The following is a 72,089-nucleotide window of genomic DNA, read 5'->3' on the forward strand; positions in this document are numbered from 1 at the left end:
CTCGACTTTTTAAACACTTGCAATTGACGACTGACAAAGTTCTTGAGCTGTATCCTCCCACAAATTTAGTGATCCTCGGAGACTTTGATGCTCCTTACACTGAGTGGTTCGGCTCTCAGATCACTGTTTACATGGGGATGTCTACTCACGAGTTTACCCTAGCCTATGGTTTCTCGCAACTGGTTCATCCTACTACGAGATTACCAAATATCGAGGACCATACAAGCTATTTACTGGACCTTCTGCTGATTACACTTCCGGACAGATACTCCATCACAGTGGAAGCACAGTTTGGTTGTTGTGCATGCTTTAAATACTTAATCACAAATTCATGAAACATGATTGTTTTTGCGACAGTAAGTATACTTTGTATTAAAGTTGATAGCAGAAATTGCGGAACTCAGTTTACAAAATTACGCCTGTGTATTATTATTATTATATACACAAGAGTAATTTTGAAATTAAGAAATGAGAAACATATTAACTTTTTTTTTTATACGATTTAGAATGGCAAACAATCTGACGGCACACCTGATGGAAACTGGTAACCGTCGCCTATAGATATGAGCAGTACCATGGACATAACAGAGTATACTGTTTCGCCCATGATACCCCCATGCGTTGCCATTCCTGAGGACTCAGGTGTTATTCCTCTGTACCCTGTAAATTCACGCCATATCCCACCTTCAAACCGAAACACAGCCATGCAAACACAATTGCTTCACGGTTGAAACACGAATGGATAGAGGTACCCAAGCAATCGACTTTTGTACAAAGTCTCCCTCTGAATCAGAGATAAAGCTAGATATGGGTAATATATAGCAATGTCTATATATTTTATATGGTTATTGGGCCATATTGGGCCAGTATATGATAAAAATTTGTTACTCAAAAAATAATATTGCATAATAGACTTTTAACATATTAGAAACGAGATATCTGACCGATATTGGCGATATTGATATAGATGATGACCTTTTTTTCACCATCAATGTCCAGAGGAGCCCGATATATAGATATCGGATCGGTATTCATTTTACCCATGCATAGATATAGGGTGTAGATTTAAAAATTAAAACTTTAGCAATTGTCTATTTAGCCTAGAAGACAACCCTGCTACATAAACAATTCAAAATAATAATATATAAAAGTAAAAATAAATAGTCTTTCTATGATTCCCGAACGCAGGTAACGCGCGCGTAACTTTCCAGATGTTACAGACGTCCATAGGCTATAGTAACCCCGTTCACAATCATATGGGTCATATGCTTGTTTACCAACATAATAGTATAAAAAGTAGGGTTTGTATTTTCGAATAGGTATATATTAGACTTTTAGCTTTGGATTGCGCGTGAGCCATAGAACAATGCATGCGTATGTACGCAGGTGTACACGTGCGTAGACTACATAGTGGATTCTCTAGGGGTTCCGTAGAAAAGTCACCAAAATACTTTCTGATACTTTGGTGACTTTTCCAACTTTGTACAAAAGTCGTTTGCTTGGGCACCTCTTACGCATTCGTGTTTCTATCGTGAAGCAGTTGTATTTGCATAGCCGTGTTTCAGTTTAAAGGTTGGGATATTGACAGTGAATATACAGGGTACAAAGGAATAACATCTGAGTCCTATGAACTAAGATTCAGTCTGAGAACGCATGGGGAGTATCATGAGCGAAACATGTATACTCTCTTATGTCCATGGTACTGCTCATGTCTATAGGCGACGGTTACTACTTTTCATTAGGTGGGCCTTCAATTTGTTTGCCATTCTTAGTTGAGTAAAACAAGGTTCCACAAAATTATTTATTTTTTTGCTATTAAATAATACCACAAATGTTATTTTGAATTAGCGCAGAATATTTGATGAGAGGAATTCATTACTTGTATACTTAAATATTTCTTATAATAGATTTTGTTTTTAGTTAAATCGCAGTATCTTTATTTTGTAATCATTTGGCATAGGATTCTATAAAATGAAAGAAATTTAATATGTGTTCCATTCTCTTAAAAGTTCGACAACCCCTGTTCAATGCATATATTATATGAAGATTCATAAAGTCGTTTAGACATTTATTCACACATAAATAGCGGAACTAATTTGACAGAGAATTGATACACAGACGGATCAAAAGTTAGTATAATACAGATGTAGGTAAAAATTATCTTTAGTTACGAGTATATTACAGGTAGTTATTTATTTCTCTAAATAGATTTAAATATTTTTCATGCAACTTAGAATGGCTTACTCATATTGACGGCCTACCTGATGGTAACCGTCGCCTATAGATATGAACAGTACCATGGACATAATAGAGTATACTGTGTCGCCAACAATGCCCTTCATGCGTTGCCATTGCTAAAGGACTAAGACATTATGCCTCTGTACTCTGTAATATAGATAATTAATATTATTTTCTAAAGATTGTTTGTATAGTCTGGTTTGAACAATATATTTAAATGAAAGTATATCGTATATCACAAGGCTTACTTTGTAATATAGCATTTGTCATATACAGTACCATGTTGGCGCTCAGATGTTTAACACAATTTATCATTAAAACTAATAAAAGATTACAAAATGCATATGTTTCTAATTTAATATCCACACCTAATCAAACATATGAAAAGGTGGACTTAAAAAATAATAAAGACGGAAGTATCATAAAGTTACGTATTCAGGATTTGTCTGAAGATATATTCGAGGAGCTTTTGGATTTTACCATGAATTACTTCATAAAGGAGGAAACTACGCATAAAATTGCAGGTAAGAATTAATTTTGGTCACAGTATGAGTCACACACCTGTAAACAAATTTTTAAGATTATCCACAATTGTCTTTCTTTTTTTCTTGGATCTATTAAAATATTTAAATATATCTCGGGGCGAGTCCCTTTGTCTTAGCTTTTACTATGGGAAGGAACTAAACGGTGAAGGAATGCGAAAGAAGCGACGCAGCCTCGACGGTCTTATGACCGAAGTCTAAACGCTCCATTCCAAACTTATTAAACAAATAGTACTATCCAACGGTACTCGAAATTTCTGTCAGCCAATTAGAATTAATGGAAAATATTCAATTGTGTTTTTTTTTTCAATCTTGCATTGATGTTGAAATTAGGCATCAATAATATGAATACTGATCCGATATTGGGTATATATATAATCAGTATGCATATATTGAGTTCCTCTGAATATTGACGTTCATATCGGTCGAAAACCTATTTTCGAATACGTTAAAATAAAAAATAAATATATTGGATAACAGGCTTTTAATATATTCCATAATGGATCAGTATATAGATTCAGTATATAGATATTGCTATATATCATCCAATCTAGTTGAAATACATAATTTACTGTAGATGGCGCTATGTGAGGCTCTCTAAGAGATTGCAAATGATACCAGATATAGCTATTCTGCATCCATGGAACATTAAAAATAGCATTTAATAGTAATGAATAGCAAAATACTAGCTTATTAAATATTTTAATATTTACACGTTTCAGTGCATTAATTCTTTATTATGTTCGTACTTATAGGTATCAGTAAAGATCCAGAAGCTGTAAAGGAGTTCAGAAAAATTGTATCAGAGATATATATGAATCCGTCCTGTATTAAAAGAATTTACGTGACTGATGACGAAGTTGATTCTAACAGGAAAATTGTCGCTTCATCTGTGGTAAAATTGATTACGTCAAATGAAGATATAAATGATATTTTTCATGTACGTATTTTTTAAACTAATATGAAAAGATTTTACATGTATTTATAATAAATAAAAGCCCAGAGGAATGATATTTTAACATTGTTAATATTTTTAAACAGTATGTATTATGTAATCTTAACATCAAGTTTGGGTTGCATTCGATCACGAAATTTGTAAAAATATTTTATGCTAGGCACTTAGGTTTCGAGTAGATACTTACGGTACTCGAATACTAGTCACTTGTATGAGTATATTGTAAGTTTTTATACAAATGTTTATTATTTTTATTAATCTTATCCTTTAATTACTATATAAAAAAACGATATCAAATGACTAAATATTTAATATTTTTTATTACGAAAATATTAAATAGGATTTCTAAATTGCTTTTTTTTTTGCTTATTACCAGTAATTAATAAAAACAGTTTAATAATATAAATCATTAGTTAGTTAAATTTTTTAATTATTAACAGCCGAGAACATATGCAGTAAGGAGATATAGGGATATTTTATCTATATATAACAAATTGTTTAGTGTCGAGGATATTATGAAGAAGTACAATGTGGACCGTTATTATGAAGACATGGGTATGGCGGTTCATCCCGATTACAGAACACTTGGAATGTTTTACTATGAAATAGAAACCAGGTATTTTTTTTTTCTGTGTGATCATTTTTTGTAATTGTTTGTATTTATAATATATTTACAACTGCAAACTTTTGAAAGAAACAATAAAAAGTATTTGTCTATCTATGTATGAATGATAAAGGAATGGAGTGCCAGAAACGCCCTCCTCTAGTGATTTATTTAGTTCTAGAATGAGGTCCACAGTAATGCTACGCTGGCCTCCCAATCTACTACAGTTTCTGACCAGCATCCTCTAGGTAATTGCAGTTTCTACCCTTTTCCTTTACCCCATATAGCCTTTATTCTTTTCTTATGCATAACTTTGGATAACATGAATAAAATCGTATTACGCCGACTCCAAACAATTGGGATGAGAGCAGAAAGATGGCGATGGTAATAATAGAAAGGCAAAAGAATTAGTAGATAAGGACCTACTAATACCCACTTAAATCAGCGCTTATCTTACCTATATTTATCAAAATGGGTCAGTTGACCTATTTTGATAAAGGAATCAAGAATTAACTACGGTAGTTTCCAAGGACAACCGCATGGGACTCAAATGACATGGTATTATGATTAGAAACGGGATCGGTAGTCTCTTCCTAACAATCCCTTCCCCCCGACATTTGAAATTATCGTATAATAGCATGTAACGAGACAGGAAGCTAAATATAACAATAAAAAAAATCCTATAGAAATAAATGATAACATTTTACTTGATTACCAAACAAAGGTTCGTATGTTATATCTTTCGTGTAGGTATGTATCTAAATATATATGTATCGTGTGATATTTACCGTAAGGTTTAAGATTCGTTTTAATTAAAATAATGCAGCTGTATACTATACACTGCTGAATAAGCCTTACTTATAAAGGGAATTTTGTCAACTATTGGCAAAATCCCCTAAGGGGGAGATTTGTGTTCAGCAATGGACAGTTAAAGACTGATGTAATGATATGATGATACTGAACCCTTGTTAATCCTTGTTATACCCTAAAAGGTAATATTTTTAATTCTTATCGATTTTAGATTTTGGATGTGCAAGAAAAATAAAATACCCTTAACAGGAGCTTGGTGTACTACGTATATGGCTCAAAAAGTATGCGCGAAGAAAAACTGGCATACTAGCTTTGAGATCTCCCGTAAAGAGCTGGAATCCCATCTCGGTGTCAACATCCAGAGTTCTCTTCCCACGTGGAAATACATGGCTATTAAAATAGAATGATATACAAAATAGAAATTTTATTTCATTTTTGTAAAAAACTTGCATCCATATCAGTTTTAGTATTTTTATAAAATTTTATGTATGTACGTGCAATAAATATTAGTAAACAAATTTTCACTTATTTATAAACCCATTGGAATATTATGGAAGTTATTGTTATAAGCATACATAATTTATATTAATTTTATGAAAAGGTAAAATTTGTGAGTTTTGATGTTCAGGGTAATCTCCGTTACTATTGGTCCGATTTTTACAATTTTTTCGCTGTTGGAAAGGTATATTATGAGTGCTATAGACTAGGTTTCTATTTTGGTAAATACATTTTTTTTTTAACAATTAAACACAAAAAATGTAACTGCAATCGGAAATAATTCTACAATATGGCCTGCGCTGTCTGAATGATTTGAAGAGAAATAAAATCTATAGCAAAAATATTCATTACTTTTAGATTTACAAAATACAAATTTACATCTAATTACTAAATAGGCCGTTCATTTTAAAATCTTAGAGAATATTAGTGCAATACTTTTACACATGCCAAAACATTAGCTTTACTAAAATGTGTTGAATAATTTAAAAATTTCACAAAAACAATGACAATCGAGGCGACGACCTATGCAATGGAAAATGTTCATCATCGTCTATAGATCACTGATATCACCGAATATATTCTAATACCACAGGTATTGCTCTTGAACACGTATTACGCCTTCATTTCTAAATATTTATTCATTTTTTCATTCATTCGTACCCTATGTACAAGCACAGCTATATCACACCTAAAACACGAGTGGGATAAACACATGATTTTACTAAGAAATTATTAGAAATTGTGGTTCCAGTATAGAATGGGTCACCCCTTCCTTTTCCGTGGGAGTCGTAAAAGAAGACTAAAAGAATTTAGTAGTCGAGGGCAGCAGCATCCCTCTTAAAACATCATCAAAGCCTAACTGCGGTTGTCAACCCGCCTACCAAGCGTGACAACTACTGGTAAAGCCTCTCGATAGGAGGAGGTTTATATTCAGTAGGAAACAGTTAACGGCTGATATCTGATCATGGGCAGCGGTAGTCACTTACCATCAGATGAGCTGCATGCTCATTTGCCCCCTGTGATGTAAAAAAATACTAATATTTTTGTAAGCTGCCCTTAACTGCAATTATGGTGCCTTTCAATTTGCCGCTATGGGCAATTTCAGAAACCTCTATGTGCGAATCCGACTCGTATTTGTTCAGTTTTTTTTTATTTTTACTTTTAGTGCGTAATAAAGTATTTATTATTCAATTCGAATCTTGCCGATATGTACATACTGCACTGTGTACACTGCACAGAACGATAAAATATAATCAGACGCAAAGGAACCATCTGTGTCAATTTCTCGATATTTTTCACTTTTCCTTTATTATTAATAGATGCGGTTTTTGTCTTTAAAAGTCACGTCAATTCAATTGTACCTATATTAAAAGTTTTAAAATTTTCTTGCACGCAATATTGTTCTGATGAAGTATGACGAATTATTCTATACGTTACCATCAAACGGGCTGTATGCTTGTTTGCCACCTTTGTAGTATGAAAAAATAATACTGTTTCGTAGTGTGTCTTGTTAGATTTGTCTTTTTTTAATTATTCCTTTTTTTTATCTTAAATTAACAGCCAAAAGTAACAGAAAACTAGTTTATCAGGTAATAACATGGTCTGTTTTATTTACAAAAAAAACATTATTCTCTCGTTAATAATTAAAAGTACGAGTATCTACTACCTGCTAAAAAAAATATATTTCGAATGAAGACGCGGGTAAAAATTGATATATACCTAATTGTCTAAGATCAAGTAGATTTTACTGTATATGTAACAGCGTTTTCGATTGCCACACAATAAATCATTAATATTATAATCAATTCGCCCATTATCTGTCTACTGCTGGACATAGGCCTTCCTCATAGACTGCTATAAGGAACGGTCCTGAGCCACCTATATCCACTGACTCCTTGCAATGTATTTGAGGTCGTCATTCCATCTATTATCTTTACAAAATAAATATTGATGGGTAATAATTAGAGAAGTACCCGCTAGTGGGGACAGCCGACTATCCAGCAATACTTATAGTCGGCGATTAGTTGGCAAAAAGCACTAACTAGCTAGGTTACTAGGTACTTTATTTAACTTATTTATCCATATTACTATTTTTAAAATATTTCACAGAAAAAAAAGCCGACTTCAATTATGGCAAAACCAGTTATTTTGATTTAAAAGCCAAACAATTGAACCGATTTTGGTAAAATTTCTATGAGACTAACCTGTAAGAATTTAATTATAAAAAATTACAAAAAAATTTTTTTTTAAATCTGCACGCAACGCAGTTATGGGGTTACAAATATATAAAAAAATACAACCGAATGAACCTCCTTCTTTTTAAAGTTGGTTAGTAAAGTAAATTCTTTTATTATTATTTTTTTGTACCAGTCTTACTCCAGGCGATACGAGTATAATGTAGGAATAGGAACAAAGAAAGTAATAAAATAGCTATTAACTTAGGTAATTTAATGGAAAAATTTAACACAAAGATTCTGAACGTAAGTTTCTACATTTATTTATAAAATAAAATTATTTAAAACCAAAATTTTAACCGATTCCGCACGAAAATCGCCGAAAGCAATGATCATCTTGGAAGACTAGTCAGTCATTTTCAGATCAGACTCGGTTAGTCGGCTAAAGGCATAGTCAACCCATCTCTACTGGTAATTTTATTTTTCTTATTTTGAAAGTAATGAAATGTATTAATAAATAATAAAATACGGTTAATAAAAAACATGATATCGCTACATTAGACAGCTTCTGACTCCAGATAAATGGTAATATTTTACTCAAATCATTGCGTCAATTTCTGCCTCTTATTTTTATTTATTTATTAACTCTTTATTGCCAATTAAAAAATAATACAATATAATCTATCTTATTTATATTATATAAATGCGAAAGTAGGCTCATTTGTATGTTTGTTATGTTGTAGCACCTTAACGGCTTAACCAATTACTATGAAATTTAGTATACAAATACGTATGGGATGGGGAAGGATATAAGCTATTTTATATCCCAGTCAATAAATATATTCGGTCCATGGACAAGGTCGCGGGTAAAAGCTGCTAAATCTACTAAAACTACTAAACGAAAAGTTTATAAATTAAGAACGATAAGATATTTTGTAGTCATATTAGATTTAAAATATTTAAAATTAGAATGCGCAATCTTGTTACAACTACGTAGATTTTGATTCGTAATAATTAAGATTTTACTCTATAAAGAAAATAATTTAAAGTATGATACTTTTTTATCGTGCATAATTAATATGTGCTTAATACACGAGCGAAGTGGCCGGCAGCACACCTGCAATGCCGCTGGTGTTGTGGGTGATCATGGGCGGCGGTAGTCACTTACCATCAGGTGACCCGCATGCTCGTTTACCCGTGTTGTAAAAAAAAAAGTCGTGAACACAGCTAGTATAAAAATATTAGATATTTTGTACTCAATTATACTTAAACGTCTGATCAAATATGAAAAAAAAGTAACACACATGAGCCGGAAATTAGTATAATATAAATTTTGATAGCTATCATTAATATAAAAACCAATAAAAATTTTCCATTGAATGTATTGATATAATAAATATTGTTTAAAATGATTATTTGATTAGTGTGACTTGGACAATGTCAATGCAGGTGGCACAGACATGGAATATTAATATGTAGGTACTCGTATAATAAATTGTATGTCTTTTTTCGTAAAATATCATTTACCTTATTCTGTGTTGTGGTATGAACTACAGATTGGTGACAATGTTCAATATCAAACGTTTAGTACAGTTTGCTTTTAAAAATAATAAAAAAATAATAATACGTAAATATACTCCAAATTTGAAGCTTAAATCTGACCAAATTTGTAATAAGCTTATGTTAAGAAATAGCAAAGATGGAAGTATCATAAGGTTGCGTATCGAAGACTTATCTCAAGATATATTCGAGGAATTTTTGGATTTCACTATGAATTACTTTGTAAAGGAAGAGATAACTCACAAAATTGCAGGTTAGTTAAAAAAAATCGAACAAATGCACTTGGAACCCAAGCATTTTGAGGGATCTGTAATAGAGATAGTCTGTGAATAGATATTTGTTTTAAATTTGAAATCATAGTCTAATTGACTTTGTAAATTATGAGTAAATTTATACAGATGTGTTCATTGTTTATACGAAATAATACTCTTTAATTATTATATTATTTGTATTGCTAAGGATTTACATAAATAAATATTTTTTTAACTGTTATTATAACAGTATTTCGCTTGTACAGACCCTTAGTTACCAAAGTGGTCCAGATGGACTCTGAAGGGTCCACGGGAGACTCGATAGGAGTCTACGTGAGCATGACAAAAAAAATAGGAGTTCAGAATTCGTAAGCGGATTCACGAAAATTGAATCATATTACAATGTAATATGTATACTAGTACTTAATTTTCAAAAATTGTATACACAATATTCGAATAGATAGAAATTTCAAATACAAGTTTCGAGTACTTATGATACTCGAATATTAATTGTATCCTAAGTTTTTATCTTATTATTATTTATTTATTTTATCAAATTACCACCAGCCACACTTGGGCAAAATTGTCCAAATTTGCCTAAACAATTTAACAGTTTCAGCTTAGCTAAGTTTGGTCTAGTTCGATCAAAATAGAGTTTAGTTTGTCCAAGTATGGTTCAATCTGTTCAAATTTAGTCAAAATTGACCAAGTTAGAACAAATGTGATCTAGTGTTGTCTTTGTTTTTCATCTTGGACTTTAATTTACTAATAAACTATTAATACAGTTTTTATTTCTTTATTAATAAGAATGATTAATCTATTATGAATTATCATATTAATTTCTTTACTATACCTTAAGAACCTATTATAAATAATAACTATGTGTCGCTTCCTCTAGAAGAAAAATATAATGTAGTACTTTAATGTAGCTTAGTGTAGGGTTATACTATATATCAAATTACGTATGTTTTTAGATTTTTTTAAAGTGGAGTATTGTTCGTTGTTTTCATAGTTAAATCTTAGTCTGAGAATAAAAAGAAAAGTAATTTGGTATGTCACATTTATTGATAGATTTCTTTCCCATTTAGGTATTATTAAAGATCCAGAAGCTATGAAGGAGTACAGAGAAATTTCAACAGAAATATTCAAGTCTCCATCGATTATTACAAAACTTTATATAATTGATGACGAAACTAATTGTAATGGAAAAATAGTTGGTGCCTCTATGACCAAATTAATTACATCAGTAGAAGATACAGATGATGATATAATAGTAGGTATACTCGTATTTTTTACAAACGTTGCCTTGTTGGTCTTTGCAAGTTGCAATAAAGTAATTAAATTGAGATATAATATACCCGTGTACTAAATTTAATTCAAATTTGTTCAGCCAATTAAGCGTGATTAAGTAACAAACATCCCATTTTTACAAACTTTCTCATTTATAATATTAGTGAGTTTACAGCAGTTTTTTTATAATTTTTTCTACAATTTAGAGTGATAAACAAGCAAATGGTGCACCCGATGAAAAGTAGAACCATTGTTCACAGATATCGATTGCATGATGAACATCACAACATATATCTGACTTGTTTTGCCTGATGGGTGTTTTCTTTAAAGACTATAACATTATTTTAATTAATATGTTTAATAGGCAAAAACAGAAGCAATGAAAAGATATGTCCATATTCTGACCACTTTCAACAAAATGTATGGTATCGCAGATGTTATGAGGACTTACAATGTAAACTGTTATTTGGAAGATTTAGGGATGATAGTTCATCCTGAATATAGATCAATTGGAATTGCTCTCTTTGAAGAGGAAGCTAGGTTAGTACATTATTAAATATTGCACTATAAACTCTTTACATTAGCTTCAAACGTGTCATCCACCGTCTACATTGCATATAAGACAGTCACAATAATTTTGTAAATAAATCCAACTGTGAAATTGAACAATTTTAGTGTTGTAGTTTAAGCTGCAATTCGATAGTAGATAGTATCTTAGGCTGGCCGTTTGTTCCCGACATAGAATGGGCTACTACTTCCTTTTCCGTGGGTGTCATAAGAGATGACTAAGGGAATTTAATGATCGAGAGATAGGCAGAGACATTCCTCTTAAAACATCAGCAAAGCCTGACTGCGATCGCGAATCTGTCTATCAAGCGTGGCAACTACTGACAAAACTTACCAAGGGGGAGGCTATGTTCAACAGTGGATAGTTAATGGCAAATGTTGGCTTCTGCTAGCTGACATATATCAATATCAGCTAAAATATACATAAAAATAATTTCCACGATATATCATAAATATTAATTCTGGTATCGTCTGTTTTTCTAATATCCGCCACGTTGTCATTTTTATTTATATCATCTGCCATTGCGGTCGATTCTAAGGCACCACTTCTCTGAACCGATCTCTTAATCTAATATTCTAATTTGATAGCTTCGCGAAATTACTATTTTATGGACCATTATAAACTTAATTTACAGTAGTTTTGACTTCAATATATTAAAAATTTTGTTTATATCAAACCTTAGAAAAAATGTTTTGCTGTGGCATTATATTAAAATTTTAATTTTAGATAAATGGTGTTTCTGAATCGACTTCACTGATTGTTATAATGATCGTAAGACAAAATAATGTCTTGATTCGGCGAAATCGATCATAAAATAGAATTTAATAAAAACTTGTGGAAGTTATGCAAATGTTTCCTTATTCATAAGGATATTATATATGTAATGATTATTCTTATCCTTAATAATAAAAATGTTAAAATAAATAATAAATTCAATAGTAAGTAATTATAATAAATTGATGTTAAAATGAGCTTCATACCTCTTGTCGTTTTAATGGCTTAGTCAATCACTATGAAATCTGGTATACACTATATGGGATGGAGAAGCATATAGGCTACTTTTTATGTCGGTGAGTGCGAACGAAGATACAGGTTAAAGCTAGCATATTCATAATTTGTAATTATATTTTGATTTTATTGATATATTACAGACTACTGATTTGCAAGCAACTCAATATACCCCTGGCAGGTGCTTGGTGTACTTCTCGAAAATCACAGAAGATAGGTAAAGAAAGACATTGGATCACCGCCTTTGAAACGCCTTATAAAAAAATAGAATCTCTTCTTGGAATTAGCTTCGATGGTATTGACATCCCACCTACATGCAAATATATGGTTTATAAAATAGAATAAATTAAATAAAAAAAATATTTTTTTTATAAATAATTTTATACAAATAAAAAAAGAATGCCAATGAACTCGACTGTCAACTTGAACAGTATAAATTTCGGATTTGAAAAAGAGTTTTCGAGTTTGTTACTTGAAAATCATTTTGTATACATATATTAATTTTCTTGTAGTTTCGTAATTACAAAATTATATAAATGTATAACACAATAAAACAATAATAATATTTGAATGCAAAATAGCCTCAATTGGGAAAATTTTTTAGAATTATAATTAAGACAGTTACAAGGATCAAGAGAAAAAACCATTAGTGTCAAATTAAAAGAAAAACTCATCTCAGACAACGACATTTTTTCCACAAACTATAGCTATTTTCGGGCATATTTTAACTTTACCAGGAACAGGCTCAAGCAAGTATATCGTTTCATTAAAAAATAAATGTTTATATCATGGATAATGAATCTGAATTCTTTGCAAAACGTTCTTTTAAATATTTATGGGATTATATTTTTCGTTAAAACGTCAAGTCTAATAATGTTTTAATGACAATGTTATTAAGAGAACGTTTCTTATCTTGTTTTAATAAAAAACTAGAGCGCTTGTTGTAAGATTGTAAGATTACACACAAGGATTCGTAAGGCTTGTAAGGCCAATTGGAATGTTTATTAGTTTTATAATAAATGTTAGTATTTTATTTGTAATGTTAATTTATAATTTATAATCAAAGTGATTGATACAAGATTAGTTTTGTTTCAATAAATTCCTATAAGGAATATTTTTGCTTGTAAGTTCGACTGAAAAACTAAAATTATAAAAGATTTATTAGCTCTAATAATAATAGTTTTGCTTGTGTTATTTTTTTAATAAAATATTAGTATTTTCATACCTACATTCAAGGGATTTAGTAACACAAATATTTGTCGATAATCCTAGGTTAGTGTCTTCTTTAATTAATAATCATAATAGTATTAAGTTTAGTATTATAATTACAATGTACCTTCATAATAAAAGTTACTGTTACTTGATAGTTTGTTTTATTAGGAAAAAAATAAAGGAACACTACTCTGTAGTTGTTAAAGTGGTCGTCTACGATATGTACGTGTACAATAGTGAGTAAGTATTTAATAGATTTTTATGAATCTTTCATTAGGTATACAATAATTACCACAATTATAAAATTTCCCTTTCCAAGAGAGCTAATAATACAGATAATATAATATTATTGGTAGTGAAATACATATCATATTTTTTTTTTATAGAACTAGGAATGACAAACAAACTGAGGGCTCATTTGACTCGTGCAGACGACTCCTTTACAAAGTCGCCTTCTGTTAAAGATTTCAATTTTGTTATATATTGTACTAGAAAAATATTGTTCACCTTTCTTCGACAGTTGGAACATTGTCAAAACCACCTTATTATTTCTTTAATAGCTGATAATAGATTGGTAACCCCGTTTACGCTATCGATATGAGCTGGCGGAGTATCAGTGAGGGATGATAGATGCGGATGAAAACAGGCCAGTTGGCCCATCGTCTACGAATTCATCAAGAATTAAACAGATAATTTTCAAGAATATAAAGAGTAACTATCGAGTTCTTGCGGGTTCTTTACAGCAGATAACAACTTTTCGAACCCTGCAGTCGATTTAAAAAAATATATAACGATTAAAAAGTGCTTTTAAACAGGTCTATTTGAATAAAGATGGCTTGAAACGTCAGTTTCCATTATTTATAATCCTGTCCTGCCATATCAAGTAAATTGGGTAATTTTACTTTTCTATATTACATTGTTTAATACAAATATATATGCTATGCCATATGGAAGTGACCCCTATTGCAAAAAGAATTATTGGCTTAAACAGTTCAAAGATCTCGACTGTATTGTAATATCAATTTAAGTATCTGTGTAGAGACAGATAGTTTAATGAGAGTGTTATTTCATTTTCTCTCAAGAACGCAAGTAATCAGTACATATTGAATCTCTCGTAGTATAACAGCAATGTTAGCTTTCAGTCATATCGTTCGAAGTGCTTTAAAAAACAATAGAAATTTCTCAACTAATTATAATACAAAAACAAAGGAAGCCATCGCTGGACGAGTATGGACCAAATTACAGATACAGAATAAAAAAGATCTTTTAAGATTAAGAGTTCAAGATTTAACAATGGATTTATTAGAGGATGTTTTGGATTTCAATATGAATTACTTTGTGAAGGAGGAGATTTTTCATAAAATATCTGGTAAGAATAATTATAATAATTATCAATTATTTTTATCTAAACAATCGCGAATCATAAACCTATTTCATTTCTTTTATTTATATTAATATATATTTGGATTATATATGTTGCTATCCGAGTATAAAGCTTAAACGTAAGCGTAAATGTCGCTGTAATATAAATGCACCTCTATGGGTTAAGTACTTAATAAAATTTATATTATTTTTTATTTTAATTGTATATTAATTTAGAATTATATAATATATATTCATTTTAAACTATACACATTTATTATTATTTTAATAAAATATTTGTTTAAAAACATTTCAAAAATATAATTATAGATTGCTTATTAATTGATTAAAATTATTTTGTTTAATTATGCTAGTATTAACATGTATCCCAAAATTTGAACTAAATAATTAATTTTTTTCGCCAACTAACCATGAACAAACCAACATATGGACTTCCGCAAAATAACACCTAATTCAGTATAAATATAGACTTATTGTACATAATTTGCTTTTTTGCATTAGTGTTCTTAAGTATTAAGTATATTAGTAAGTATTCTTAAGTAAGTTAAGTAAGGCGATAATAAAAATTCTTAATTTATCATAATTTATCGTAAGACATTGTATTTGACTTATCCATGTATCACAGTCTAATGACAATGTCGAGAGGAAATCCTTATTATAATATTAAAAAGTGATTTTCATATCATAGTTATTAGGTGTATTTATTTATTACTTGTTACTTAAAAACAATATGCTGTATATATAACGGCTATAATCTCTAATGGAATAAATAATGTCATCTGTTGACTGATACCGATATAGCCAAAACCTCATGTCCTACAGCCTCAATAGTCGCGTACTGCGTGGTTTCAGAAATGTTTCCTCCCACGAACACTGAGGTTGTGGAATGAACTCCCTGTCGAGGTTTTCCCAAGAGACTACAGCATGGGGTTCTTCAAAGGGGGGGGGGGGGTAAAGAGGTTTCTTCAGGCAACGCACGCGTAATACCTTTGGTATTGCAGGTGTTCATAGGTTACGGTAACCACTTACCATCAGGTGGGCCGTATGCTTGTTTTCCACCTCAGTGGTATAAAAAAAAGAATTCGTCACTCTCTTCTTTCCCGTGTGTGTCGTAAGAGGCGATTAAGGGAAATTAATGGGTAGAGGAATGAATAGCATATTGTACAATATTTCTCATTTTCAAATGGGCTTACAATGAATTAATATGCACTGTATAAGGAACTCTTAATAAACCTTTTGATTGGTGGGTAGGACTAACCGACTAACAGGTTTTAAAAACGCTCTGCAAAGTTTTTGAGTTTAAAATTATTTATATTAAATTTTTTACGTTTATTTTTTATAAATGATATAAAGTATATCTTTAGTCAGTCGCCAGCTAATAGATTTCAACATTATTAAAACATATCTAGTTTATTCAAGATCAAAAAGTTTAATTATATATAATGGATTACCTTTCACAACTGAAAAAAGGCATGGATGAATTGACAGCCATGTTCACAGAGAAGATGTCAGCTTTTGAGGAGTCCCTTGGCAGTACGAGTCAATCTAAGGACACAGCGTCTATTGCATGTGAGTTCAGAAATTTTAAATCACTGATGTGGAAGACAGTTTCTGGTTTAAATGCACAGATGAAATTAGTACATCAATTACTAGATGACAGTGAAATGAGAGCTCGTGCCAAGGTACTCCTTGTTCATGGTCTGGTTGAGAGCAGAGATGAGGATATATCTGATAAGCTTCTAACAATGTTTAAAGATAAGCTTCATTTGCATAATATTTCTTCACAAGTGTTGGTATCATGTCATCGACTTGGCAGCAATATAATTACAGGCAAACCACGTCCTGTCCTCATAAGATTTTTAGACCATCACACTAGAAGAAATGTGTGGGAGGCAAAGAAGATGTTAAAGGGAACTGGATTGACAGTCACCGAGTTTCTAACGGCTTCGCGACATGCTGTGTTTTTGGAGGCTCGTAAGAGCCTGGGTGTTAAGGGATGCTGGACGAATGGTGGTAAAATAGTAGTTGTATGTCCGGATGGTTCCCGTCGAAAAATCACATCCATCTCTGAACTCCGATCGATCAAGAATGCCGAGAAAACCACTGTGCAGATATCTGAGTCATCTGTAGAACCAGCAGCAAGACTGAACAAAGGTCGCAGTACCAGAATGCAATCGAAAGCGCCAAATAAGTAGGTCAAATACCGTTCAATTCTCATCACTTTACAACAGTAATCTAAATCTTAAAATTTTTCATTATTATTTTTATCCACCATCATTTTAAAAAATATTAACTTCAATAATGTAACAACAACAACATAGACGCTCTTGTGACAGGTGGTTGTCAAAGTCATCAACGCAGCCGGTAGCGGTAAAATCATAGATAGTGAACATATGTTGTTATGCGTTCCGTTTTATGATTTCTTATTAAATTGAGTAGAAATTTTAATCAATTTTATTATTCGATTTTAACAAATATTTTAACTATGATTAGGTAAGATTTATTTTTATTATTATTAGTTTTATTTATGCCAATATTGCTTATGTGTACGTAAATATGTTTTAAGGAAAAAAATTATAAATTGTTACCTTTTTTTATTTTTAAGATGCAGCAGTGGGTTTTTTTTTTTATTTTTTATTTTTAATATTTCCACTAATTTATTTGCTGTTATTTATTATTATGTTATCTTCGCTTTAATGATCTTTTTTCTGTATTAAAAAATATATACTAGGTATGCACCAGTATACATAGTGATTAGTTGGGAGAGGTTATTCATTTTCTATATTGTAACAGTTATATTATTCTAAATTAATTAGAGAGGGGAATGAAGAAGAAAAAAATAGATCATTTTTTTTTCTTTATTTTCTTTTTTGATTTGATTTGTATATTTTGATTATTTACCAATATTTCTGGATTGATTGGCTGGCGAGTGGCTGAGGAAAACTGGAATAATCGTAGTGTAGTATTTAGTTTTAGGTTGCTAGATAATAATAACTATAATTTTTATATTATATTTTATATTTATTTTATTTATATATATATATATCAGCTCAATGTCAGATGTATTAAATAATGATACCTATTTAGAATATTTTTCATTGTCATCTTCAAATGATCTTTTTTCTAGTGCTGAGAGCGACATCAGTGATATGCCTTCTCTAACTGATAATTTAGATATAACATTCGCGACGTTACATAAGAACTTTAATGTAGTACACATCAATGCTCAGAGTTTACCTGCTCATTACATGGACCTACTTTCTACTTTCAAGTGTAAGAACATCCACGCCATTCTAATCTCTGAATCTTTCCTGAAGCCGTCTTTGCCTTCTACTCTTTATCCTCTTCCTGGCTTTCGACTGCTTCGTAATGATAGGACATATTTAGTGTCCAATAATAGTAGTTCTAGAATGGTGGGTGGCGGCGGTGTTGCGATCTACTTACGGGGTGATATCGAATGCAATATAATATCACATTCTCAGTCAATTGCGCAGACGCCTGAACATTTATTCTTAGAAGTTTCACTGCATCACACTAAAATCTTGCTGGGTGTGTACTATAGTCCATCTTTGCATGTAAATTTCTTCAATTCTTTAGAAGCTTTATTGACAGACTTTTGTCCACGATTTGAGCATTTTATTTTAATGGGTGACTTCAATACTTGTATTATAAAAAATGATCATCGCTCAAATAAATTTCTCTCACTTCTTCAATCTTTTGACCTGCATTGTCTTCCTCTTGGCCCCACTCACTATCCACATAATGGTCCTCCCTCGCGACTAGATCATATTATTACATCCTCACCCGAAATGTGTTCATTATATGGACAGTTCAATGCAACAGCTTTCTCAGCACATGACCTTGTCTTCGCATCATATAAATTAAGACCTCCAAAACGTAAATATAGGGTTATGATGTTGCGCAACTATAAGACTGTTGATGTCGTTTCGCTTCGGAACGATGTCGCTGGTGCGGATTGGGCTGCGGTGGAGGCTGCGGCAGATATTGATTCCAAAGTGGAAGTGTTCAACTCAATTTTGTTGACAATCTATGATAAGCATGCCCCACTTCGACCAGTTCGGGTAAGACATCTACCTGCACCCTGGTTAACAGACGACTTGAAAAAAATTATGGCACTTAGGGATAGAGCTAAAATACGTTTGCGACATCATCCTTCCGAGGTAGAGCGTGATAGATACGTGCAGTTGCGTAACAAGTGCAGCAAACTATGTAGGGCTGCTAGACGAAAGTATGTTCATTCGGGAATTGAGAACTGTCCTATGAACTGTACTATGATCCTGCAACCAAACAGTCTACACTAGCACAGATAGCCGGTAGTTGTAGTGTATGTTCCGATGCAGACTTATTTGAGTTGGGAGCTATATTATCACAAGAGGTAATAGACATTTTGAATTCTATCAAATCTAAGGCAGTGGGCAATGATAATATCAGTCTGGATATGTTGGATCCTATCAAGGATCTTATAGCACATATATTAGCCGTCATTATAAACTTTTCTCTTTCTACTGGTACTTTTCCCACATCCTGGAAACTGGCGCATGTTATTCCTCTCCCTAAAAAATCCAATCCGTCTACTTTCTCGGAATACCGACCTATCTCAATCCTTCCCGTACCTTCAAAGGTATTGGAACATTTTGTTCATCGACGCCTTACTAAATATCTTTATCGTAATGATCTCTTGAGTCAGTATCAGTCTGGTTTTCGTACCGGTCATAGCACGGTTACTGCACTGCTAAAAATTACTGAGGATATTCGACTTAATATTGACAAAAAGAATATTTTAATATTAGTGCTACTTGATTTTACCAGTGCTTTTAATACTGTGGACTTTGATGTACTTCTCGGCATTCTCTCCAAATTTAGATTCTCATCATTGGCTCTGGCATGGTTCCGATCATATCTTTCTGGCCGGCGCCAATTGGTACGTGTGGATGACTGTTGTTCTGACTGGTGCGCGATTAATGCAGGTGTCCCTCAGGGTGGAGTTCTTTCGCCTGTACTTTTCTCAATTTTCATCAACGGAATTACGTCTGCTCTCCTCTCTTCATTTCATTTGTATGCAGACGACATGCAATTATATACTGCTGCTCCCATCTACAACCTTACTAATGCTGTAGATGTAATTAATAATGATTTGAACGTAATTGCTAAGTGGACGAAGGATTTTGGGCTTTTAGTTAACGCAGATAAATCTCAAGCGGTCATTATGGGTAGTTCTCATTTTATTGCTAAACTTCGGTATTTAACAGTTCCCAACGTTATTTATGACGGAAAAATAATCCCATATTCCACTACTGTTAAAAATTTGGGAATTGTTATAGACCAGACACTGTCATGGGGTCCTCATATAGGTGAAGTAAGTCGAAAAATCCACGCATCACTACATTCCTTAAAGCGCCTGCAGAACTTCCTCCCTTTAGGAACTAGACTTTTACTGGCTCAATCTCTTCTTCTTCCTCTTCTAGACTATGCTGATGTTGCCTACCTAGATCCCACACAGGAGCTTGTTGATAAACTTGAGCGACTGCAAAATCAATGTATTGGATACATCTATAACCTTCGAAAGTATGACCACATATCTAGTTATCGCAGTCAACTCAAATGGCTTCATATCAGGCTACGGAGAAATGTCCACATTCTTACTCTTCTTTTCAATATCCTTTTTAATCCAACATGTCCACATTACCTTCAGGAAAGATTCAAATTTCGCGAAATTGATGTTCGCCTGAGATGCAGTAATGACTTCATTATAGATTTGCCTTGTTTTAATACTCAAAGCTATGCCATGTCATTTACTGTACATGCTGCACGTCTCTGGAATTCACTTCCTAATAACTTAAAGATGGCACAGTCGCTGAAATCTTTTAAAGCAGGTATCATAAAATTTTATTTTGAAAATCCCTCTTCATTGAGCCAATTGTGAATATATGTATTTATTATGTATACATGTATGTGTATGTAGGAGTGTATATATGTATGTGTATGTATGTATATATATATGTATATGTATGTGTGTATATGTGTATATATGTATGTGTATGTGTATAAGTTTTTATTTATTAATGTTATATTATTATTAATTTACTTTTATTATTTACATATGTAGGTATATAGAGCTGTTTTTATTGTGTTATATATTCATTTTTTTTTTACTGGGTATTATTTAGTTTATCTTTAATTGTACGGTTATTACCCTTATACATTCTACAGTTTTCTTTCAGCTTCTCAAAGGTTGACTGTAAGAGATCCCTTTATGGGATAAGTCCGCCATTGTATACTAAATCATTTACTAGTATTTAATCTGACTTATGTACAATAAAGATTTTTACTACTACTACTACCTTTATAGATTTCCTAGGGAAAAATAAAAAAATATATTACTATCAAAAATCTTTTGTTCTTAATTTGTACATCTTTTATTGTTCTTGTATTGCACCTATGTAAATAATGCTTATAATAAGTTACTAAATAACGTCATTCCAACAGCTGGCGAGAAATTAAATTAAATTAATATTAATAATATAAAGGCAATAAATCTTCATTCCTTTGATTCCTCTATTGTTAATATAACATCTCACTGCTGACTAATATAGTAAAATTGTAACTGGACAACAATAGATGCAGTTTTCACAGTTGAATTTTTAATGGTAAAATTTAAAATATGATGAATGTTGTATATTGATAAGCCATCTAGAGATAGATACCTACTTTCATAATCCACTTGTACGAAATTGCGGACAAAAGCTAATATATCGTAAATATCCAAAGGAGTGGCTTCTAAAGAAAAAGAAAGGGTTTTAATGAGTCAATATTATTTTTTGGCTATATAACTCGATTATAAAACTAATTTTCATATCTATTTTGTTGTAAAAAAAAATTAGCTGAATTTAAGAGACTGGCTTTTCCAAATTGACTCCACTGTGGGTGTTCTGCGTCGCATTCTCAGTTATTCGTTGGCTGATTTCACACAACATAAGGTCTCTTATTTTGATTGAGCATTTGGTTTTGTTTTTTAAAAGTTCTGTACCAAAAAAGTAATAGTACAAGGAAATCCTTATAATGCGACTCGCTCTTTCCGTCTAACCGTCCATCCGTCACAGCACTTTACCTTAGCAACTACAAATTTTGAAATTTTTAATAATTTATCCATTTTTAGATAATTTTCTATTTTTAATCAAAATAAAAAAAATACTTAATTCAAATAGCGAAATTCTCTAAAAAGAATCTGTAACGATCCAAAAAAGTTCAAATATCTATAAATATGCAATGACACAACCGCAATGTTTTTTACAAATATGTGTTTTTTTTCACCAAGTTGTACAATACAAGAGAAAAAAAATCATACTAGTTTAGAAATTTTGCCTCAAATTATATTTAATGATCGAATAATCCACAAAAATCACAAGTCTCCATTCTAGCGCCATCTAGTACTCATATTTCGTGTCCAAATTTAATTACTGATCTTAAGCCTTATAATAAAAATAACTTATATTTATTTATTTTATACAAAGGTATCAGTGAAGATCCAGAAGCTGTAAAAGAGTACAAAGAAATTATATCACAAGTAATTATGAAACCAAATTACTCTACAAAAGTTTATATCATTGATGATTACTCAAATCCGAATACTGGGAAGATAGTTGCAGTGTCTATGATGAAGATAGTTTCGTCACATGAAGATCTAAATTACAATATACAGGTGCACAATTAAGTGGAAAATATAATAAACAATGGGTCTGAAATTTGAAATCCAATACCAATATCTATATAATGGTTATAAATAATCTGCTTAGTGTAACTAAATAGTCCACAAATTTTTTTGTTAAAAGCATTCCAATTTTTATTATTGCATGTGTGAAGTAAAGAAGAAGTGTGAGGAATATCAGAATGTACAGATAATATTAGATAAGTGTGAGAAATTAATATTGTAAAGCTATTTGGTAATAAGTTAATACAAAATAAGAACAATACAATATTCATAAGAACATATAGACTTGAATCTACTTATATACTTGAATGAAAAGGATAGAAAACAATTTATTTATATTTATACTTATTTTTAATTGAATTACTGGCAACATTGAGAAACAGTCCGCTGAATTTTTTCTTGTGTTTAATCATTTATATTATTTTTTTTTACAGACGAAAACAGAAGCAGTGAGAAGACTTCTAAATATTAAATCTACTTGTTACAAATTATTTTCTATCGAAGATGTTAAAAAGATGTATAATGTGGATCGATACTACGAGGATACGGGGCTAGCGATACATCCTGAATATAGATCGCTCGGCATTATTAATTTTGAAAACACACTTAGGTATTAATCAATTTTATCTTATTTTTAATTTTAAACTTATTTTAAAACTTTAACTTGTTTTTAAGTTTATTGTAATCGTTACTACTGTCTACTAGTCATGACATAACTAATAATATATATCACATATCTAGAGCTACACTATATACATCTTGCCAAAGGCCAGTCCAATATCAAGATTTGCAGCTGAGCAATGTAGGTCCTAGTATGCTTCCCTGTGGTACACCAGATGAGATCTTGTGCATTTGTTTTGTTTGATTAATATGTTAAAATTCAATGTTTTATTAATGATTAACATCAGTCGATGGATTTGTTCTGTAGTTCTACGATTTTAATAAATGTTTAACTAGTTGCAAAAAACTATTATGTTAATTGGATAATGAATTTTTGGGTATACGTAACAACAAGATAATACCTAAAAATATACATCTCGCGCAACCTAAACATTAAAATTAATAAATACCTACATTTAATCATCTTATTGTAACTAATATAATAAAATTGTAACTGGACAATGTCTGTACATGGAGAAAATATGAAAATTGAGATGAAAGTCCTAATAAGGACTATAGAAAAAAGCAAAAAAAAATAATATTTCGAAATTTTGTTTCTGCCTGTATGTTTGTTCCAGCATCACGCAAAAATTACTACTCCAAATTAGATACATTTTTACAGTTGTATTCCTGATGGTTTAAATCTGATGTATATATACATCCTAATATGTCATCTACAAGTGGTAAATTTATTTTATTTTTTCTACTTCTAAAATCCATTCGTAAGAAGTAATGGGTAAAAAGCTAGTGTAAAGAAATGAAAACGTATTTAAAATTAAAATACCTAGTCAAAAGTATGTAATAAAATTCCATAATAGTAGATAATAATTGGAATACGGATAATTAAATTGACATAGCAAAAATACAATATCGATGTCTCGCACGTGTAGAACCTTAAATTAATATTTACTTTGGACTAATGTAAATATACATAGACATAGTATATAGACGTAGATATGTACGAGAATTTAACAGAGAAATATTACAATAGAAATTATAATTACTTAATGAATATTTTAATTTACATAACAAGGAGATTTTTCATCCACCTGAAACTAAATAAGTGTTTTGAATCGTTGTAATAAATAAAAATAATTTGTATATAGCATAAAAATGCCTTTTCAAAGAAATGTATTCACTTCATACAGTATAAGTTTACTTAACTAATGGTCAAATTTCTTAGAAAAATCGCTGTCGCTTTCTGATATAAAATGGGTATGACAAGTGGACTATAAGTATTATTATCAGTTAAGAATGAGGCTCTTAAAACTAAATTTATCTATTTAAGGTTATATACCAGCGGTTTGTTACTTATTTTCATACTTATTCTTTTTGATAAATTCCTTCTGGAACTTAACAGATTCTTTATCTATACTCTCTATACTAATATTATAAAGACATAAATTTGTGAATATGTATGTTCGGGGTAATCTTCGGTACTGATCTGATTATGAAAATTCTTTCACTATTAAAAAGTATATTACCCTTAAGTGCTTTAGGCTACTTTTGATTTTGGTAAATATATATTTTCAATAATTAATCACAATAAATGTAATTGAACTCAAGCAAAAATTCTGTAATATGGTGTGCACTGTCTGAACGATTTCAAATAAAGGAACAAATTCTATAGCAAAAATATTCATTACTCTTAGCTTTACAAAAAAGTCCGCGACACAATATATCTAAGTTTAATATCTCTGTCAAAACCATTGATTTTTATGTTAAAAATAAAATACATTTTTCAAGATTAAATTTGGATACAGGTTTAGCGTATTTTTTAATATTTTTTGTAAAAACAAATAGCTAAATCAATATGAAAGTTTCATTGATATAAAGTTTATTTTTGATAGCGTATTATTTGATGCAGTTGGTTAGAAGATAATGCGAAATAAAAACAATAAGCCTGTAAAATTATTGCGTTGCCGCTGGCGCTGGCCGTGCGAGAATAGTGATAGAAAAGCAGGGTGTGGTGAGTAAGGATGCAGTAGGAATTATATAAACGCGTACACATAAAATTGCTAATTATTCTCTCATTGCATAAAACGGTCTATCCGTTTATTTTAAAATCTTAGAGAATATTAGTACAGTACTTTAACACACGCCAAAATACCAGCCTTACTAAAATGTATCCAACAGTTTAAAAGTTACACAAACAAATATTGCACCCGTGCGAAGCCAGAGCGGGACGCTAGTAGATTATACACATCACAAAAATTCACCATTCTCTTTGATATATCCAATTATAATATTAATCTATTAAAATACAGATTTAAACTGTCAGATTTTATCAAGTGTATAATTGAAGTACATTAATGTATTATTAATAATTTATTTTTATTAATTAATTTCAGACGAGTGACATGCCGAGAAGATAATATACGCTTAATAGGTGCTTGGGTTACTATGCTTACAGCGCAAAAAGCATATCAAAATAACAACTACAATACTGCCTTCGATATATCTTACAAAAAGTTAGTATCTATTCTTGGTATTAATTTCGAAGGAGTTCCGACAATGTGCAAGTATATGACATTAAAACTGAATTAAAATTAAAACATTTTTATAGACGTTTTTTCAATTGAATTCATAGGCTTTTTGTTATTTCCCATTCTTGTAATGAAATAAAATAAAATTTATTGCAATGAATGTGGTAGGTTGAGATAATGTTATACATTTTGTCTAGCTGCATATTAAACATTCAGCCAGTTTAATATGCAGCATTTTTACATGTTATTATTACTAAATATTAATTATAAGTTATATTAATACTAAGTACAAGGTGTCATTGGTCGTTTATAACAGATGGTACGAGTACACTATTTCTGAAATGTAAACGCTCTGTTAATATTTACCGAGTTTCCTCACGATAGTATACCATATTTAAGGTTTGATGCCAATTGTCTATGATATGCCATTACTGCTACTTATTGATCTACCAATTTGGTTAATTCAGAGAGAAAGATAAATCTGTTTAATATATTATTATTAATATACTTTTTTACATGGTTTTTCCATGAGCATTGGTTATCAATTGTAATGTCAAGAAATAAAATATCATTTATAAATTTTCCGCAAATTGTAGTCATTAATTAATCACTTTTTGGTTTTCTTTTATAAAAATTCCCATAATTGTTCCTTGTAGAACTCCCACATCATTAATAGAAGGTTTGGATTTATGAGATATTTCTTCAGAATGATTATTCATTCCAATAATTTAGATATATTAACGATGATTCTCAAGACTAGTTAACCATTATACGAGTAATACAAGCCCCCGTAGATCATATTTTTTACATTTTTGAGAAGAATGGCATGGGATACACTATCAAATCCTTTGCTCATATAAAAAAAAACTGTAACAGTATCAGTGTTTTTGACAACATTTTCAGTTATTGTCTTTATAAGCTTAAAGGCTAAAGAGGCAGATTTTCCTTTTCGAAAACCATATTAGACACCTTTCAAAATTTTTAATTTATCTAGAAAAGCAATGATTCTTGTATATATTGCCTTTTCAAATACTATTGAATGTGAATGTGAATGTGAAAGGGACTCCATTTTCCGCACTTAGCCTCTCATTTGGGCCATTGTGCGTATGAGTCGTGGCTAGTGCAGCCAACCTAGCTCCGTCCAGAAGCGCAGAAGCTTCCTGGGTTCTTCACAGGCCTCACGGAGCGACCTCACCGTTCCGAGGATTTCTAAACGTTGATGGGCCACAGCCTCACATTCCAGGATTACGTGAGCTGCCGTTTCTTCGGCGTTGAAACAGCCTCGACATAGAGGGCTGTCTGTAACTCCTACTGTGTATAGATGTTTGTTTAATGGACAATGACCCGTTATTGTCCCTATCATTGTTTTGAGGTTTTTTCTGTCTAGATGTAATAAACGTTTTGATAGTCGTTGATTCAACATAGGTACGGCCAATTTTGATTGTCTGCAATCAGTAGCCTGTATCCATCTTTGGTTTTGTATGTCAGAGGATCTTTGACGAATCCACATTCGAAATTGTGAGAATGGAAGAGGAAGGAGTGGATACGGGCCTACCACCCTCGTTCCTGAGCCTTTCCTAGCTAGTTCGTCTGCGGCATCGTTACCATAAGACCCACTGTGCCCTCTTATCCATTGGAGGATAATACGGTTATTGGAAGATATCCTATCCAGTGAATGGTGGCATTCAATTATTAGTTTGTTGTTTGTCTTGTTGTTTCTTAATGTTTTTAGTACTGCTGCGCTGTCGGATAAGAATCTAATGCTATAACCATTTATTCCTAGCTTATGTACAACTGCAGCAGCCTCGGTTATTGCAACACATTCGCATTGGAAAATTGAGCTGTGGTCGCCAAGCGGTATGTGCATGTTTATATTAAGGTCTAAGGAAAAGACTCCAGCTCCTGAACCGTTCTCAGTTTTGGAGCCATCGGTGTATATGCGTAATTCATGTACACCGGATTGATCCTTTTCCTCTTCTTTTATTTGTACTTGGTATTTTTTGTTAAATATATAATGATTATGAGTCCTGTCACACGGAGCCGCAATCAAAGGTTGATATTCGATTGCCTGGTTCAGAATAGCAGTGTGGGGACTGTAGTGATTTTTACCCCATAGATCCAGATGCATTAGTCGGATAGCGGCTAAGGCCGCTTCCTGCTGTATGTGCAGGTCTAGGGGTGTTATGTTAAGGGCCAACTCTATTGCTGTTGTAGGAGCTGTTTTCATGCAGCCGCTGACAGAGGAGCAAACCAGTCTCTGAAAGCTTTTTAGTTTGGCGGCAGTGGTCGATAGTTTTGTCCTCGGCCACCAAACTAGTGCACCATAGACCAACATTGGCCTGATTACAGCCCTGTACAGCCATAGAGTTATTTTTGGCGAAAGGCCCCATTTATTTCCTAGCATCTTTTTGCACTGGTAGAATGCAATTGTGCTTTTGTTAAGTTTATAGTCAAGATGTTTATTCCAAAGCAATTTACTGTCTAGTATTATGCCAAGATACTTGACTTCTTCCTTAAGTTTCAGTTCCGTATTGAAGAGTTTTGGTAGCCTGTAAGGACATGTAACTCTTCTATTTGTGAACATGATTAATTCTGTTTTTGTAGGATTAACAGAGAGTTCATGCTGTACGCACCATCTCTCAATTATGTCAAAAGCTACTCTCATGCGATCACACAGAGTACTTTCGAAGCTTCCTGTTAAAAGTACAGCTATGTCATCCGCATAACCTACCGTGTAGAGGCTGTTATCGTTGAGCTCTATTATGAGTTCATTTACGACTATATTCCACAATAGTGGTGACAGTACGCCGCCTTGTGGACAGCCCCTACCGACGATTCCTCGTGTGGTAGTATTTACAGTAAATTGTATAGCTCGTTGTTTAAGCATGTTATGTATCCATTCTCTAAGTGTTATTTCTACTCCATGTGTAGCTAGTGCCCGACTTATACTGGCAAAGTTTGTCTTGTCGAATGCCCCTTCGATGTCTATAAATGCACCTAAGGTTGGCTGCTTCGATTGCAATGCGTTGCCTATTCGAGATACTACGTTATGAAGTGCCGATTCTGTTGACTTGCCTTCACTGTAAGCATGTTGGTTAGGGTGTAAAGGTTTACACAAAGAGACTTAGCATCTAATCTCTTTGTCACATAGTCTCTCCAAAGTTTTCAAAAAGAACGAGGTGAGACTGATCGGTCGAAAGGATTTGGCCACGGTGTAATCTCCTCTACCTGGTTTAGGAATAAATATAATTTTTACCTCACGCCATTTCAAAGGTATGTAGCGGTGAGCTATACACGCTCGGAACAGCTGTACTAAATAGTCAGCTATGATGCTCCCGCTCCATTTCAGAAGGGCTGGAAATATTCCATCCAGGCCTGCCGCTTTAAATGGTAAAAAGGTACTGATTGCCCATAGTAGTTTTTCTTTATCTATAACTCTGTTTGCCACTTCCCAGTCCGAGCTGCTGGTTTCCCTTTCCTTATATGGTTCCCATGACCACTCAGCAGTAGTCTGGAAACCTGGAAAATGTGTGGTTAGTAGCAATTCGGTTGTTTCTGTGTCGTTCTTTGTATAGTTATTATCAGGTTTCTTAAGGCAACCTATTGTATGATCTTTCTCATTAGAGAGACATGATTTTACTTTAATCGCCTGGTTATTGTTTTCTATGTTTGTACAGAAACGCCTCCAGCATTCTTGCTTTCTCCGGCGTATGAGTTTCTTATATTGTTTTTTGGATGTTGTGTATTTGTTCCAGTCTTCTTGTGACCGTTTGTTCATGGCTATGTTAAACAGTTTCCTTAACTTACGACGATGTCTTTCCAATTTCGGACACCACCAGTGTTGTTTCCCTCCATACTGTGGTGTGGTTAGGGCACAGGACTGTTCATAGCTTGAGGTTAAAATGGATGTGATGTAGTTTGCACTGTTATCCAGATCTGTTACCGCTAAATCATCTGATAGTGGCAGTTGATTGTCGAATTTTTCCCTGACCAGTTTAAGAAACTTATGTCGGTCAGTCCTTCGAGGTATACGTCTAGGCTGTGGTTTGGGTAACTCCATATTAATGGAGAATCGAATCCATCTATGGTCTGAGCATGATATTTCATTGGATACATGCCAGTCGCAAATGGATTCCGAAATACCAACAGTCGTTAGAGTTAGATCTATAATAGTTTGTGATCGAGCGTTTATAAAGGTAGGTTCAGAACCTTTGTTAATTAGAGTAAGGTTATTACTAAAAATAAAATGCAGCATTTCCTCACCTCTGTTGTTGGACTTGCCGTTACCCCAAAGGGTATGATGTGCGTTGGAGTCGGCAGCGATGACCAGATCCAGCTTCTCCCTCTCACAAAACTCGACCAGTAGGTTGAGCTCCGGAGTTGGTATGTCCTCGTCGCTCGGCAGGTATGCGGAGGCAAGGACAATATCCGGGAGATGCTGATCTGTTCTAGTTACTCTGACTGCTGTCAGGTCCCTTGAACAGAATTCGTTGATTAGTAATGTTGGTACATGTTTCGGTACTAGTATACATGTTCTCGGGTTACTTACGGAGGTGTCTAGAAGAAGTTTTCCTCCGCTGTTTCCAAGACCACATATCCTGTTCTTCCTGATCCACGGCTCCTGGATCAGCGATATGGTCTGTGTGTTGTTTTCCAGCACTCTGCGTAAGGAAGCCGTTGCAGTTTGGCTGTGCTGGAGGTTGGTCTGTATTATTTTAGTCTTCCCGAAGAGGGGAGGAGTAAAGGACACCATCGCTGGTTTCACTCTCTCCCCCCCCTTCCGGAAAGCACTCTTCATCCGAGATAGATCTCGGAGAAGGTAAATTTTGCACCTCCATCGCAATCGGGGGTTCCGCGTGCCCAGACACGGTCGCAGCTTCCTTTGTCGACAATGTCGCCTTAGGTGTCACGCACTGCGTCAGGGCTCGCGCCTCCTCCGGTTGTTGCGTGGGGTTTGTATTGGGTTCTGGGGATGCATCTTTATCCAGAAACCGAATATAAATGTTCCCCATGAGGTAGTATAATCTTCTGTCCTGGGCCTTTAACAGATTAACATCCGTTTCCGGCACCCGGAAGAACAGACAGGTTCCTGGTGGATCCGATCTCGCCCTCTCGTGTGTCAGTGTCCAGGAGTTGATATTCAAGTTGCGGTTCTGCCGCGCCAAAAGCTTCCGTAATGCAACTGAATCGCCAGTATGACCTGGTACGAAAAGCAGACACGGTACTTTCTTTGGGATAGCTGATTGTGGCCTGACAACTAATTTTGAATTAGCTATCGGTGAGGCCATGTTTTGGACGGTCCGATTAAGCCAGGCTAGCGTAAAAGCATCCTCGCACCAGGTTTTGAGGACGCCATCCGCAAAATGTGCTCTGCCTCGGAACCTTATATCGTTAGGTTCAGTTTCAAGGGAAGCATCCGGTTCCGCCATGAGCTCATCCCGAAGCTTGTCCTCTATTTCTTTCCGAATACCTTCAGCTTGCTCTTGCGTCATGTCAGAGAAAGGTTCCATCATGACAGCAACGCAGAGCTCGTTAGCGATGAAGGTTGCGGCCGCTTCAGCGTACGACGCAGCGGTTCCTCTCACCGTTCGGGGTTTGTTGGTTTTGGGTTTTTTACCCACCCCAGTCGGTGTTACAGAATCCTCTGGACGTGCACGCTTCTGCGCCCTCGACTCTGGTTTTTGTTGGTTATTACCTGATTTCTTACGACCTCTTGGTTTCATGCTGCGCTTGCGTATGCCTATGGAAGGCGCAGCACTCGCACCGACAGACGCAAGTGCCGTGGTCCCGCCCATTGTTACCTCTCCTACTGGTTTGGTTTCCACTGGGCGAGAACTCGGTCCCGCGATCTGCCTCGCAGCATCTGCTGCCAATGCACGCTGTGCCGCTGCCTTCGCTTTGGCTTTAAGGCGCCGCTTCTTAGAGGCCGACATTGGTTTAGTTATTGTTGTCCAGGTTGAGTTCGATGGTGATTGTATGGCATCCTTAAGGGATGACATATCCATCGTTGGATAGCCTGTTTCTGCTTCTGACGCAGCCTTTGAGGACAAACCCTCCGTCACAGCCTCGGTCAGCACCACTGGTTTTCCCTTGGAGGACGCTTCCTTTGACGCAGCCTTAATTGGCGCATCTCGGAGTGCGTCTTTCCTTGGTTCCACCGTTGTAGTAGCCGTCCTTGGTCGGGTAGAGGGAGTTGCCTTGCATGGCGCATCCTTGGACAACGACGTGGATGGTGCATCTCGGATGGTGCTTCAAATACTATTATTATTGTTGGTATCAAATCAATAGTCTTTTAATTATGTACTGTTTGTTATATTTCTTATAAATTGGTTTTATTACTGAAATTTTAAGGAAATCTTAAAAACTTTTTCTACATTTAATTAAAACTGTAGGAACTTTTTTTTGTATTTCTTATAATACTTGGAATGACAGCTGATGACCAACATCTGATTTTTTTATACAACAAAGGTAGCAAACGAGCATACAACCCATCTAAACGGTTACTATAGCCTATGGATGCCTGTAACACTAGACGGTCACGTGCGCGTTGCTGACCCTGAAGAAACCTAAACATATTATAACATATATTAACTTAACTTTAACTTATGTAATATAGGAAATTTGAAAATCTGATTAATGAAAAATGGTAACGATCACAGAGATACTTCGATAGTGCCATGGAAATCAAGGACTTTACTGTACTGCCTATGACTCTCATTGTTAATGTACATCATGTCACGGTATTTCTATAAGTTTATAAAATGTATCAAATAAAATAATCTATAAAAGTAGTACTCATTTATAAACAATTAATATCTGCATTAAACGGACTTAATTGTTTACCTATTATATAGATAAAGTGTAACTAAAATGTACCTCAAACTGTATATCATTTTTCTGTTTTCTACGTCACAAAATTTGTCATGCTCTTTGCATGTTTATGGTTGACGAACTAATAATTTGTCTTCAATAAACCCGAAAACATCCCACTTTCCATTCTATGACTAATAAGATTTCCTTCATGTCTCAAAGAGATTTTCTCCTAACAGTGTTCAAAGAGTTATAAGATTAGTTTTCTCGGAAGGCCAGATATTGAATTTGAGAATTGTGACTATACTTACCTAAAGCAATTCAACTGGATTTGTTTTAAGAAAAATCTTATTAAAAATGTAATTAAAACACTTTACAAATTAAATATTGAAGATTATTACCGCGTAAATTAATTAAAGAGAATAATTCCAGTAAATATTAAAAAATATATATACAATTTCAGGCATTTAAATTATTTTCACCTACGCTTACTGATATTGAAAAACTAGACAGTATGATCTAAGCTCATGATCTATTTACCTGATAAATGAATAATGAAACTAATTAAGTTTATTTATTTATTTATTATTGCATTTCATAATAATTAACTAATACATAATACATAATTAGTACATAAGGTTTCAATTATGGACCCTGTTGGGCACAGCAAGTAGAAGAGAGGAGGACAACACTTTTTTCACTTTCGAAATAGTGTATCACGATAAGTACGTATTTTCTTATTATTATTATTCATTATTTAAGTATTGGTGTGTATCTATTCATATCGTAATTATTATTGGTATTATATAGTTATTTAATATATGCTGTAGTTTATAATTATTTATATTCATATTGTAAAATTAATCAATAAATAATAGTATACTTATAATAGTACTTTCTTGTTTTTATTTTAATATGATTGATGTACTCGTATAAGAAACAACTGCAATTTTGACTCTCATTTGCATAACAATTTAGAAAGAGAAAACTGTACCTAATACTTTATCATCTATTTTTACTTAGTCCTACTATGTTCTCTATTAAAATATTATACAATTTGTGTGTCAATATAGAGTAGCTATTTATAACAACTTTCAATACTTTTCACAGCGTAATTTTGTTTATTCTTTATTAGCACACCCGTGCGAAGCCAGGGCGGAGAGCTAGTAAGGAATAAATAAAGAAATAAAACGATCCAGTAATAGTTAGAAACACATAATATAAAAACGATATATTCACAAACTTGCTAGAAAGCCAAATAGCGAGGTTGTTTGCATCGGATAAAATAGAATCAGTTCTCTATGAATATATAACAGTTTAGGGCCTTTTAGTGGTTTGGGATTCTATTGTTAGTGATTGATTTACTTATTTCTTTTAGTTGATATTTGTTCCTTCTGAATTTAAAAAAAAAAGAATAAACATTAACTCTACTACTATTATAAATAGAAAAGCTTATGAGGATTTTTTTATACAACTTAGAATGGCAAACAAGCTGACGTCCCACCTGATGGAAAGTGGTAACCGTTGCCTATAGACATGAGCAGTACCATGGACATAACAGAGTATACTGTTTCGCCCATGATACCCCCCATGCGTTGCCATTCCTGAGGACTCAGGTGTTATTCCCCTGTACCCAGTAAATTCACTGCCATATCCCACCCTTCAAACTGAAACATAGCCATGCAAACACAACTGCTTCACGGTTGAAACATGAATGGGACAGAGGTACCCGAGCAATCGACTTTTGTAAGTCTCCCTCTGGTAAATGATATATGGATGTATGGATAGATGTTTGTTATTTTCATGGAAAAACTACTGAACGGTTTGAAATAAAAGGTACACGGATAGGTTATATCCTAATTTAACATATAGCATGCATTTATTTTATATTTTGACGTTGTGTTTCTATATCGTAGTATATTTCTTGGTCTTACTATTTTGCATCAAGTGGACCGTCAGCTTGTTTACCATTCTATCATAAAAAAATATTTTATCCAACTCTTAGAGTAGTTTATATATACCTAACCAGGAGGTATCTCGGGGGGGGGGGGGGGGAGAATTATTGGCCGGTAGTCTATATTTCAATATTATATTATACTCGTATATATAATATTATATTAGCAATATATCCGTCAGATCAACCTCCACGTAGTTGCCACTGAAAACCGTCATGCTAAGTTCCAGGTGTATTCATCACTATGGGCTAACTGACCTGCCTTTTTATTCTTACCTGTCATCCCTGACTGGTACCCTGCCAGTGTATACCGTTAGCGCAGACGAGGTTACTATTCCATTATCATCCATTAAAAAAACAGCGAGGTATAAATAATATATATATTTCTGGTTAATTTCCAACAAATGCGATTTCTGTGTAATTTCGGTGAAGTTTTTTGGTTTTGAGTGTACAGGAAAGCATTTAATAAAACGATTCCTTTTATATTTCGGGTACAACGAATTTTCTGGGGTCTCGAAAGTTGAAAGTACAGTTGAAAAGGTTCACCGAAGTTGGATAGGGATCGCAATTGTTGAAAATCACTCTTTTAAGTGAGGAGTACTCATTTGTCAAAAATTTTTTATATATTGTTGTATCAGCCATTAACTGTCCACTGCTGAACATAGTCTCCCCCAAAAGGGGGGTCAATAATTTCTATGATTGGCAGACGGAACTAACAACACAGTTTGGCTTTTAGTGATGTTTTAAGAGGGACGCTGCTGCCCATATCTCCACCATAAGCTCTCTTAGTCGCTTCTTACGACACCCACGGAAAGGATGGCCTACATAGATGGCTAATATTATGTATAGGGGGGAAAAGGGATTGTTAGTGATGAGTATTAGTAGCCCCATTGCTAGCGATATACCCTGTCAGGTCGACCTCCTCGTGGTTCCTCCTGGAAACCATTGTGATTGATCTATTGTTAGATTCGTCATGGTGGGCTGACTGACCTGCTTCATCCTCACCTATCATCGTTCACTGGAACCCCGCCAGTGTATATCGATAGCGCAGGTGGGGTTACCATTTCATTATCATACATTAAAAAGAATATTGTGTATGTACACACATAATTGTGATGTGTTGTTATTAGACATTTTACTTTTGTTATAAGTCTTTAAAAATACTATAGTGAAACTGGTTAATTCTGGTAAATTAATAAAATTATAGAATAATGCCAGCAAGTGTTTTAACAATGATTATATAAACTCCAAATTTTAGCAAGTAATTAGTAACAATCCAATTCAATATAATATCGAGGAACAATTGACTGTATAGTCATCGTATGTGAATATTAATTAAGGCCTGTTAGGCAAATGTTTGCTTATGGTAGCAAATCGAATCGAGTTTTTGTTTCTTTGTTTTAGATGGGTAAGAATAGAATGGTAACTCTACTAGTATGCGCTGACGAGGCACTAGTGACAGATAATATGTAAGTAACAAAAGCAGGTCAGTTAGTCCATCGTGATGAATTCCACAAAAAATAACCACAAACGGTTTCCAAGGGAAACCGCGTGATCGTCGACCTGATAGGATATATTGCTATCAATGCAATGGAGCTATTAGACTCCATTACTAATAATGTTTTTCAGGCAACCACTTCAGTATTAAGAATATGTGTAATTATTGATTTCGCGGACAAATCAATTGAAATCTAAATGGGAAGCAACTCCGTAGATAACTCAAAAATTTATTTATAAGAATATATCTTAAAACATCTATAATATAAAAATCAATCGCTGAATATGTTGCTAAGCGCAAATCTCGAGAACAGCTGAACCTTTTGCTAATTCTTTTTTTAGAATATTCCTTGAAGTACTAAGATGTTTCTTACGAAGAGAAAAATTTTAAAAAATTGCTTGAGAAAGTCTAGAAAAAACACTTTTCTATACTTCCATACAAACGATTCGTATTATACTTAATTGAACTTTAATACCATACCATAAAGTTCAGGTGTTAGTGGAGAGGTTCCGGGAAAGCATAACAATTGAATGACGTAACACGGCGTGTTTTATAATTTTTATTTTTTGACATAATGTGATTGTTGACCTCTTAACTTTCTAATTTTCTTTTTTTTTTATCTTACTAGCTAATCCAGCGTCCCGAATACCAGAATAAATATTAAAAAAACTAAAAAATTAAAGAAATGACTGAATTAAGCGGTACGAAGTTTGCGGGGTCTACTACTACTAGCCTACTAAAATAAATTTAAAACACCATTTCTTTCTTTCTGTTACTAAAATGTTTGCTATTTAAAAATATAACTTCTTAAATTTGAACAGTCGAATTATTTACATAAAGTAGATAACTTAGAATAAATTAAAGCTCAAGATTTGACTTGATTAGTTTTTACATATAATTATATAATTTTATGCAATATTATGCTATTTTCATAATGTAAGGTTAATACTCCTCTTTCTTTTCCGTGGGTGTCGTAAGAGGCGACTAAGGGAACTAAATGGTCGAAATATGGGCAGATGTGTCCCTCTTATAGTATCACCAAAGCCTAACTGCGATTTCCGTCCCGCTTGTGAAGCATGGCAAAAATCCCCCAATAGTGGAGGGAGGCCTATCTTCAGCAGTGGACAGTTAATGACTAATATGAAGATATGGTGATAATCATTAAGGTTAATATATGTGACTTTTCTAAAAATTTAGTTTCTTGATAAAAACTAGCTGAGTCAAATCTTGAGCGTCAATTCATTATCGTAAGTTGTCTACTATTATAGAGATAAGAATAAATTTAGGATTAACGTCATAATACTATACTAACACAGATATCATCAGATCTTACCAGAAGGAGACTTTGTAGAAAAGTCATTTGCTTGGGCACCTCTCTTCCATACGTGTTTCTACCATGAAGCAGTTGTGTTAGCATGTCTGTGTTTCGGTTTGAAGAGTGGAAATGGACTCGAAGCGATTTTAACCCTCTTGCTCCGGGTTACTTAAATGCAATGCTACAAGTAGATATCGGTGCCAAACAAAAAAAGTATTAAAAAAAATGCTGTTTACAGCATTTTTTTTAATATTTATATTTCTTAGGTATAATTTCGTTTGACGTTACCAAAATATCAACTAGGCGATTAGTCGTCAAATAAATTTTGTCGAAAAAAATTATGTTTAGGGGCATAAAAATTTTAGAAATGTACAAGTGGGGCATAGCACAAAAAAGGTCGAGAATGAACACTGCTTCAATGAATGTAACAAATAAATGCTCAACAAAATCAACTATTGTTCCATATAAAAATTTATCATGAATCTTATTATTTATGATATAGTCAGAAATAAAAATTTGTAGGTAAATTTATTTTAAAGAAAAGATTTAATTTCCTTTATATATATATATATATATATATATATATATATATATATATTTGTGTGTATTTATATGACAAACAATATCGATGTACACATGCAAATTATTTTAGCAACTAATGGGCTTCATCCCGTGTTGTTTCCGTATCAATTTTGTCGCAATTGAAATTTTCTTACCTATGCTAAAAAGATCCCTTCCAAAAACAAGTGCACAAATTTATAAAGGTTTAGCAAACATAAATTTCCATAACAATGGTCCTCCTGATATGGAAATGCCCAATAGCTTCTCCAGTTGTTCGCGACTGACTTCGTATGCTGTTTGCCAGCCGTCAGCCTCTGCTGCCTCTTGAGCTTCCTTGGAGTGCATCCATCCACCAGTTACAGTCACGTTGTTTTCTTTACAGATTTTTCGTCTGGAAGGTATTAAAAATAGTCTAATCATTTATCCTACTATATTTATAGTCGCTTAAAAACTTTAATGAACTATAATTTCATAACAACTTCTCAACTGTTCAATTATCGACGAGATGGAATAATTAGCATTGGGACTAACAGTCTTTTTCCTAGCAATATACACTATCAAATTCATCTTTATGCGCCCTTAGAAGCCATCGCGTTTAATTTCTGATGCCAATTAGCTAGACTTCATATTTACCTATCATCCTCTTTGTTGGCCTGCTAATGTAAACCAACAGCATGACATGGATAATGTTAACATTACATTTTTTTTCACTAAAATATTACTTAAATAAATTTTGCAATTTTACATACATACATCGACGTCTTTTAAATCACTATTATATTGTATTGGTTTTTATCCCTTTGTTTCATAAAAAAAAAATATGGGTAATCAACACTCATGTCGACAACGTTTACTTAATATTGACTTTGCTTTAGAGACCAATTTCAAATAAAACTAAATATATGCACGACTATAACATCATATTAGGATAACGAGTCAATAATGCATCTGACCAGTTGAGAGTTTTGACTTACATTATTATTATATATATTCATTCTTACCTTACATTAAGAAGTTCCTTCCGTATATCAATATCTACATAACCAGGTATTACTACTTGACCTCTTTCATCATAATAGCTTGTCAAAGACTGGGCCTTACATAGATCATAGAGACTATACAACTTTATGTAATACTCCCATAACTTTTCCATCTCCTTTGTTTTTGTCTGTGAAAAAAAAAATAATAAGTTGGTTTTGTGAATTTGTGAAATGTGAAAGGGCAAGCTACGTTGATTTGAACATGTACGTACATAATATCAGAAGCTGAAAATATAATTTGAACATAAAAAGCTGCATGTATTAAATCTAATGTAACCTATTGTGATTAAATAGACCTTGATGTCTGATAGAGGAAACAAGATTTTTCTAAATCGACCTAAGAGATGAATTATGAAAACAGTCGGGTGCGTGGCTGCAATGATACCCGGGATAGTCACGTGCCCGGTAGTTGACCATACTTCTCCTTTTTCGCAATTCCCAACCGCTGTACTCATATGCCACTCTTCACAAGCCTCTCTCAATCTTTCAAATAAAAAGTATTTATCAGAGGGAGACTTTGTACAAAAATCGTTCGCTTGGGTACCTCTGTCCCATTCGTGTTTCAACTGTGAAGTAGTTGTGTTTGCATGACTGTGTTTCGGTTTGAAGGTTGATATGGCGTGAATTTACAGGGTACAGAGGAATAATAACTGAGTCCTCAGACTTCCATCCATTTTCATCAGGTGGGCCGTCAGCTTGTTTGCCATTCTAAGTTGTATAAAAAAATATAGCCTACAAGATTCACAGGCGGCTTGCGTCATTTCTTAAAGTCAACTCCCATCAGTCGTTCTTCGAATTGGGGACCGGTAGACGGCGGAAATTACCAGTTCGAAGTCTACTTTTTTATTTACTACAGTCTCTGGCTGTTCACCCACCTTCCTCATGTTCCCAAATATCGCGTTTGAATTACTAATTAACACACCACGCACCTATTACTACAGGTATTCTGTCACCCGTATCCAGTAATGAGGACGGAATTCCTTAAATTCTGTACCGAAAACTATAAAAAAAACAAATGAAGTAAGAAATATACTTATGTAGACATATTTAAAAATAGAAACCTTTAACACTCAGTTCTTTCTACCTGTCTCGCAAAGGAATTGACATGAGAGTGACATTTTGGGCTTAGTTGTTAGTGTTTCTTCTCTGTCACCCACTTCTTTCCTTATCACCTTATGTATGATAACAAATTGACTAGTTATTACTGTTTTATGATCTTTATATCACAAGGATTGGTAGCGACGGCTTTGATACACAGTCTGCAGTAACAACTTATCGATTTTTTTCTACTCTACAGTTTCTTTATTGTTTTTTTAATTTTTATTTTTAATGAGGCACACAACAGATTATAGCCATGTTAGGTTTATATATAGGTAATTATATTGATTTATTTTGTGTATAACTTAACAAAGTATTTAAAATATATTCTACATGATTTATTTAAATTGCTAAATATTAAGTACTGGACAGTTTATAGGTATAATTATTTGAAAATTAATATGATTTTCAATACTAAAAATAATACTTACAGGTACTTGAAAGTCCTCTAACTTATCTTTTGCTAATGTAATACCAATTATAGATGCTCCTATAATGTCCTTGCTATTATTATCATCTGGACGGCATATGACTATATTATGTGGACCAGCATTTAGCATTTCTCGGGTACTCTGTTTCATTTCCTTTACTGCTTCAGGATTTTTCGGGATTTCTTTAAAATTTGTTTTAATATTTAAAATTAAGTATTTTATCATAACCTAAACTGCCATCGAGTACTTCAGCATATCCTAATGATTGACTGGCAGAATATTTATAGCAAATTCGCTTTTTGTACTACTTTTTATTGGTCAATGATATTGAAATTTAATAAAAAAAAAAAAACAAAATAAAAGTGTATTATAAATTGAGACCAGATACAATAACTAATGTAAATATGCACGTTACAAACATAGATACAGAATAGTTACTTTAAATTGTTAGTGGTCTGAAAACGAAAAATTACTGCTATAAACTGAGAAAAACTTTAAAATCTGAGCATTATAATATTTTACTACTTGATCAAGTGTACCTATATATTTATCAATTTTAAATCACTTACCTAATAATTTTACAAAAATATCTTCTTTAGCGGCATAAACAGAGAACAAATTTAAAACATCATCCAAACGATTGCTAGGCATTTCTTCGATTCTAAGTTTAATCTGGCTGCCATCGGATTTTCGAGCCAAAAATGTAGACCACACTTTAGACGCCATTACAATTCCAAAGTTAATAGATCTCCAGATAATTTTTGCTAACTACAGAAAAATCCTGTTGATTAGCTGTTATATACTTGCCATTATAGTTTATCACGTCATAACAATATCATTAAAGAATTTAGTTCTACAGCTTTTGTCAACAATGCTGATAATAGCAATGTAATAAAACATGAATACAAGATCTATTGCACACTACAGGATAATGCATGTAGACTATGTGATATTTTTTATTATTAGTCAGTAATGAGACTATTTACCTGCATAATTTTCTCCATTTTTTTTATTGAAAATGAAAGTTAAAGGTATTCGACTATGTGTAGTTTTAATGTTTAATATCTCTAATAAGATATATTAATATTAATAAAATTCTGAAATAAAACTAAAATATCAGTGTTATTAAATATAATGGAAAGCATACGAGATAGGAATATTGAATTAGAACACTAACTACACTATATATTCATATGGAACCTCACAACAGAAAGCAACATGATAAACTATAGAATATGACAAAATAATTTGAGATTAAACTCAAAAACAGTTTTAAAATATTGAATATACGAATATAATTTACACAAAAAATATGCAGGTAAATTAATTATATAAATACCTTCTCCTTTTTGAAGTCCCTTAAAAATAAGTTTTCCTATTTGTCTATATTTTTTTTGTATCTACAGTTTTCAAATTAGTTCCTAATTTAATATGAATGGTACTACCAACTTTTTCAACTATGTATCTTACTCTTAAAGCCGTGCATTTTCGTTCAGCTATCTTCGTACATTTGTAATTACAGTCATGGGATTAATATTATAAAAGAGATAAGATATCTGTGTAATAGTTGATGATAAAAAGCATACAAAATATTGTTGTTATGCTGTCATCATGCAAAATCTTGATTCTGTATTCGAGAAAAAATGTAAGTAGTTTTTTCAAAAAACTGTCACGTGATTACTTTGTTCATAATAGCTCCTACTCGAATTTAAGCCATTGTTTAGAGTAGGTTCATAATGCCAACAGCTCTCATGCCTACATTATAAAATCAAAGGACAGTCTTTTCTTTAATTATAAGCACGACATATAACCGCGCCATCTTGAGCGATGGCAGGAGCATTTTTGTGCAATGGTTTTCTTATGAACTTACTATACTTGTCATTTCTGACAATTGTTTCGACTTTATCGGGAAGTCTTCTTTAAAAGGTGTACGGCGTTTTATGTTACAGCGTCTCGTCTTGCACTGCGAGCTGCAGCTAGTAGAAGTCCTATGCTCAGTAGTGGTGAGATAACGGCTTAGATGATAATAACGATGATGATGATGATGATGCTACTGTTGGATATTTGTAGATTGTCTTATGATTAAGTCTATAATACTTTTTTTGTTTAAATTTTAATTAAGTTAAATTGAAACAGACTATATCGCCTTTGTATTCTACAAAAATATGTTTAGTCTAAGCATTGAACATGTTACACGAAACTGTATCCATTAAATGAATACCGACGGATTCATACATTCATTAGCTAACCACTTAATAGACCTTTCGGTGTCCTATTGTGAATTCTGTAATTTCTCAACACAGAACCGTCCTGTCTAACTAATCCTTTTATGTAAATGAGTCTACCTTCTCTGTCGCACTTTATTGCTTACTTTTAGACCTATCTTGGACCTTCGACCTGTTAATTTAGATAATTATTTCATAGAATAATTTCTTAAAATTATTTGTTTCAAGCGAAGTGAGTACTTTTTATTACAAAACTAGTCTTTGCCCGCAAACTCATATGCTTGAATTTTGAAATTAGGCAACTATTTCTAGATAACATATCAAGAAAAAGGTTATATCGTCTTATAATATAGAGAATCTGGTATCCAATAGTGAGAAGTTAATATTTCATTATACGTAAGAATCTAAGTGAATTTCATTCCAGCCGTTTAGCGTGGTTAACTAACAAACATTCTAACTTTACAAACTTCATACCACGTATACCATATTAGCCGTTAACTATCCACCGCTGAACATTGGCCTTCTCCAATTTGAGGTTTGCCAGTTTGCAGTTGCCACGGTTGTCAACCGTAATTAGCCTTTAGTGACGTTTTAAGAGGGAAGCTGCTGTCTATTCCTCGACTATTAAGTTTCCTTAGTAGCTTCTTACGACATCTACGGTAAAGGCAAGGGTAGCCTTTCTACACACAGGGCTACATATATACAGGGCAAATTTCATATTACTTTTAAATTTTTAAATTATATAGGAGTATATAATTTTAAAAGCACACAAAAATGCAAACAAGTGGAGGATTTCTTTGTATTTTTATGGGTACATACAGCATTCTCCGTACTTATCACATTTGGTATACATTATATATATGTATATAGAGATTAGTTTTTGTAGGCGACGTATAAAGCTTGAAATAGATGTTACATAGGTGTAATACGGATACATAGGTAGGTACATACTATTCAAAGGTCTTTAGAAGAAAGTGCGAAAATGTTCCTTTGGCATTTTGTGGCGATAATGCGAAATGTTTCTAATGAACCACTATTGTATTTACTCGAGATTATCGATACTCATATTTATACATTTGAAGGCAAGTCTATTAGTTACCTCTTGATGTTTTATTAACTTACACGAAATTTGGTATAAATAATAATAAATGATTATATAGCATGGGGGGTATCATGGGCGAAACAGTATACTCTGTTATGTCCATGGTACTGCTCATGTCTATAGGCGACGGTTACCACTTTCCATCAGGTGGGCCGTCAGCTTGATTGCCATTCTAAGATTTATAAAAAAAAAATATAATTTATTTTCAAAAAGAAAATTATATGTAAATTGGTATGTTTCTTATAATTTTTCCAAACATTGTTATAATGTGCTACGCAAAGTGAATGTGTAGGTAGATTCATGAAATTATAATTAACTATCTATATTTCGTGCCTTCGCTCACGAGAATCAATAAATACATAAAGAATCCTATGTACTAAGTTAGAATATAACCTATCTATGTAGCAAATTTCATTCAAATTTATTTAGTAGCTTTTGTATAAAAGAATAGTAAGCATCCACAAACTTTCGCATTTAAATGTCAATTACATATACTCACTCAATTTTTATTGCAACTAATATTTATATTAAGTCAGACCAATTATTATAGATTTATTTGTATGTAATATTATTACTTCGTTAAAATGTTGTATATTAGCGATTTTGTACTTACATAATCTTAAAAAAATATCATATTTAATAAAATGTAATATTGTTATCGAATAAATTGAATTATGAATTTAATATTAATAAGATAGACACGCACGCACGCACACACACACAGTACAGTATATGCGTAATGCAAAAGACATAATTTACTTTTTATATAATGATTAGCATAGTAAGCAAGCTAACGGTCCACCTAATGGAAAATGATAACCGTCGTCTACATAAACATCACAGAATGTACATTCACAGCAGATTCTAATTCATAATCATCATATCAGCCATTATCTGTCCACTGCTGAACACAGACCTCCCCCATAGACCATAGACTGCCATAAACGACGGTCCTGAGCCACCTGCATCCAATGACTTTCTACAACGTATTTGAGGTTATCACTCCATTTAATGGCCCGTACGGGATAGCTGTTCAAGAATCTTTCTTCCCCATCGATTATAGTTTCTTGGAGCTATGTGACCAACTCATTGTCAGCTTGCTTATCCTTCAGGCTATTTTGACACATTGACTCTTTTACGGATATCCTCATTTCGGATTCTATCACGCAAAAATCCTATTTATCTACTCAAAGGTTCACAATTTATCACATACTACTTTTATATTCACAACCTTATATTATAAAGTCATTAATATACTAAACTCTTAAATAAATATAAAACGACAATTGAATCTGTATAAGAAGAAATTAATTAAAATGTGCACACCTGCTTCGTAGAGTTAATTAAAACGCCACATAGAAACTTTGAATATAAAAACGGTCAACGGATAAATTTTAATCCTAACTAATATAAGACATAAAGTTCAAAGTCAACTTCTATCCGGTTGCTTTTGACGTTCAACGACTCGACCAATTTTATAATTAAATTTATAATCGTAGCATTTACAACGAGCCTTAAGAATAAAAAAGTAGTGAAGTTTTTATTCGTTTAAGATTCTCGTTAACAAAATGCCTACGCTAACGGTATACGATGACGGAGCACTAATAAGGGAATCTCACCTATCAAGTGAATGAAAACAGAGTATTGCTAACAATGTGACTAGTAATCTGAATTACTTACAATCCTTTTATTCCCCAACACAAAAAATGTACATTATTGTAAATGTATATTACAATGCACTCTACGATTATTTGTACAAACATTAGGAAAAAATTTCGTCACAATCCAGTTAGCCATATTTTGTAAACATACAAACATCTTTACATCGTAATTCTTATAGCTATATAAAAAATTAAATACTGATAGTTACATAAGGTGATTATTTTTTTAATGTTCAAAATAATCTGAACATACAAAAATGGAATTAGGACTTTACTTTCACATGGATGTCGTAAGAGATAACTAAGGGAGGTCGAGGGATGGGCAGCAGCGTCCCTCTTAAAACATCTGCAAAGCCTAACTGCAGTTGCCAATCCACCTGTCAAGTATGACAACTACTGGCATAACCCCTCAAGGCTTATATTCAGCAGTGGATAGTTAAAGGCTGATATGATGACGATGTTTGTAAGGTTATGTTTTGTAGAATATCGATTTTCAAAATAAGTAGACATATATAATTTTCATTTTATAAAATGAATATATGAACATATAATTTCACACAATAATCTCATATAAGAATCATAAAGGATTCGTACAAGCCTACTGCTAATTAAAAACCAGTGTTTGAACCTTTGTTGTGGTGTTGGCTTTAATTATTGTAAATACATTTTGACACCGTCATATTACGAATGCATTAATTAATTACAAGTACGTACAAAATTTTAAATTTTAACATGAACATTTCTAAATTATGGACATTTTAAATGAGGAACATTTATATATATATATATATATATATATATATATATATATATATATATATATATATATATATATATATATATATATATATATATATATATATAGATCCACTGTAACGATTTGTTGATTAATTAGTTTCTTTTCAAATTACAGGTATTTTATCTTAAACCCTTCGCGGCTCTGGAACACGCTCCCTGATACCATCAAGAGATTTCCGACTAAAACGTCTTTTAAAAAAGACGTTAATATTCGATTTTATGCTTCAATGTAGTAATAAATATTGTGTATATTTTCATCTTCGTGTACAATATATGTAGTATATTTTATATATGTGTAAGTATAAGTTGTCTATATATCAATTATTACTAGTACCGCATTCGTGTATTCTGACACTTCCTAAAGGATGACTGGGAGAGAATGCTTTTAGCATTAAGTCCGCCTTGTACGCGTACATGTACTAATGAATAAATAAATAGTTATAATATATTAATAATTAGCTGCTTTCTGCAGCTTTGCCCGCGTAAATCAGCATTAAATATAATGTATCGTATGTGTTAAATTAGGATGTAACCATCCCGTGAACTAAATTTCAACTGAAATTCCGTTCAACCGTAGATCGTGATTGAGTAGCAATCACATTTACAAATATGAGAGCTTTTACCCGCAGTGTTATCCGCGTAAGCAATAGATATGTCCTCTAATCTGAATGAAAAGTAGCCTATATTTTTTCCAATTCCACATAGAACATGCAATGTATAACAAATATATTTATTTATTATTTTACACTTTATTACACCATTTATAAAATAGTAAATATTTATTGTTATATAATGATACAAAGGTTTACTAAGCAATCTCTTCCAGACAACCTTTGGGTGAGGACATTGAGAAAAGAAAAAAAACGAAGGGTAGGTGGGGCACTATTTTATATATATATATATATATATATATATATATATATATTAAATATGTATGTTCAACGGTTGGACAAGAAGTGTCTCCCCACCCAAATAACAATCTTTTACATCTACAGGGCCGAATTCGAGTGAACATGTCAGTGAGACCACGTGTTCTTACAATTTCATTACTTTTCATTTAAGTATCATGATAATAAATTATTATAAAATCAATTAAAATAAAAATTAGTTTTTTTAGATACATCACAAAAATAATTCATTACACAAATTTGGTATAATAACAATTTCAATGTTTTATTATATTTAAAGTAATTAGTCTGATTTTTATTAATAAACGTAAGTAGACATCTTGACACAAGATGTTTAAGAAAATTAATATAATTTAAAATAAATATCTAACACACACATACAACGGAAGAGAATGAAACTGGAAGATGGAGATAGAACACGGGGAAATAGTACTTAAAGGGAGAGATAATAGGATTTAACAGAGGTTTTGAAGCTGGCGAGAGATTGAGTGCACCGAATAGAGGTAGGTAATGAGTTCCACAGAAGAACTGCCTGCGCAGTAAAGAAATTAGAATAATGTGGAGTGAGTAGGAAGTTTGAGACGGAGGTTGTTGACACTGCGTGAAGTATGGTCATTAGCCTCACTGAAATACACGAATCGGTCTTTTATATAATCAGAAGCATTGGGGTTAAAAAGAATCGCGTAAAGGAGAGATAGGATATGTAAATTACGACGAAAACGAAAGGGAGCCACTTGAGTTGAGTACGAAATTGAGAAATGTGATCATATTTGCGAAGATCAAATATGAAGAGGATACATAAATTTTGAAGACGCTCAAGCTTGTTTAATTGCTCTTCAGTAAGGTCTAAATAACAGGAGTCGGCATAATCGCGAATAAGCAAGAGTAAGGAGTGTGCAAGCACAATTTTGGTGGTAACAGGAAAGAAATTACGTAATCTATTTAAGACGCTAGTAACAGCAAACATTTTTTTTGCTAACCTCTGAGATTTGCGGAGACCATGATAAAGTACTGTCAAAGATAATACCAAGATAGTGCTTGGTTAAGCCATTAAGGCGTTAAGAGGTAACAATCAAATAAAATAAACAAAAATGAACTCAATTTTACATTTATAATAATCAACAAGGATATTAGAAGGATAACAATATTTTTTACAAACTGAAATGCCAAAATAACTGTCAATTTCATGAGATTACTATATTATATCATGATGGTGATTAAATAATTTATGTATCTATCTATCTATCCATCGCTTACAAACAAGTAGATACTATAGTTATTACAGATAAAAAAAAGAACAAAAATAAACAAAAATACTGAAATTATAATATGTTTATGCTATGTGTTTATTTTTAGAACAGCATTAAATATTTCATATATAAAGTACAATGAAATATGCCTACTTTATACAAACTTTGTGATTACTTCATCAATTCAATTGGTACAAAACTCCTTTAGCATATCTCAGCAAGTATCCGAGAAGCGAAGTGGTGTTTGGCACTGAGTTAATATAAATAGAGCAGAAAAGTATAAGCTTTTTCGATCCTGTACTGATTTGATTAAAGTTTCTATTTTTTTAAATCTATATCGCAATCTTAAATTTTGGACTTCGATTTATTTGTTTTGTTTAATAAACATAATGACAATATAATTAAAGCTTTTTATTAATATTAACAATATTTTTTTTAAAGTTTAAAAAGTTGTTTAATAACATAACTTAAGAGAAAGTTCTCAACTCTACAATGATTATAACAATCACTAATTCTGAGCCGATTTTAAGAACTCTTTGAAATTGAAATCATTTATTTGCTGGAATAAGATACATTTTTGTACTTTTTGCAATAGATAGGCTTAATTCTCGTATTAAGCCCATATTTTGGTTCTATATTAATTTTAACATGACAAGTGGTTTTACTTGTGGTGCAAATTTTTTCAAGTCTCTCTTTAAGTTCGCTCTTATTTGCACATTTCTGTGGTAAGGCTACCCTTGTTCGATTCAGCGCAACAGGCGGCCTGGAAAGGGTTTGAGGGTGCAAACTTTCACGTTCTTTATTTTATCGCAGGAGTGTCTGACAGTTTTTGATGAACGGTAACAATCTGATATTTCATTGATTTTATTTTATCGCATATTTAAGCGCGAAAATTGATAATTGAAGATAATTTAAAATTGTATTGTATAAGAAAATACTTAAATATAAAGATAATAAAATTAGTCATCTGAATTAAATGAATATATCTATTAAAAAAGATTTAGAGGGGATATTACCTAAGTTACATAAAAAACCAGTCAAGTGGTGAATCTGCTGAAGTTAAGCAGCCGCGTAGCGACCCTCTTAAATCTTCAAAAGCCTAATTGCGCTTGCTAATCTGCCTGCCAATCTTGGCAAATACTGCTAAAACACACCTTATTACTAGCAGAGGGCTGTTAACGACTGATATAATGATTGATTTATATCAGTTTTTTATTAATCTTACTTGTCATGCTATAGATTCGCTGTTATATTATGTATCCTTACACAGCCGTACGTCTTCTTCAGACAACTCTGAATTGCATACAATTTAATATCACTCCACATACGTACAGAATACGTTATGTTATAAAATTTTCAAATCGATCAGTCGGAATCATACTGATGATATACGTTATGAATTCCGGCTACGAAGATTTATGATTATGAATACGTAATACCCATCTTTTTACATACGTACATATACTATATATATAGAGAGAGTATCAAAATCCTTACCATCTTTTTAAGGAGGTGTTTTATTAAAGATACTGAACATTTCTTCCAAAAATTCATAAGCCAAAGGACGACAAAAAGTCTTTGGGCTTCCATGCTAACTTGTTAGCTAGACACCTCATATTAGTGTCGGAAAATCAAAAACTTTATATCATTGTCGACCCTTATTATTTATTTCTTTGAAAATAATGTTCAGTTTCACTAACAGACTTAATTCCTTAACACTTTAATTGCTGAACCTGTTGCAATCCATGATTATACGAGATACGTAATAGTGAGCACTGTTGTGTGGGTTCTATAGCCTCGTGAATCTGGCACTCGAGAAACAGTAGCGCAACGCGAGTCTAGGAACACTGCTGATATGACCTACTAAACTCATCAGTTCAGTTCTGAGCAATTAAAATGTTAAAAGAATATTTACGATTTCAATGTCATTTAATGTAACAAAATTGAAACTAGATGATATTTGGCCATGGAAGGTACTCTAATGGGGACTTAATAATACCGATAGAGACTGAAGCGATAATGAATGTATTAATAATACACTAACTATGGATATGGCTATAATTTACAGGATACAGAGGAATAATACCTGAGTCCTCAGAAAAGGCAACGCATGGGAGTATTATGGGCGAAACAGTATACTCCTTTATGTCCACAGTACTGTTCATGTCTATAGGCGACAGTTACCACTTTCCATCAGGTGGACCGTCACCTTGTTTGCTATTCTAAGTTGCATAAAAAAACTAACAGTCTCATAATTAGCAATATACACTGGTGACCTCCACGCGGTTTTTCCTGGAAAATGTCTTAATCTGGTTCATCTTAAAGAATCTGTTACTATGAATCAACTAATCTGCTTTCGTCCTCACCTATCTTTCACTACCTCGCACCGACAGGATAACCATTCCATTTTTATCCATTAAATAAAAATACAAACGCCTTCAAAAGCTTGCATGTTTAGAACTAATATTAGTAAAATAACATCCTACGTAAGCGTTTTTAGTAAAAATCTTTAAAATCTATTGCCAACTAAAAATAGACAAAAATCAAATATGCACACGCCAGTAGAAATGTCCATTAAGGCATATCCGGACTCGAATGGCCGGTATGATTGGCAATTATAGTTTCATTTCCACAGTGAATGCATTTTGACTTTCCCGAGAAATTGAATTTCAGCACTTGTCTAAACAAGCAAAATCAATGACGTCGACACAACTGTTTTATCATTGAATGAAAATAAGTAATAATTTTTGTAAATTTGGTAAACACGTTATGCTTTTTTAATGATTTACACCAGATGAATTTGATTATTTTTCTTGTACAGTAACATTTATGGTTACATAAAAAAATTATCGCGAGTATGAATTGTCAACATCTAAAGTTTTGTTTTCGATGATGGTACTATTGTTATAGAGAATTATTTCTTTTTGATAAAGCCTACACTAAACGAAGTATTTATTTTTCTATATAAAACCATAGGTTGACATACAACAATTGGCCGCAAGTAAGGTTTGCTAGTTAGCAACTAGGTTGAGGCCAATTACGTACAGAGAACAGAGTAAACCTGGTTAACTGTATTATATTTTTGCTCATTTTTCATACAAACCCAGGATTAATTAAAGTCTTATACCTGCAGAATTCGGAACTGACACCTTGGGCCATTAGAAATCATATCTTTATTACAAAATTAAAGAAGTCTCTGTTACTTATAAATTTATCTACTCAAATAAAATACAACTAAAATATAATTATTAGATCAAGTAAACTTTGAAATTTTGTTCAATGAATAAATGATTGTAGCGTAGCAATTAATACACTGTCTCATTTTCTGGTGATCGAAGGTTTGACACCGTACAAGATATTTATATTCATAGGTATGTCTATTTGTTACAGTCTAGGTATTTTCTATATACTTAGTTTACAACCAGATGGCGCTATGTAATATGTTCTAAAAGAAAACTATAAATATAATCTATATTAGCTGTACCCTCGATTTCATCGCTAAGGAAGACCGCGTGAAGGTCGTCCTGACAGTGTACATTGCTAACTATGAATCCGTAACAAACAATTCACTCCCCACATTATACCTAAGTTATCTAGATACGCAGGTAACACGCACCTAGATTTTATTATATTGATTTTCGCCTAGAACCTTGATCTTTCCCATTTGGTATTAAATATTATATTACGAAAATACTCACAAAAGATTACGAATCGGAAATACGGCTTTTCTAAGCGTTCAGAGTTTGCAATAAGTTCCACAAAAGATGGTGTTAAGCCTTTGTGCCGGCTATTAGGGCATGAAGGCGTTTTTGCTCACCTTTCAAGATATTGTGAACAAAAGAAATAGGATCTGACATTGTTCAACACACTATCAGGAGAGGTTTCAGTCTCATAAAAGAATCAAACAAAAACCTTTGTGGACAACACGCTTATAGGTATAATATATATTTATTGATTAATGAAATACTAATTATTATTAAGAACTATCTTTTCGCCCGATATTTAGTACGCGTGTATATGTCATATATATATCTATATATATATATATATATATATATATATATATATATATATTAGTTCCAGAAAGCGTATCAAGATACCAATACTTAAAACAAGGTAATACGTAAAATAAGGTCTTCAGGAACACAACTGTGAACAATGCATCCAATTTGTTGCAATAGTTTCTATGTGATGCTAGAAAAAACCTACAGACAGACAAACAGACATAATTTTAATTAATAGAATGGCAAACAAGCTGACGGCCCACCTGATGGAAAGTGGTAACCGTCGCCTATAGACATGAGCAGTATCATGGACATAACAGAGTATACTGTTTCGCCCATGATACCCCCCATGCATTGCCATTCCTGAGGACTCAAATGTTATTCCTCTGTACCCTGTAAATTCACGCCATATCTCAACTTTCAAACCGAAACACAGCCATGCAAACACAATTGCTTTACGGTTGAAACACGAATGAGACAGAGGTACCCAAGCAAACAACTTTTATACAAAGTCTCCCTCTGATAAGATCTATACATATGAACATCACAAAATACTTTGACGTCCACGGCGCATCTCGTTTTATATTAATGAAAACTAAAGTTGTTTTTAATGGGTGAAAATGGAATGGTAATCCCGCTTGCGCTATCAGAGTAGTTGATATAGGTGTGAATAAAGCCATGCCAGTTAGTCCATCGTGATGAAAGGTACATAGAATGAAGACTGTTTCCTGAGAACTGCTTAATAATCGACCTAATAGGGTCGGACCTGAGAGGGTATATTATTTACTTGAAACATAACACCTGAAACAGTATCTATTGCTAGAAACAGGATTAGGTGGTAAGTAGGACTAGGACAACTGAGTTGTCATGTCTTTCGTGTCTTGTAATTACACAGCTATATCCAATCACCTATCAAACTTATACAACCATAGCTGTTTCAGTGTATGAACACGAGTGGGACAGGGGTACCCGTGCAAATGACTTTTGTACACACACTCCTTTCTCATTAATAACTCACAGAACGACTTCTATTACTATATTTTTGCCTGTTCTAATTTCGAAAAAAAAAGTAACATAAATTATATACTAATCATGCCAAATAAGAATCTACGTAAATCCCAGAAATTTCGGAAAACGTTTACAAGATATTTTCTCAAAGATTAATTAATTTCTAACCATATACTCACGTTTATTACAGATCTAGATATTATGTTAGTTATATTGGTCTATATTGCATTTACTCAAAGACAGTATCTTTTGTATAAATTTATCTTATTTCCTTTGCTTCCCCGAGACATTTAAATTGCATTTCTTGAATTTAATTGTCTTGTTTTACCAAAGGAAGACTTTGTAGAAAAGGCATTTGCATGGGTACCTCTGTCCCACTCATAACTGTGTTGCAACTTACAAGGCTGTGTTTCAGTTTAAAGGGTGGGATATAACAGTGAAATAACAGGGCACAGAGGCATAACGCCCGAGTCCTTAGAAATAGTAATGAATGAAATGTACTAATGATGTCACTAATAGATAGTAGGTATCCTATATTCTGCAATTTCTATGGTACAGTACAAGTGGCAACCGAATTCATTGATGGAATCGACATCGCTAGCGAGTCCGTGAGTTGGAATGAGTCACCCGGCGTTGCTATCTCATTCTATCCTCACGGACTCGCTAGCGATGTCGATTCCATCGACGAATTCGTTTGCCATTTGTCTAGAGGCCCAGGTGACGATTACCGTTTTCCATTAAAAGGGCTGTCAGCTTGTTTGCTATTCTAAGTATCTTAAAAAAACTTGTTGAGTAAAATGTAGGTAAATTATAATGAGTATAGTAATAATGTTTTTATATTTAATAGATACCTTATATTGTATAGGTCTCACTGAATAGTTATATATATACCTACAATAAAATTTAAATATATTTCAGCTAATGATGGCTGCTTTTTTAAACATTGTAAAATAATATACAATCACATAATATAATATAAAATCTATATATAGTAAATTAAATATATATTATAATTAAGTAACAAATTAGTATTAAAATGGAATGTTATAAGGTATAGTGTTTTTTTCATTAATTTTCCGTATCTGTAAATTCAATAAATAAAATAAAAAATGAAATCATATTATAAATACTTATTTACAGTACAAGAAAAAATCGTCCTGTGCAATATTAAAAAAAAATCTTAGCTGTATAACTTAACAATAGTAGTAATAGTAGTTTTTTTCTGTTTAATTCAATACACAATCAATACTCACAACCATACACATCTATGCTAAATTTCGTTACAAACGTCTTATCAGATAAACATTATGTTTTATTTATTACAACTCAATTTAATATATTGTTTTTTATTACACTTGTTGTTGTTACTAAATCTTTATTATACATACATTACATAGGAAACATTTTAATAAAATTAACATACAACGGCAGCCTTATCCCATTGAGGAATCTCTTAACATCAATCTTTGAAAGCTGAAAGGAAACAATAGAATGGGCGTGGGTGACATTTATATAGCTCAAGACAAGACCCAAAGATATCTATATCTCTTCAAATATACATAAAATGTATTATTATTATTATATAGATAAATACATATAAACACATGAATATATTGTTTACATATAATGTACAAAGATTTTTTTCTCATAAAATTTTGTACTATTACACAAGTAAATTAACAGACATAGCTATTATTTGTAATGTACCATTATACACTTCAACAATGTTCCTGTAGGGTCTGATTTGCTGTGGTAACTGCAACTGATTTTTTTTTCGATAGGTGAAAATGACATGGTATCCCCGCCTGCGCTAACGGGATACGTTGGCGGAGCACCAGTGAAGGGTGATCGATGAGAATGAAAACAGACCAGTTAGCCCTTCATGATGAATTCATCAGGAATTAACCATGATAGTTTCCAGGGAGAACCGCGAGGAGGTCGACCTGGTTGGGTATATTGCTAGCAATAGGGTGCTTAGTCTCTATTACTGACAATCCCTTTCCCCCCACTGCAACTTATTTAGTTTATTAATTTGTTTTAATACCATTATTATTATATGAATGAATGAATGAATTTTATTGCAAAAATGAATTATATCAGCCGTTAACTGATAATAAACTGAAAATAGGCCTTCTTTACAAGGGGAGTTTTGCCAGTAGTTGCGACGCTTAGCAGGTGAGTTTTAATGTCATATAATTCGATAATTTACAGTTATTCTCCTGAAATCATAATTTATGAAATCAATATGCCTGATAAAACTACAGCCGTGTTTCTTTCCTGTTCTTCTTAACTGAAATTATATTCAGAATGAGCGGTAAAATTATAAAAATTTACTTTCAAAAAGGCTTAAATTTAAATTTACCTCAATAGTTCTTCTTTTGAATGTAAAAAAGGAAATATTAAGGACGTAGAAACGTTGATCAAATTGTCCCCAAAACAATGAATCCATTGTTCTAAGACTGAAAGAAAGATCCACTCTACTAATTGGGGCATCGCGTGTTTTGAAATTAAAACATGATTAAAAACGTTCCCATGCAAAATATTCAGTGAATTTCATTTAATATTTGTGTCACGTTGCTCACTTTGAGTGACATTTTGTAGGCAAATAATATAATATTTCGAGCAATGCTTCTGTGAGACGATCTAACTGTATTTTTTCTATACACTGACTCGTAATATTATTTTCGTATACTTATATTGCGAATAAATAATTAATATTAACGCATCCTTATAATAACTTCGGATTGCAGTGCAGTATTTTATTATCTCTACTTTGGAGTAACTTTTTATGCAATCGAATCAGAATCAGAATTGAATGACATCAAATAGACGTCATATGATAATTATTTTACCATATTTGATGTATGTCATAAATACTAATCAACAATTAATCACTTTATTTTAAAGTAATTTGGAAATACTGACCCAACTTTTCAGTTGTTTTAAATTCATTTAAGGTTTTATTTCTTTTTTAATTTAACTAATAGAATATTTATTTATGTTAAAGGATTTAAACAAAATAAAAAATCCGTAAGGGTACCTATGAACTACAACGACCTACCCAATGCACAATATATATAACAGTCCTTTTATTATGTATGTTTTAACATTAAAACAAAGGTAAAATCTGAATGAATAGACTTGACGTCCCAAAGGTTAATGAGGCCCATAATTCACTTAGTGCCTATTCTCGTCCTTTAATACACCTGAAAAAGTTAAACAAAAGTCCAAAGTTAAATAAAAATTTAATTTCAGTACTAAAAACTTGGTGCTCAACTAAAAGTTTATAATAAGGTTTTAAAAGACAATCTTATTAATACGAAAACTTCACCTTCGACCATCAATCTTCTAGACATTTGTTCATAGATCCAAAAAATATTAAGCCAATATCACGCAATTTCCAAATAAAGACTAGGGCCTTGTTTTTATTGTACTATTATAAAGTATAAATTAATGAAATAGCAATCCTCCCTGGCTTTACACGGATAAATAGATCGAAAAATTATTTGAAAATAAAAAAAAGTCCATATTATTCGTTGATATTACTAGTTTTATATAAGTTAAAGAATTTTTACAATTGGTTAAGTAAATATTGAATTAATCCGTTATAAAAAAAAACTTATCAGATTTTTTTATATTTTGTTAGTTTACTTTCGCTAAACTTTAACTAAACTAACGCGAAACTTAAGTTTAGCTAAATAGTTTAAGGTATATTAAAATCGTTACTTTTAGAGCGTTTCTTAGTTATAATGGTTTGATGGAAAAGAATTTCTCAATTCTTCGAAATTGTAACTTGTGATGGTCCCCCCCTTTCTGTACCCCTATATAAAAACTACCCTCTCAACTAAGCTACACATGGAAAAGCTACAAAGCCTAAGAAAAGCCTACGAAGGCTTAACCTAATGAAATCTATGAAAATCTAATGAAAATTCACCCTAAAGAATGGCCTACCACCCTCAATATAACCCCATACCTATATTGCCTTATACACCCCAAATATCCTATGAATCATATAAACCCTTACAATAAAACATAATATTGAACAGATCTTTAGTAGAACACTTGATCATTTGGCCAGATAAATAAATGTGTGATCGTCTAGTAATGTAGGACCCGTTGTGTGTGTAATAACCAAAAGGTTCTTTAATTGGTATATGATAGGAGTTAAATAATGAAGATAATTGATAAAGCTTTAAGGATTAAGAATAATTAATGAATTACACTCATTATTCGTGTAACTAGGAAGTTATGTTAATTTAATAGTAAATTACAGAATAACTGTAATAATAAAAAAATGGGGGAGCGGTCGGGCCCCTCACACGCCCGGACCAGTGGAAGACTTTCCAACTATCTATAACTCTTCCTCCTAAAAGGTAGGGAAGGGTATTACTATTTATTAATGCACTCTGATGGTAATAAGGGAATGAGTATTCTCAGTTCCAAACCAAACATAAGTACATTTACTTCAACATTACAGTGGCTCCACCAGCCCCACGATGCTTCCAGTATAAATTAGTGTTTGCCAGAGGCAAACGGATCGGAACTGAAATCCCAGGATCACTCCGACACGAGAGCTTACTCATGGGCGATGACCCTTTCAGTCCTATATGGCGACATAGAGATCACCCACTAACAGTACGAAACTGTTTCCCAGCGTCACCCTGTTACGAGCTTACTCAATGGGGGTTTCCCTTCGGCTCCACAAGAGATCAGACCAAGAAGCGAGATCACCCAGACACCAGAACTTACTTTGTTGGGACATAACCCTTCGGCCCTATAATGTGACATTAGAGATCACCTGTGAAGACAGTCCGATAGAGATGAAGATTTGTGTGATAGGGGATACCTTCCACACCCTGGAATTGGCCAAGCCATATAATGTTGATAATTGCTATATCATAACATAGCATTGTCAATTTAATATTATTTACTTAATACCAAGAATACTCAAGGTTCAAGTTACATCTGTTGATTAGGCCAGAGCCTAAGAACGAGTAGTCCAACCCATAGGTCGAGAGCTACTAAAAGTAATGAGTGCTATTGAATGAACTATAAGTCCAGTCAATTATATATAATATTATTGTTGATTAACCACATTGTGAATTAACCAATTATTTATTCAGAGAGATATATCTAAAGGAACTATAAGTCCTTTAAAAGACACTGATTAATCACAAGTTAACAACGTCTCGTGAAATAACCAGTTGGGTTTTCTATAAGTTTGAGGACACTAAGTCCAACAAGCTATTATTGTGTTGAGAGTAATAGAGATCTTTTGTAATATTTGTAGAGGTTTGATTAATCACATTGTGAAATAATCAGATTAAATAATTATGTAGCTTTATAAAGAGGACTATAAGTCCTAATTGGTTGTTGTCATCAGTACTGATAAATTACACATTAAAGTGCCAGGTCAATTATTATATATAGGTATATAGGAAGGACAATAAGTCCTATTTGTGTATGTTGTAGTAGTAGAGGCAATATATTGCATAATTATAATGTGAAAGATATAGATTAAATATATATTTGTATAGAAAGGACAGTAAGTCCCATACAATTATTGTAGCTGTACTATAGTTATACTATATCTACTTCCTTTTAGTGTCTTAGTAAACCTATTTACTAAGAGGATTTCTCAGATAAACAAGTGTTTTAATGTTTAAATCATCATGATTAAATCCCTAAGAAATTAGGTCTTTAAATAATTATCATATCATTTAAGTGAAATTTCTCATATTAATAATTCCAATATTTCCCCTACAGTTATTATAAAATAACTGAAAATTATATAAATTTTCTATAGACCTAGATATAGAATCATAACGTGTATAATCTCCTTTTGTTTGACATCTGTCACATTAATGACGTATTGAATGACGTATTGATGTATTGAATTTTGATTATCTATCACAACTGTCAACGTAACAAATACTAGCAAGTTTGTTTATTTGTATTTGTTTAATATAATTAAATATAAAATCATCATATATCAACCGTAATATACAACTACATTATCAGTGACATAAATAATCATGGTTTACACCAGAAATAATTAATAGTATCCAGTAATGCTGCAGTTTTATATTCATATCAGTAGCCAAGCTTACTTTCAAATTCAAGAATGAACAGAAGATTAGAAGTTTAACATTCTTATTGCAATTGTATTTGCAATAATATATACATACAATACTAATTATCAAGAACATTCCTCGAATACATGTGTGGTGAAGATTTTCCCAATATGCTATCTATTTGATTTCTAACCTCTAATGTAAATTTATTAAAGAAGTGAATAATCAGTGTTAGTGTTTGCTTTATTAATATTTAAAGTAATTGTCCTAACTTGATATTAATAGGTTCATATCTCCTTGAATACAGTCCGACTTAAACATATAACTCAATAATTAAATTTATAAAATACTAATATTATATTTTACTACTTGTATATCTCCATACTATTCCCATAAAATATTCAAAACATGTATATTAAATATAAATCCAGTAAATATTCACTAATATTAACCCTGTCTGAACTTGTCTAGTCAATATAACATGAACAAACAACACACATACAAAACTTATCGCCAGGACAACTTCCTTTCTAAATATGAGTAAAATACATAGCTTCACAAGTGTCATACAGTACCAATTTTATACTGAACCTCATACCTAGTTAAGAGTAATTATTGACAGAGAATCATTTGATAATTTTATTACCATTAGGAATTAAATCCACACCTATAATATTAACATAATTAAATATTATTAGTAATCAATAATACACACAGAATTGTTATTATCAGCTTGCTTACTACAACAAAATCAATATTAAAGTTTATAATAAATCAAGACAAAATATCTATTTAAACAATACAGGCTTGTTTACCATAAACACCCCACAGTCACATGAATTTATCTAGTAACACAATTAATAATGTATTAAAAGTATTACATTCACATAATATCACTTGCAACAGTTAAGCTGTTTCTTTGTACATCTGGTGTAAAACAAATCCCCACATGTAGTCATGGATAATCAAATATAGACTAAGAATCATTAATCTGGTCGACCGAGTAATGGTATAAAAACACTTCACCATGAAGCGTTAAGTATGAACAGATATTCCAAACCAACACTGTAATAGTGTAATAAATACAAATATTTCATCATCATCATCGTCTCAACCATCACCAACCCACGACTGAACACAGGCAATTTCCACCGACTGACACAAGGAACGGCCCCACAATACACATAAAACAGTCACTCCAAACAATGGGGGTAGCCCACACCGCACTTGCATTTACAGGGTCGCCACTCAATAACCCCTCTCTCTCATCAATGGCTGTTTCCCCAGCAATGAGACCAGACCATAGTCACTTTAGTCTATTATCCTCAATAAATAAATACTTTATAATAACTAGATATGAAACTAGTTAGTATTGTAATAGTTCAATAGTTGATTCAATAAGTATTTTCCAAAACTGGACAATTAGAACATTGAATCAAATTGATGAAGTTCTATCAAACGACCATATAATTGGATTTTGTATATGAGTAAAATAACGTAAGTACGTAAATTATATTGATGTAAACTTTGTTCAAATGTGATTGCATTTAACGATATACGCATTACCTAAAGGTATATGGACTCGACTAAATACGTATTTTAATAGTTGTTGGGAAAAATATTAAGTATAGACTTTGCCTGTGATCACAGTCAAAAATCTAACTACGTAGTAATAAATGGAACAAGCTCACCGGATTCTCCAGTCTTCTATTGATTAATTTCACACACTTAATCGATAGTGATACACTAAGATCTCAAACCCCTTCATCGATCCAGTCCCTCCTCGATCTATATCCCAGTTATTTTTTTTATTTTATTGCGCAATCCCTAAAACACGACTCCCGCGCCATTTGCCGTCCTTTTTTTTTTTTCTTTTCTTTTATTGCGCAATTCCTAAAAAGCGACTCCCGCGCGCCCGCCGATCTGCCGTCTCTCCTCCTCTTTTTTTTTTTTTTATTCTTTCTCTAATAACGTCATAGATTATGTCACCGAAGGGTAGATATTTCAATAATCAGATTTAGCCTATTATTCGAACTGAACTTTTCTTTAAATTCAATTTAATTATATGTTAACGTATTTTAGTATTTTATATTAAATTGATTATCGAATTTATAAAACTTTAAAGACTCTCATAAACCTTATTAAACTGTGTTGTATGTATCTTTTTTACACCTGATGATAAAAAGGTAAACTATAATTTGGTTATATATAAAATATAATATATTTTTGTTTAATTTATTTAATTTTCTTGTGACATCCACTACACTTTGGAAACACATCAAAGGAGTTTCCTTTCTGTGTCAATATTTCATATATGGTAACGTCTTCTCTGTATACTATTGTGAACCTTGACTTTAAAGTTTGTTTATATTAAATAGCTCAGCTTTCGCAGCGGTCACCCATAGGAACCCCTGTTTCTTTTCTATGTACTTATGGTATTAAACCTATTGTACCATAGGCGAACCGTCACAAACTATATTACAGTACTAACTATATCTCGCGGCTTCTTCTGCATGGATAAGTACATAAAGTATACTATAAGTTAATTTAGGATATACCCTATCTGTGTACCAAATTTCATGCAAATCCGTTCAATAGTTCTGCGTGACAGAGTAACAAATCTCCATCCATCCATCCGTCTATTTATCCATCCATCCATCCGTCTATATATCCATCCATCCATCGTTACTTTTTGATTAAATTTCATATGTATGGTCTTAATAAGATAATAGGATTGCCTTATTTAACTATTAAATCGTTAATTCGAAACTGATTTTTAATATTTTTTTTTCATTCAATTGATACTATTTTTCTATGTGGAGCAATAACTGCTTGTGAACATGAAGTATTTACAATGTTTAAAATAGGCAAAACAATTCATAGGGCGATTATGGGATATACTGATGTACTTACGATGAAATCGCCTATTTTATGCATGTCAATATATACTTGTATTTAGTTATTTTTATCTACTTTATTGCGTTTAAAATTCGTTCATGAGCTGTTATGCGCTATTATTAATGAACGAAGAGCTTTGCCCTTTGCAATTAATTTGATTGATGTAATTACCTTTTATTAATGACTCTAATTAACCTTGCCCTTTACAGTAAAATAATTAAGTAAATCTTAATAAATTCGTTATGAAGTACCGCGTAACACAGTTCAGCGGATTAGTCGTTTATTGCTCTGGTCACCAACCCTCATGCGGTCCCTCCGAAAACCATCGAGTTCCTTAAAACGGATTAACTGCTCTAACTTCATAGTATCCCAATATCCGCCACTGGCACTCCAGCGTAGATTAGATTAGATTACAGATGGGCAAAGCACCGGGTTTAAACCCGGTGCTTTGGTAAAAACCCAATAAACACCCATAAACTCCCATAATCACCCAAAAAAATAGGTTTTTACGTATTTTTTTGAAAATATGTAAGTAATACCAATAAATTATTTTTATAAATTGTATTGATCAATTCTACAATATTAAATAAAACGTTAACTAATAATATTTCAGGAAATTTTAAAAATCTATATATAATAAAATGAAAGTAATTAATTTTCAGTGTTTTCATGTTGCAGTTGATCAACATGTTGGCCTTTTGCTTCCCGTAGATACTTTAAAATTTCTTCATAACACCTCGTTCGCACACATGGCCGTATATATTTAAATTCTTGAGCCACTAACAGTCCGAAATACTCATTTCTTTTATCCTCTTCTCCATAAATTAAGCATTTAGAACAGTTTGTTTCTTCTTTCAGTAAATTTTCTTTTACTTTATCCTCGTTTTTTTCTTTGTTGCGACGACGCTGGGTAAATCATCTGGACACTGGGTCTCACTATCACCAAATATATTTGGAGATCGGCTTCGGCTACGGCTTGGCAGACATTTTTTTCTTTCTACAATTTTAAATTAAATTTATTAGAATAAATGCTTCGAACACACGCGATCTAAGTACCTTTTGTGTTTATTATACCTTACCTACCTAGGTATAAAAAGAGTACTTACGTAGATTTTCTTTTATTAACTGTTTTATACGAAGATCTTGATCTCTCAAATTAGCATCCATTTTACTTCCAGTGATTATCAACTAAATTAATAATCCACAAAGTATTAAATAACGTTTTTATGAAATATTTAGCACAAAAACAATACCCTTTAAATATCGATCGTCAGTAACTGTGGCTGACTTACCTATATTCTAGCAAGCAGGACTGCCAGATGTGAAGGGGAAATCCCCAATAAATTGTTGCATGTGACTGATGATGTGAGCATGTTCGTTTCATAATAAAAATGTTGCCAGGTAACCAAAAAGTCGTATGTTTTTGTGCGAATTACGATCATAATCTTTACGATCGTACATTAAAAAATAGACAAATAATAGTATGAGTACGATTTAAATCGTATATCTGTCAACCCTGCTAGCAAGACAGCGACAAAATCACGTTGCATAACAATGTAGCCCAAGCTTATATCTTATGAAATATACGGAAGAGATACGGACTTAGAAAAAACAGAAATGTTGTTCTTTGTGGAAGTCATTGATGAAATTCTATGTATTTTAGCCCGCAAACTTTCTTCAAACAAAAACAGCGCCATCTAGTATCGAGTTCTGTAATTATCTCTTTGTTTATGGATTTGAAGTAAGACCGCCACGCATGCAATACATTATGACTGGGGATTCCCCTATTCGTCGACGCTGAATATGAGGCGACGACAATCACTGTCAAACGTGTTCACTATTACTCTGACTCTGGTAACGTGACTTCCTGGTAACGTGTTAGGTAGGAAAAGCAGTAAAAAAGTGCATATTAAGGGAGCAGATTTGAAATAATATTTATACTTAACAAGAAATAATTAAAGGTAAGTGGATTTTTGAATGATACAATTATATCATGATCACTTAACAATTTTAACTTAAAATTAGATGTATTATTACAAGCTTTTATTTAGCTTGCGTTATGTAAATAAAAGTATGTAGGTATGTTCGTATGTTGATGCAATTATCCTCAATCCTCAACCGACTGGGATAAAATTTTCCATACACGTTTATTTTGGATGATAGTGCATAGTTAGCTGAGAGTCGTCATTGGATAATAATGGTCGATAGCCTAAGATGTGTACTAGATATTTATTTTTAACATAATATGCGTAAGTACCTAATCGAATTAAAGAAGTTGCTGAGAAAAATACAGAACAATACGATAATAAACTAGCGTCTGCGTTTAATCCTCCGAGGAGATGTAATTTTACAAAGGTTTTTTGTATTTATTTTATTATTTTTTTAATAAATTTATTGTAAATAACAAGAAATAATCATTGTAAAAAAATAGGCACTCTATTGTTGAATTTTCGTCAGACCAACTAATCATCGTTCATTTTTTTAGGTTCAATGGGGAGACCTAAAGATTTACGCATATGGGAGCACTACCGTACTTTACCAAACAAGTCTGTTTCTTGCAAGCTTTGTAATAAGGTCTACAAATTCAGTAATGCTGCCAAAATGCTTCAACATCTTATCACTTGTCCAAAATCTCCAGAAACATTAAAAGACTCTATGAAACTTATAAAAGATAGCTCGTCCAAAACCAAAATGTCTGGACTGTCAGAGATAGAGACAAATGATTCTTTTATAAGCCCCTCGTCGTCTGCTAACACTACAATAAATGCTGAGTTTCAAGACACCGATGATCATATAAAAACAGAATTAGCGAGAGCTATATTTGTAACAGGGACGCCATTATCGATGGTGCAACATCCTTTATGGATACAATTTTTCGAAAAATTGCAACCAAAATTTAAAATACCTTCACGTAAAGCTTTAGCGACAAAATACTTAGATAAAATATATAGAGAAATGCGTTTTGAGTTAAATGAGGAACTAAATGCTTGTAGTTACTTACACCTTCAGTGCGATGGCTGGTCTAATTTAAGAAATGAAGGAATAATAAACTTTCTTATATCAAAACCTCAACCTGCATACGTTAAAAGTTTGAATACAGAAAGTAATCCTCACACTAGTGAATACCTTAGCCAAGAAGTTGAAAAAGTAATGAAAGTGTATGGAGCAAATAAGTTTCTTGTACTTATTGGCGATAACGCTAGAAATATACAAAAGGCATTCGAATTAACAAAACTCAAATATCCACATGTTGTTCCTCTCGGTTGCTGTGCACATATCCTTAACTTGTTGTGCCAAGATATTGTAAAGATACAAGAAGTAACTGTGTTTATTATGCAAGCCATAAATATAATAAAAACTGTTAAAAGGAGTCAACGATTAAGTTCCTTGTTGATAAAATCAAGGCAGGGTGAAGATTCTACACAAACACTAAAATTGCCTTGTGCTACAAGATGGGGAAGTCATGTTACTTCGTTAAAAAGTTTGAAAGCAAATAAGATAGCTTTGCAAATATTAACAGTTAGAGAAGATGTGGTAATTTCAAGAGATATTAAAGATTTAATTCTAAGTGATGATTTCTGGACGAAGACAGGGTAATGTATAAGTATTTTGGAACCAGTCACTGAAAGCATATTTTACTTAGAGAGCGACCAGAATCGTTTGCATCGCACATACATTACATTTAGAGATGTACAAGCTAAGATACGTTTTGCATTAAATGAGATTTCGACATTGAGCGAAGAAAGCAAACAGCAGATTCTAACATCAGTATCTTCAAGATGCAATATGGCAATGAGGCCAATACATTTTGCAGCATATATTCTAGACCCCAGGACTCTAGGAGTCGAACTTACTCAAGAGGAAGAACTTAAGGGTATGGAGTTTATCTACAATTTAAGCCAACACTTAAGTTTGTCAAATGTAATGGCAGATTTGGCGTGTTATAAAGCTAAAGAAAACTTTTGGGCCAGAGGATTTGTATGGAGCTCATTAGATAGCATTGAGCCCCTAATATGGTGGAAAGGTATTTGTGGTTCCACTGAGTTAAGCAAAGTAGCGATTCGTATTCTATCAGCTCCCTGTACTTCGGCAGCCACTGAGCGTTCCTTTAGTATCCAAGGCTACATACATAATAACAAAAGAAATCGACTTACAACTGAAAGAACTGAAAAAATTTCATTCATTTGTTATAACTGGAATCTTAAACATAAAGCTGAATGCGAGGACATTCAGTTTAATGAAGAAAATACCTTAGAAGCTTTCATTGAGCAAGTAAATGAACATAACAGTTTAGACGAAATAGAGCCTATCGAACCTATACAATTCATCGCTTGTAATAACTCTGAATCTGACAGTGATTGACTGTAGTTTTACATTTTACTTTCATCTCTTTCTTAATAAACTCAAAATCAAATTAAAAGTTTTTTATTCTGTAGGCTGCATAATAATATTGTCTATGTCCAGTATAGTGGACGTCTTGCGGCTGAGATGACGATGATGAAGTACAAAATCATAAACACCCAAAAATTTGGGTGTTTATGGGGTTTAAACCCAATAAACCCAAAACACCCGGTTTTTACCCACCAGACTTTAAACCCACCCAGGTGGATTGCCCATCTCTAGATTAGATAGATTAGAAAAGGTTACTATATATTTTTTACACAATTTCAAAATATGTTTCAGTCCACTTAATTGGTCTTATGCACAAATATGTCCACAAAGTACAGATCACTTGTTGTATTTATTTTAGAATCACGTGTTCAAATTTTTTTGCAGTTCCTTGTTCAAAATTGACGATCGCGTAACATAGTCGCAAAAATATTTAGACAAATTGACAACTTTCTCCTTTTTTATAATCCTATTTAACGGTTTATTTGATGGAAAGTGATAACAGTTGCGTATAAACATCACAAGATAGTCTGTTATGCCTATACTACTCCTCATAAGTTGCCATTCCTATGGAATATGATGTTTTGATACCATACTCTGTAATTGTCATATCCCACTCTTCGAATCGAAAATTACGCCATGTAATTACGGCTGCTTCATATAAGAAACACAAGCGGAACAGAAGTACGCAAGCAGAAGGATATTTGTATAAAATCTCCATCTGCTAAAAGTTATTTTGAAAGTCGCTAAAAACAACAGTTAAGTTTTTACATGCTTAGCTCCAATTAAATTAATGAATGAATGAGTATAATTTTGTTTAAATTATACAACGTAGTGAATTGAAGAATATAAGTAATAGATAGATAGTGATAGATGCACTTGTGCAATCATAAGTTTTGCCTATTTTAAAAATATTACGTAAAATAATGTACAATGATTTTACTTTTTTAATTTACGTAAAATAATGTAAGGCTGAGTACGAAGGAAAAAATGTGATTGATATATTCAGGCGATGTTACTTAATACTCAATCGTTTTTATATATAACAATCTTATAACCAATTATTTAATATTAATGTTTTACGTTTAATATTTAACTGTTTATGTTTTTTAATAAGGATCCCGAATTGGTTCCGAAACTAGTCGAACTTTTTCTATCTAATTACATATAAGTTAAACCAATAGTTATTACATTAAAATATAATGTGTGCTTACAAAACTTTTAACATTAAAATTATTTGATTGAATTAGGTATCACCACCGCACAACTCGCCATAAAATTTCATTCCAACCAACTGGACGTGTGACTGTCTTCCACCACGCGTTTTTAAGACACTTTCTCCCACATATAACCACTATTTGGAATCAACTTCCAGCAGCAGTATTTCCGAACCGATAAGACATATATAATAACCTTCAAGAAAAGAGCATATTTCTTTTTAAAAGGCCGGCAGCACACCTGCAATGCCTCTGGTGTGGTGAGTGATCATAAGCGGTAGTCACTTACCATCAGGTGAGCCGCATGCTCGTTTGCCGCCTGTGCTGTAAAAAAATGTATTGCAATTTTTTATACATTATACAAGTAGTAGCAAGTTAGTCAAGATTAAAATCCATGTTGGTAGTTCACGATGTAATAATTTGCTCGTCATATTTACATAGGAGCAGGCCGTTACAGTGTTTGAGGCCTTTATTGTTGATCAAGTATTGAATATAGATTAAGCATATATTACAACTACGGTATAAGAAATCTCCACGTAGGCACTGCCGTTTGGCCGTTTGATCGCTTAAATGAGCCTACAAAACGATCGAAACTCGTGCATCCCGGATGACTTCTTACATCAAATTTTATTATGGTTTAATTTTTTTTTGAGTACATTTTGTTTATACAACTAAGAATAGCAAACAAGCTGACGACCCACCTGATGAAAAGTGGTAACCGTCGCCTATAGACATGAGCAGTACCGTGGACATAACAGAGTATAATGTTTCGCCCATGATACCCCCCCATGCGTTGCCATTCCTGAGGACTCAGGTGTTATTCCTCTGTACTCAGTAAATTCACGCCATATCCCACCCTTCAAACCAAAACACAGTCATGCAAACACAGCTGCTTCACGGTTGAAACACGAATAGGACAGAGGTACCCAAGCAATCGACTTTTGTACAATAAATACTGGTGAAATATAAATGTAATATTATAAATATGAATGTTTGTAAATTTATTTTTATTACCCAATCACTTTCCAACTACTACACAGGTAAACCATATATCAAATTAATATATACTAAGACTACTTTTTATTCTAATTAACAGGGACAGAGCCGCGGAAAACAGCAAGTCATATATTTGATAGTGTAATATACCCCTTACACAAGAGTTCGTATGAGGAAATCATTTGCTCATTATGTAAACAAGCTATATAGATTGTATAATTTGTATCAGGCGTTAATGAATTTTCGGAATAAGATATTATAATATACTAGCAATACAGCTCGGCTTTGCACGGATAGATAGAATTTTCGAAACATATACATATAGCTTATGTTAGTTATTGATAATATAGCTTTAAAATCGGTTGAGTAGTTTTTGAGTTTTTCCTTTACAAACAAACAATCAGATATTTCCTCTTTATAATATAGATAGTATAGATTGATGTAATAATCATACAATATGTCATCATTCATCATATCATATATCATATTCATCATCATATATAAGCCGTCAACTATCCATTCCAGAAATTGTCTCTTTTTGCCATCAGTTGCCACGTTTGGCAGGCAGGTTAGCAACCGCAATTAGACTTTGGAGGTGTTTCAAGAGGAACACTGCTGCCCACGACCATTAAGTTTCCTTAGTCGCCTCTTACGACACCCACGGATAGGAAGGTGAGGCCCATTCTATACTGGGACCACACGTTGATTATTTAATATATATATATATATATATATATATATATATATATATATATATATATATTAGCAATAATTATAATTATATAGTCAACTATCAATGCCTAATCCATTGAAATTACGAACGGCTATTTTTTGTTGATAAACATATTTTGGGAAAAATTTATTTTACTTAATACGTATAGATAATATATAATTATAAATTATCAACATAAATATATTAATCAGTTTCAACTTACTTTTAATTACGTCCAATTGAAATTGACAACAGTTTACACAGCGACCTTACCCGTGGGCGAGGTCGATTCATTATTCGGTGACAGAGGGTTAACTGCTGACACGGCAAGTAATTTAGTGACTCCATCACGATAACGCCGAGCAAAGTTGATTCGATATTTTCTTCAACAATTATTATACTATGAAATTTCCTGTAACAATTTCTTGCGACATATATATAGGTGCATGTTTTGAGATAAAGAAATATCATGATAAAAATAGAATTTCAGTAGAAAGTAATGTTCATATTATACCTTTTTATACAAATTCTTTCAGTGATTACCCCTATACATTTTTTTGGCAAAAACAATGTAATAAATAAAACAATTGTTCCTTAGAACTGGATGGTAAATAGAATAATATTTAATACATTAATATAAATGAGCAAAAAATTATTTAAATCTAGCTGAACCGACAGAAGTCTTATTAGAAGCTAAATGTTTGAAATGATAAATAGGAATAGTATAGATAGGGAAAAACTAAGGCTCTTTTGTTTTTCCAGGTATTTCTTATTTATTTTTGTCATAATAAGAACCTTCTTCGGACTTTAATAATTTTTTTAATAAAATCTTAGCTTAATATTAAGTATTCTCGAGTGTTGCGGTTAGTAACACCACAGATAATATAATACTATTTAACACATTTATCAGTTTAATTTTATTTATATAGATTGCGCCTCGCACAACCCAAAGAACCTGTGGTTGGATCAAACCATCTTATTTTAATTGCGTCCAATTGAAATTGATAACAATTTATGCGGTGGCCTTACGCGTAGACCGATTAATTATTCGCTGACAGAGGGTTAACTGCTGACGCGGCAAGTGATTTAGTGACCCCGTCACGATATCGCCGAACAAGATTAAATCGGCATTTTCTTCATCAATTATTTTACGATGAAACTTTGTGTAACAAATATAGGTAGGTGATTTTGCGAGAAAGGAAAATCGTGACTAAAGACGAATTATACTCAAATAGAATGTTGTTATGTTATAATAGTTTTGATATAATGGATGTTTAAACAAATATTTAAATTAAATAAAATTAAATAAAAAAAATTGGTCCAATATTAAATTGTTCCGGGAACCTGATATTCTCAAAATAACGTGCATAAATTCATAATAAATATATTACGAGAATAACGTACTGCAATTACATATAAAAACATCATTCCTAGGTAAATTGAAAAAGTGAAATGTTCATCGGATTTTTTCTGTATTTCATAAATTATATTACGCAATATCTACCTGAATTGTAAATCAGTTTTGATAATTATTTTTGAAATATATAGGGTTTACTTCCATGTTGGTTCCATTAGAAATAATGTAATATTATAATTCCGTGTTTTTTGTTACAATTGTTTGAAGTTTACCAGAGGGAGACTTTGTACAAAAATCGTTTGCTTGGGCACCTCTGTCCCATTCGTGTTTCTATCGTGAACCAGTTGTGTTTGCATGGCTGTTTTTCAGTTAAAGGGTGACAGTGAATTTACCGGGTACAGAGAAATAACCTGAGTCCTCAGGAATTTATTTATTTATAAAAGACACACCGACAATATGCTCACAACAATTAAGCAGAAAATATACAACGCATGGGAGGTATCATGGGCGAAACAATATACTCAATTATGTCCATGGTACTACTCATGTTTATAGGCGACGGTTACCACTTTCCATCAGATGGGCTGTCAGTTCGTCTGCTATTCTAAGTTGCATAAAAAAAAAATATGTATTTTTTTAGTGGGACCCCTAATTAAACAATTTATTTTTCTATCTTATCATCTGTGGTACAGCAATCAAATTGAATTCCCTTGACTGTCTAGACTATAAACCATATAGATTAGCTTAAATTTATCAAATAGAATGGTACTGATAAACATAGATATACTATAAACGTAAATTCGTCTGCGTTACCT

General features: G+C 32.5%; 6 protein-coding genes across 7 annotated transcripts in view; 4 read left to right on the forward strand and 2 right to left on the reverse strand.

Moving 5' to 3' along the window:
- LOC113513768 (uncharacterized) overlaps nucleotides 1–5,667 on the forward strand; it is a 9,339-nt gene extending 3,672 nt beyond the window's left edge. The window contains exons 5-9 of the mRNA XM_052903418.1: nucleotides 120–294; nucleotides 2,481–2,762; nucleotides 3,536–3,720; nucleotides 4,176–4,351; nucleotides 5,361–5,667. Coding sequence (XP_052759378.1) covers nucleotides 120–294; nucleotides 2,481–2,762; nucleotides 3,536–3,720; nucleotides 4,176–4,351; nucleotides 5,361–5,556 — 1,014 coding nt within the window. The 3' untranslated portion in view covers nucleotides 5,557–5,667. The remainder of the gene's footprint in view (nucleotides 1–119; nucleotides 295–2,480; nucleotides 2,763–3,535; nucleotides 3,721–4,175; nucleotides 4,352–5,360) is intronic.
- Nucleotides 5,668–9,316: 3,649 nt separating this feature from the next.
- On the forward strand, nucleotides 9,317–13,862 carry LOC116412996 (uncharacterized). Its single transcript, XM_031909507.2, has 4 exons — nucleotides 9,317–9,634; nucleotides 10,721–10,905; nucleotides 11,287–11,462; nucleotides 12,642–13,862. The coding sequence occupies exons 1-4, from the start codon at nucleotides 9,367–9,369 to the stop codon at nucleotides 12,841–12,843; spliced, it is 831 nt and encodes a 276-aa protein (XP_031765367.2). The 5' UTR covers nucleotides 9,317–9,366; the 3' UTR covers nucleotides 12,844–13,862.
- An 812-nt stretch (nucleotides 13,863–14,674) lies between these two features.
- LOC116412993 (uncharacterized) lies at nucleotides 14,675–26,065 on the forward strand. The gene is made up of 4 exons (XM_031909494.2): nucleotides 14,675–15,079; nucleotides 22,626–22,813; nucleotides 23,257–23,432; nucleotides 25,834–26,065. The coding sequence occupies exons 1-4, from the start codon at nucleotides 14,839–14,841 to the stop codon at nucleotides 26,027–26,029; spliced, it is 801 nt and encodes a 266-aa protein (XP_031765354.2). The 5' UTR covers nucleotides 14,675–14,838; the 3' UTR covers nucleotides 26,030–26,065.
- A 4,594-nt stretch (nucleotides 26,066–30,659) lies between these two features.
- Nucleotides 30,660–32,861, reverse strand: LOC113514801 (uncharacterized). The gene is made up of 2 exons (XM_052903419.1): nucleotides 32,845–32,861; nucleotides 30,660–32,217 (listed from the first exon to the last, which is right to left on the reverse strand). Exons 1-2 carry the CDS (start codon nucleotides 32,859–32,861, stop codon nucleotides 30,684–30,686), a joined length of 1,551 nt encoding a protein of 516 aa, XP_052759379.1. The 3' UTR covers nucleotides 30,660–30,683.
- Nucleotides 32,862–33,342: 481 nt separating this feature from the next.
- LOC113512648 (uncharacterized) lies at nucleotides 33,343–41,694 on the reverse strand. 2 transcript variants are annotated; one of them, XM_026896567.3, is made up of 6 exons: nucleotides 41,662–41,694; nucleotides 41,245–41,443; nucleotides 40,676–40,857; nucleotides 39,108–39,274; nucleotides 38,262–38,497; nucleotides 33,343–33,941 (listed from the first exon to the last, which is right to left on the reverse strand). In XM_026896567.3, the coding sequence occupies exons 1-5, from the start codon at nucleotides 41,677–41,679 to the stop codon at nucleotides 38,302–38,304; spliced, it is 762 nt and encodes a 253-aa protein (XP_026752368.2). In that variant the 5' UTR covers nucleotides 41,680–41,694; the 3' UTR covers nucleotides 33,343–33,941; nucleotides 38,262–38,301. The 2 variants fall into 2 exon arrangements, with proteins under 2 accessions (XP_026752368.2, XP_052759283.1); XM_052903323.1 differs by lacking the exon at nucleotides 33,343–33,941 and having other exon boundaries at nucleotides 36,762–38,497.
- Nucleotides 41,695–63,517: 21,823 nt separating this feature from the next.
- Nucleotides 63,518–67,217, forward strand: LOC128202619 (uncharacterized). Its single transcript, XM_052903550.1, has 2 exons — nucleotides 63,518–64,564; nucleotides 65,089–67,217. The coding sequence occupies exon 2, from the start codon at nucleotides 65,094–65,096 to the stop codon at nucleotides 66,198–66,200; it is 1,107 nt and encodes a 368-aa protein (XP_052759510.1). The 5' UTR covers nucleotides 63,518–64,564; nucleotides 65,089–65,093; the 3' UTR covers nucleotides 66,201–67,217.
- The last annotated feature ends 4,872 nt before the right edge of the window (nucleotides 67,218–72,089 follow it).

The sequence above is a fragment of the Galleria mellonella genome, unplaced genomic scaffold, assembly GCF_026898425.1.
Source record: "Galleria mellonella isolate WM207_F2 unplaced genomic scaffold, CSIRO_AGI_GalMel_v1 utg139, whole genome shotgun sequence".
NCBI classification, from domain to species: domain Eukaryota; kingdom Metazoa; phylum Arthropoda; class Insecta; order Lepidoptera; family Pyralidae; genus Galleria; species Galleria mellonella.

Bases quoted from the DNA above. Each gene is read 5' to 3' on its own strand.
- LOC116412993 (XM_031909494.2), top strand. From the start codon at position 14,839: ATGTTAGCTTTCAGTCATATCGTTCGAAGTGCTTTAAAAAACAATAGA. The intron at 15,080-22,625 runs GTAAGAATAATT...TTTTATACAAAG, and splicing joins GATTTTTCATAAAATATCTG to GTATCAGTGAAGATCCAGAA. The intron at 23,433-25,833 runs GTATTAATCAAT...AATTAATTTCAG, and splicing joins AATTTTGAAAACACACTTAG to ACGAGTGACATGCCGAGAAG.
- LOC116412996 (XM_031909507.2), top strand. From the start codon at position 9,367: ATGAACTACAGATTGGTGACAATGTTCAATATCAAACGTTTAGTACAG. The intron at 10,906-11,286 runs GTAGGTATACTC...TATGTTTAATAG, and splicing joins ATACAGATGATGATATAATA to GCAAAAACAGAAGCAATGAA. The intron at 11,463-12,641 runs GTTAGTACATTA...GATATATTACAG, and splicing joins CTCTTTGAAGAGGAAGCTAG to ACTACTGATTTGCAAGCAAC.
- LOC113512648 (XM_026896567.3), bottom strand. The intron at 39,275-40,675 runs GTAAGTATTATT...TTTTTTTCACAG, and splicing joins TAGAGGACTTTCAAGTACCT to ACAAAAACAAAGGAGATGGA. The intron at 38,498-39,107 runs GTAAGAATGAAT...AATACCTTCCAG, and splicing joins AAGGAACTTCTTAATGTAAG to ACGAAAAATCTGTAAAGAAA.
- LOC128202619 (XM_052903550.1), top strand. From the start codon at position 65,094: ATGGGGAGACCTAAAGATTTACGCATATGGGAGCACTACCGTACTTTA.